The 57,304-nt window shown below is 35.0% G+C and overlaps 1 protein-coding gene, 1 non-coding gene and 2 pseudogenes across 3 annotated transcripts; all 4 read right to left on the minus strand.

The window, feature by feature from the left end:
* Positions 1–11,869: 11,869 nt before the first annotated feature.
* LOC148567126 (small nucleolar RNA R71) lies at positions 11,870–11,976 on the minus strand. The gene has a single exon (XR_015881468.1). It is a non-coding gene; the product is annotated as a small nucleolar RNA R71 (small nucleolar RNA).
* Positions 11,977–22,236: 10,260 nt separating this feature from the next.
* Positions 22,237–23,099, minus strand: LOC148567127 (uncharacterized; annotated as a pseudogene).
* An 11,291-nt stretch (positions 23,100–34,390) lies between these two features.
* On the minus strand, positions 34,391–38,224 carry LOC107639250 (uncharacterized). 2 transcript variants are annotated; one of them, XM_016342730.3, is made up of 4 exons: positions 37,744–38,224; positions 35,737–36,084; positions 35,450–35,638; positions 34,391–34,777 (listed from the first exon to the last, which is right to left on the minus strand). In XM_016342730.3, the coding sequence occupies exons 2-4, from the start codon at positions 35,962–35,964 to the stop codon at positions 34,694–34,696; spliced, it is 501 nt and encodes a 166-aa protein (XP_016198216.1). In that variant the 5' UTR covers positions 35,965–36,084; positions 37,744–38,224; the 3' UTR covers positions 34,391–34,693. The 2 variants fall into 2 exon arrangements, with proteins under 2 accessions (XP_016198216.1, XP_016198215.1); XM_016342729.3 differs by having other exon boundaries at positions 35,737–36,173; positions 37,744–38,223.
* Positions 38,225–45,975: 7,751 nt separating this feature from the next.
* LOC148567128 (uncharacterized) lies at positions 45,976–48,473 on the minus strand (annotated as a pseudogene).
* Positions 48,474–57,304: the final 8,831 nt, after the last annotated feature.

Here is a 57,304-nt window from a genome sequence, read left to right on the forward strand (position 1 = left end):
CCCCAAAACCATCACCATCCATTCCTTTATTCAAGTGGGTAAATCTTTCATCTCTAAGCTTAATTAGCTCACTTGAATATGCTTTGCTTGAGACAGATGGGCAGCTTAGAGCTCTTTGTGGCTTTAAGAGTAAGAAGGAGATGGTTAGTAATCAGAGTTGATATGCAAGATTCAATAAAGCTCCACGCTTCAATTTAAGGTGCAAGGATTGGTATCGAGTTCGATTGAATGGGTCTAGGAAAATGTTTGATCATCTTAGTGAGAGTTCAAATTCCGTACCGCCCAGCTAGAAAAATGTAGATCAAGACAAAGATGGGTACAAAAGCAAGGTTTGGGATCCTGGAATCTATTCTGACATTCAACACCACGGGAGCCTGAGAACCTATTTAAACTTACTCGAAGGCTTTACGTGCCTCGTTTGGGACCCCGGAGGCCATTGGAATTCTAAACATTGGTGGAGATTCCTGGATGAGTTCAAGCATAAGCCACCATGACAAGGAGCTCACCAAATGTCCAACTTAAGAACTTTAACTAAAAGTCCTAGGTGAGAGACAAGCCACCATGGTATATTCTTTCCTTTTTATTCCGAGTTTATTTTATTTTAATTTTATTAGTGTCGTTCATAATGTTTGCATTAGCATTTACATACTGCATTCTGCATTTTGCATAATCAAAAAAAAAAAACACGCACGCGACGTGTAAGCATCGCTGACGCGTCTGCGTCATAGGTGCGTTCTAAAGAAAAGAGAATTGAACAGAAAGTCACGCGAAAGCATGGCTGGAGGCGTGTCTTAGGCACAAATATGACTATGCGACCCCGTTGCTGACGCGTTCGCGTCGTTTGCGAAATAGCCTCCCCACGCGTCCGCGTCACCCACACGAATGCGTGGCCCTGTGAAATCGACGTAAATGGGTGTATGGCAGTAAGTTATGATGGACTGGCGCTGGAACCATGCTGGAAGCACCAGCCCCATCACGCGACTGCGTGCCCCACGCGGCCGCATCGTCCTCCAAATATAGCCATTCACGCGATCGCGTCACCCCAAAATTTGGCAAAATGAGTATAAAACAGAGAGTTGTGCATACGCGAGGCTGCACTCGCGCCAATCGCACAAATTAGGCCACGCGATTGCGTGACCCACGCGTCCGCATCACCTGAACTTATCGCACACCACGCGACCGCGTGACCCACGCGTCCGCGTCACATGCGGCGCACAGCTTATCCAGATCAGCCAAATATCTTATCTTTTCTTCCCCAATCCTAATTTTTCTTATCCTTTCTTACTTTCTTCTTCTTCATCTTTTTAACTTCTCATCCCTCTTCACTTCCATTCTATTTTATTTAATTTATTTGCATACTTTCATTCATTACATTTTAATTTTGTGCATATTTTTATTTTCTTTTCTAAATTTATTATTTTTCCATTGGTGATTAATTTTCTTTTTCAACTGTTATATCTTTTCTGGTATTATTTGGTGCTTAGTGACTTGTTTTATTCTGATTGGGTATTATTATTCATAAGTCAATGCTAATTTTTTTTCTTTTGCATTGATATGCACTTATACTATCTTGCATTACCCACACTCTCTCCCATGTTGTTGCAAATTTTGCACCACTGGTATGCCATGTGCTTCTATTATTTTCTCACTTGCATGTTGTAGCTACCATGTAATTGAGACCCCCATTATTTGGCATTAACCCACCCATACTTTATTTATTTTCTTATCTTTATTTCTAGGTTATTTTTTCTTCTTTTTCCTCTTCTTTCAGGCTGGCCACCGAGAAAGGAAAAAAGGAGAAGCTTCTATATGGGGGCAATAAACAAGTCCATCTGCACATTCTTTAGAGAAAGAGCAGCAGCTATAGCTCGCAACCCGTCCACTTGTACATCTCTGCATGCACCGAGGACGGTGCAATCTTTAAGTGTGGGGAGGTCGATACCGATCTCCATGGGTTAGTTATTTCCTTCTCAGCACCAATGTTTTATTTTTTTTGTTTGTTCATTGTTGTATTTGCATGTTTGATTGTATATTTGTTTGATTTTGTGCATATCTTACCACCTCTTGGTTAAAGTAATATTTTCTTTTTCAAGAAACTTTTTATAGCATTTCACTAATTTGAATTAAACTTTTTGATAAACTTGTCTGAAGAAATATTATACTGGAACATGGTTTTGAGCTCGAACATACAAAACCAGCGAGATTTTGAGCCTACTTGATTGGTTGCATCTTATCAACCAATATATTATTTTTGGTGTGTGTTTTTCTCTCTAAAATTGTGATCTTTGTCTTGCTTAATTCTATATTTCCATTGTTTGATGTATGCATGCACTTATATGATTGAGGCCTTTGTTTCACTGAGCTTACATACCCATATGGCCTTACATACCCAAAGTAGGTTTGGAAATATTTGGTTTAAGAATTGGGTGTTATATATCTTTATGAAAATGTGAAAGAAATGTTTAGGACATGTTCATGCATTCAATAATTTAATCATATGCTTTGAGAAAAACAAAAGAAAAAAAATTATTATAGGCATATATATATATATAAAAGAGAAAAAGAAAAGAAAAAGATCAAATAAATAAAAAGGAGACAAAATTCCCCAAAGTAAGTGGTGAAAGTAATGCATATGTACAGTACTCGAATTAGAATGCATGAATATGTGGTAAACATAGTTAATGGGCAGTTAGATTTTGCATTGTAATTACATGGATTGTCTTAATAAGTTAGGTGGGAAGTTTAGGTTAATTAAGGATTCAGATTTTAGTCCACTTGACTAAATAGAATCCTACCTTGACCCTAACCCCATTACAACCCTTAAAAGACCTCTTGATATGTGTATTTGTGCATCAAATTTGTGTTGATTGGTAGAAGAAGAGTAAGCCTTAGAAAGCAAGATTAGTAGAGAATTGAGAGATCGAACCTTAAACACCTGAGCGACTAGAGTGCATACACTTCCAGTGAGGGTTCGATGCTCGATTCTTTGTTCCCAGCTTTCATGAGCTATTTTCTTCTGCAAGTCCACTTGTACTTCATTTTTATGATTTGAATTAGTGAAATCCAGCTCATATTTGTTCTTGAAAGATTTATTTACTTTTCACCAAGTAGGTAGAAACATCTTAGCATATAGTTGCATTCATATAGATAGGTTGCATTTCATACATTCTACCATTCCTCTTCACTCCTTTATAGTTTCTCTTGAGCTTAGCATGAAGATATGATAATGTTTAAGTGTGGGGAGATTGATAAACCACTATTTTATGGTTTATCTTATGCTCAATTGAGTGGTTTATATCAATTCTTTACTCACTTATTCATACAAAATGCATGGTTTTACAATTTCCTTCCTGATTTTGTGCTATGATTGAATACATGTTTCTTTGATCTTATATTTGCTAATATTAATCCTCTCTTATTACCATTAGATGCCTTGATATATGTGTTAAGTGATTTCAGAGTTTATAGGGCAAGAATGGCTTGGAGAACGGAAAGGAAGCATGCAAAGTGGAAGGAATACAAGAAATTGAAGAAACTGCTAAGCTGCCCAGCATGACCTCTTTGCACTCAAACGGTCATAACTTGAGCTACAGAGGTCCAAATAATACAGTTCTAGTTGCGTTGGAAAGCTAACGTCTGGCGCTTCGAAATGATATATAATTTTCTATAGTAGACATAGAGCTAGATGACGTGAACGCGTGCTCCACGCGGACGTGTCTCAGTGACGAAAATCAGCGTGTTTGAATTCGCAACCAGTGAATTCTGGGCTGTTTTTGACCCAGTTTTCAGCCCAGAAAACACAGATTAGAGGATATAAAGTAGGGGAATCCATTCATTCATAATCATTAATTCATAATTCATAATTTTAAGTTTTAGATGTAGTTTTAGAGAGAGAGAGAGAGAGAGAGGCTCTCTCTTCTCTCTTAGGATTAGGATTAGGATTTAAGATTTCTATTATGTTTAGGCTACTTCTTTTCAATCACAGGTTCAATGTTCCTTTAATTTATTTTCTATTTTTATTTATTCTATTACTTTAATTGTTATTTATCTTTTCAATTTGGCTTATGAACTTCATGTTATATTTTAATTTCTATTTAATACAATTTGAGGAATTTCATATTTAAGATTTCTTTCTTTTATTTATGTTACTGCTGCTTACCATCTGAAGGCATTTTATTCAAGTAGATTTTCTCCCTTTTTGCTTTGGTTAAGTAATTGGAGACACTTGAGTTATCAAACTCCTTGTGATTGATGATTGTTATCTTTGCTAGTTGATTTTTATTCCAATAACTCTAGTCTTTCCATTGGAATTGACTAGGACCAGAGAAATTAAATTGATTCATCTACTTGACTTACCTTCATAGTTAGAGGTTAACAAGGTGGGAGCAAAATCAAATTCTCATCACAATTGATAAGGATAACTAGGATAGGACGTCCAATTCTTATACCTTGCAAGAGATTTTTATTATTATTAATTTATTTTCCTTGTCATTTAAATTACTTGCTCCTTATTTCAAAAACCCAAAAATTCTACCTTTTCTATAACCAATAATAAATCATACCTCCCTGTAATTCCTTGAGAGATGACCCGAGGTTTGAATACTTCGGTTATTTATTTTTATTGGGTTTGCTTAAGTGACAAACAAAACTTTTGTACGAAATGATTCTTGTTAGTTTAAAAACTATACTTACAATGTGATTATATTTGTGAATTTCTTTACCAGCAAGAATCCAATCGTCAAGTTGCTCCCGTGAAAAGTGGATAGTATGGCTGTGGTGAACTACCTCGGTAAGCTATCATAGATTATATATATTTCTATCAAATGATGTTTGTTTTGAAATGGTTTGTATGTGTTGTAGGTGGAAAATATCCTGGGATTTCGGCTGCGACTCTAAGAGCCCGCCTTAAAACAAAGAATCTCAAGAAGGAAGGTTCATTGTCGAACCCTGCCAAAGGGGATGGGGAAGGTGAGGTTGATCAACCAAAACCAGGGAGAAGGAAAATCATCTTTAAAAAGAGAAAGTCCGAGCTTGTTGATTTAGATGTGTCTGACGATTTGATGGAGAGGGAAATTCCTTTAGAGGAGCTTAGTATGTTTGTGAATAGCCAACAAAGGTCGCATGGTTTTTTTGAAAAAGGTGATGGTTTGTCATTGTGGGACAAAAAGTTTCCTTATATGGTTGTTGCTGATGAGATGTTGCTGTCATCAGCTGATGTGACTTTGGTTGAAGAAATTGGCAATGTTGCTGTAGATCAATTTTTGCAGGTTTGATTCTATAGTTTCATTTACTTAGAATATGCTCTGCAATATAACTGTGTTTTTTTTTTTTACAGGTTCTTGGACTCCGACTAGCTAGCATTGGTCAGAGTAGGAAAGTAAAACATAAGAAATTGTTAGGAAAAATAAAGGAGATGGTTAGTTTGAAAGAAGACCTGAATTTGAAGAAGGACTTATTAGCAGAGATGAAAAAGAACTTGGTAGAGAAGGAGGAGGAGCTCAACTCAGTCAAGAGTAGGTATGTGAAGGATTCAGAGATCACAAAGAAAAAAGAAAGTGAACTTTCTAACTTACAGAATTAGATTATTGAGGTGACGGTTAAATTGAAGAATTTCGAGAAAAATCGACAGACTGAGATTCTAGATGCATTTACTGAGGGTTTTGAGGAGCAGTGATGCAGGCCAAGTTTTTAGTTGCTAAATCGGATTTTTCCCAGATGGACCCAGGCAAAGTTGTTCATGAAGGGCTTTTAGTTGATGATGAAAAAGCTGCGGAGGAAGGAGATGAAAATGTGGTAGACTAACTTGTTATTGGAATTTTTTGTTTGTGTTTTTTGTTATCTTGTTTAAAGATAACTGTTTGATCTTTAGAACTTGCTAAAAATTGGTATTGTGCATTCCTATGGATTTTTTGCATTTTGATCAATTTTTTAATAAGAATCTAGTTTTATTTGATTTTGATAGATTGTATTTTGTTTAGATTGAATGTTTGATATATTGAGGTATATACCTGGGGTTTTTAGAGATTGGTGGTCAATGATTTGAAGGTGGTGACCAAAGAATTGATGTGTTTGATTGTTTGATTTGAGGTAGTTGGTATTATGCTATACCATGATTGATACCATATTGTTTGAATTTTGCGGTATTTCGGATAGAAAATTTATTGAGTTGGTAGAGGCACCTTATGCCAATTTGTGATTTGGTCACAATTGAATAAGTTTTGGGCTTTTGTTTGTTAGAGTTAGGAGCAATTTACATAAAACGTACTAGTCATTTAGGAAGTATGACTTGAATTGAGAAAGGCATGTAATCAGTAAATAAATAAAAAATTGGAACAAAATGTTTAGAGACCTTTATTACAAAGGTACAGGTAGGCATGCCTCATTAAAACCTCTCCAAGCAAAACCCTTTATGAAAAAATCTTGTGAGTAAGAAAAAGGGTACAAGCCTGTCCCTGTCTTTTAACTATAATAATGCTTTAAAGAAGAGATAGTCCAAGTATTACGTAAAGTTGTACCATCCAAATATTGTAGACGATATGCCTCATTTCCTAGAGCATCAAGAACTCAGAATGGGCCTTCTCAATTTGCGGTTAGTTTTCCATGTAATGAAGGTCGTCTAGCCTGTTCAGTTTTCTTCAGTACTAAGTCATTTGTTTGAAATGATCGGGGATTGACTTTTTTATTGTGTCACCGAGCTATGTTATGCTGCATTGTTTGGTGACGGAGTGTTGCGATGTCTTTGATTTCTTCAACTGTATCCAGATCTATGCGCCGAACTTCAGTTTGATCGTCAATTTGAGTCCTAAGGGAGGACTGAGAGATCTCTAAAGGGATCATGGCTTCAGATCCATACACCAGTATGAAAGGTGTTTCTCTTGTCGTTGAATGAATAGTAGTGTTGTATCCCCATATAATTTCTAGTATGAGTTCGCTCCAGAGTCCTTTGGCATCATTTAGTATTTTTGGTAAGGCATGTAAAATAACTTTATTGGCTGCTTCTGCTAAACCATTTGTTTATGGGTGCTCCACTAAATAGATGTGTTGTGTTATTTTCAAGTTCTACAAAAAAGAGGTGAATTTTTTATCGACAAACTGGTGACCATTGTCAGTGATGATATGCCAAGATATACCAAATCTACATATGATATACTTTCAAACAAAGAAAATCATTTGTTGAGACGTTATTTTGGCCAAAGGTTGAGCTTCATCCATTTTGAAAAATAATCAATAGCAACTATTAGAAATTTTACCTGGCCTGGTTCTAATGGAAAAGGACCGAGTATATCAAGCCCCATTGATAAAAAGGCCAACTTACTTCAAAATAATGTAATACCTCGGTTGGAATGTCTATAATCGCAGAGTGCTTTTGGCAATTACGTCAAGCTTTTACTTTGGCATTGCAATCTTGCTGTAATGTCAACCAAAAGAATCCAGTACGAAGTATCTTGGAGGATAGGCTCGAGCTCCAACGTGGGTTCCACAAATACCTTCATGAGCTTCTACTATAACTAGGTCAGCTTCTGACCTGGAGAGACATTTTAACAAAGGACGAGAAAAACCTCGTCTATATAGAGAATTGTTGAATATTGTAAAGAAAGATGCTTGTCATCGGAATTTTCGAACATTATTAAGATTTTGTGGGATATTCCCGGTTTTAAGATACTGGATATAGGACTATCGCCAATCTTCTTCCTGAGTGACACTTAAAACTTCGGTTAGAGTGATACTTGGTGTAAGTAAAGTAGATTGATAAAGAGAAGAAATGTGTGATTGTGTGCTTTCGAGTTTTGATAAGATATCAACTCGGTGATTTTGCTCCCTAGGTATGTGATGGATTTCAAATTTAGAAAAATTAGAAATCAATGATTTTACAAAGGCCAAGTATTTTGTTAATAAAGGGTCTTTGACCTGAAAAAGTTCGTTTACCTATTGTACGACTAGTAGAGAGTCACGATATACATTTAGTTCCAAGATTTCTAGATCAATTACTAACCTTAAGCCCGCAATTAGAGCCTTGTATTCTGTTTGGTTGTTGCTTGCTTTGAAAGAGAGGTGTAAAGAATGTTTAAGGACAAGTCCGTTATCGTTTTCAAGTAGGATTCCAGCACCACATCCTTGAGGGTTAGATGCTCCATCCACATAATGGGTCCATTGCATGTGATGCTCATCCAAATTTGGAGCAGTGAACTCGATGACGAAGTCTACTAAATACTGTGACTTGATCGGTCCTCTGCTTTGGTATCTGATGTCAAATTCAGAAAGCTCCACAGATCATTTGATAAGTCAGCCAGATAGTTCCGATTTATTGACGACTTGCCGTAGTGGTTGGTCGGTTCGAATGTTGATGACATGACTTTGAAAGTATCGTCGGAGGCGTCTAGCCGAGAATATCAATGCCAGGGCTAGCTTCTCTATCTTCGGGTAGAAAAGCTCGGCATGTTGCAATGACTTGCTCACAAAGTTAATAGGTCGTTGCATTTTGTCTCTTTTTGTATCAAGAACAGAGCTTATAGCTGATGCCAGGGCATTTTGGCCAGTTTCACTGACCTTTTCTTTACTGTTTTTAGGGTAGTTTCATGCATTTCCTTAGGAAATAAGATAGTTTTGGATAGATATTCACTTACATCTTGATTCGAGCATACATTGTGCACCTTACATGATTTCATGAGGATTTTTCATGAATTTAATGACAAATTGAATGTTGCATTTCCCATGACTTGGATTAGAACTTTGATTCACTTTATTGCTTGATTTCAGGACAAAGGAAGCAAAGAAGAACCACATTAGTGGCTACGTTAGTTATACTAACGTTAACACTAACGTGGAATGGGAGTAACTTGCAAAGTTAATGAGAAAAGTAATTGCCAATAACGCTCTCGAAGCCATCATTGCCCACGTTAAGAGTCACGTTAACTAAGTTAACGTGAACTCTAACGTGGAAGAAAGGAAATGGAACCAACGTTAGTGACACTTAACATTATCACTAACGTTGGACCAAGCTCATAAGTGGCCACGTTAGTTGCCACGTTAACTTAGTTAACGTGGCCTCTAACGTTAAGAAGTAAAGGGGAAGACAACGTTAGTGACATTCAACTTTATCACTAACGTTGTCCAAGTCACAATAAGCAACGTTAACTCCCACGTTAACCTAGTTAACGTGGAAGCTAACGTGAAGAAACAAGGTGGTCGACAACGTTAGTGACACCAAACATTGTCACTAACGTTGGAAGGAACCCACACAAGCCCCAATAAGCCACGTTAACTCCCACGTTAACTTAGTTAACGTGGAAGTTAACGTGAAGAAGGGAGGTGATAGCCAACGTTAGTGACACCCAACATTGTCACTAACGTTGGAATGAGCCCACACAAGCCACTATGAGCCACGTTAACTCCCACGTTAACTTAGTTAACGTGGAAGCTAATGTGGATAAGGGAATGATGAGCCAACGTTAGTGACACTCAACTTTGTCACTAACGTTGGAGATGGCTAGCATGGCCACGTTAGAAGCCACGTTAACCTAGTTAACGTGGACTCTAACGTGAGAAATAGGGGCACATTGGAACGTTAGTGACAATGGTAAGTGTCACTAACGTTCTTGAAGGTTGGCAAGCTTACATTAAAAGAGCCACGTTAACTAAGTTAACGTGGACTCTAACGTAGGGACGGGGGAGACTTCTCAACGTTATTGGGAAAGGCAAGTCCCAATAACGTGTGCGAAGGACAAAGAGGCAACGTTAGTGGCAACGTTTGTGCCACTAACATTGAAGATAACGTGGCTCTTACTTGGGTGAGGAACGTTAGTGAAAAAGGTGATTGTCACTAACGTTCTCGAACCCATATTTTCACTGAAGGTTAACACCACTAACATCCTGAGCTAAAGTCTCTGCCCACTTCACACTTTCTCTCTGCAAGTAAAGCCAATCCCAATGAAGAAGAGAACTACTTCAAACTCAAGATCCAAAGGCCCATACCCAAGACTTGAAGAGCCAACCAGAAGAACAGAAGAGTAGTATATATAGGAGTAGCTTTGAATTAAATAGAGAGTGGGAAATTATAGGGAGCCTCTTGGCATAGAACTACTCTCTGTATTTTACTTTCTCTACACTTCTAGTTTCATCATGTATTCTCCATCTTTGTTTTCATTTTCCAGAGCTATGAACAACTAAACCCCTTTTATTGGGTTAGGGAGCTCTGTTGTAATTTGATGGATCAATACTAGTTTTCATTATTCTTCTTCTATCTTTTCTCTTGATTTTACTTGAAAGCTTTCGATCTTCATCCAATTGGGTAGTTATCTTGGAAAAGAAGCTATTCATACTTGGATCTCTTCTGAACCTTGAAAGAGGAATGAAGAGATCATGCTAGAAATGCTTTCTCATGCTGGACCAAATTGGGTTTGGATGGATATGTGACTATGATCCTCTCAACACTTGATTTGGGAAATGCATGTGGTATAATCAGTGACCATACTTCATCTTTTCTCATGAGCAATTGACCAAGGAATTGGCTATTGATCAAGATTTGAGAGATTGAATTACAAGAAATTATAATTCGATCACTTAAGATTGCCAAGGAGATCAATGAGTGCATTGATTGAGGAAGAGATGAAAATGAAATTGATCCGGAGAATGCAACATCTCCTGAGCCCAATGAACTCCCCATTCCTGATCTTACCCATTCTCTTTAATTTCTGTCATTTACTTTTGTGAGCAATTTTCCCATTCCCATTTAAGATTCTACAATTTACTTTCTGTCATCTACATTCAGCTCTTTATTTCTAGCATTTACTTTTCTGTTATTTACTTTCTCGCCATTTAATTTTCTGTAATTCTCAACTCAAATTCTGATTCGCTCAACTAGAACATTCCTCTAATTAAAGTTGCTTAATCAATCAATCCCTGTGGGATTCTACCTCACTCTATTGTGATTTTTTACTTGACGACAAATTCGGTACACTTGCCGAAGGAAATTTGTTATGAGACAAGTTTTCCGTGCATCAAGTTTATGGCGCTGTTGCTGGGGATTGATTGTGCATCAACAATGATTAAATTGGAAGATAACTAGATTGAGCATTTTTGTTTTGTTTTATTTAATTTTCTGTTTGAGTAATTTACTTTCTGTTTTAGTTAATTTCTTCCCTTCCACCTACTTTTTCTTTGTTATTTACAATTCATTTCACTAACCCACTAACTGTTTGATATATTGCATCACTCACACTAACAGTAATTCTGACAGAAATACTTTCTGCATCTATTTTCCTTGCTTGTACTTGTTGGTTGTATGACAGGGAGAAGAAGCGGGGCTTCAACTTCCTTTGATTCTGAACCTGAGAGAACCTTCTTGAGATTAAGAAGGGAAGCAAGAGGAAAAAGAGTAGTTGGTGCTGAGGAAGAGGAGGAATACTTTGAACCAAACATGGAAGAAAACATGGAAAACCATCATGAAGAAGAGACTCACAACCATGGCGGAGGAGGTCGAGCAAATCATGCTGGGGAGGATAGAAGAGTTTTAGGCTCTTACATCAATCCGAACCCAGGAAATTGTGGAAGTAGCATTCAAAAGCCAACCATACATGCCAACAATTTTGAACTAAAACCACAGCTCATCACCCTTGTTCAGAACAACTGTTCGTTCGGAGGGAGTGTCCAAGAAGACCCCAATCAACATTTAACCATCTTCCTGAGAATATGTGACACAGTGAAGTCTAATGGTGTTCATCCTGACTCCTATAGACTGCTCTTATTTCCATTTTCACTCAAGGATAAGGCAGCCAAGTGGCTGGAGTCTTTCCCAAAGGAGAGCTTGACAACCTGGGAGGATGTGGTGAACAAATTTTTAGCAAGATTTTACCCTCCTCAACGAATCAATAGGCTTAGAGCTGAGGTCCAAACTTTCAGGCAACAAGATGGTGAGACTCTTTATGAAGCATGGGAGAGGTTTAAGGACCTAACAAGGAGGTGCCCACCAGATATGTTCAACGAATGGGTGCAGCTGTACATTTTCTATGAAGGCCTGTCATATGAATCAAAGAAGGCAGTAGACCATTCATCCGGAGGATCTTTGAACAAGAAGAAGACCATTGAGGAAGCCATAGATGTCATTGAAACTGTAGCAGAGAATGACTACTTCTATGCTTCCGAAAGAAGGAACACGAGAGGAGTGATGGAGCTAAACAATGTAGATGCTCTGCTGGCCCAAAACAAGCTCATTACCCAGCAGCTGGCTGACCTCACCAAGAAGATGGAGAGGAACCAAGTAGCAGCGATCTCCACTTCATCAACAACCCAAGAAAGAGTGAATGAAGAAGCAGAAGGTAGTCAGGAGCAGGCCAAATACATTGGGAATTCACCTAGGCAAAACTATGATCCATACTTCAAGACCTACAACCCTGGATGGAGGAATCACCCAAACTTTGGGTGGAAAAATCAACAAGACCAAAGCCTTGATCAAAGACACCCAAATCCCAACAATGCAAGCCACCAACATTTCACATCTAGACCATATCAACACCCCAATAACAACACCTCTCCACATCCATATCAAAACTAAAATAACTTACCTCATCCTTCCACCTCTAATCCCGATCTACAATCATTTGATGACAGACTCTCAAGGATTGAGAATCTACTGGAAGGCATAGGCAAGGAGATTCAAGACAACAAGGTGTTCAAGGAGGAAGTGCGAGCCAGATTCAAGAACCAGGGAGACACAATCAAGAGGTTGGAATCTAAAGTGGGGTATCTCTCTAAGCAAATTCCCAAACCCACAGATGGATTCCCAAGTGACACAGAGAAGAATCCGAGAGGTGAAACAAAGAAAGTAAGATGGGAAGATTGCAAGATGGTCACTATAAGTGATAAGGAGACTGAGGACAAGCCAAACAAGTCGGCAGAACAACCTGGAGACACCTCAGCAGAGAAGGAGGAAAAAGATTACCAAGAACCAGAAATCTCAAAACAGGAGCTGCTGAGACTCTATGCACCTTTTCCCCAACTGCTCAATGGTGCTGTGGAGAAGAGAATATACTCAAGGTTTCTAGATTTGTTTGCATCTCTGCATGTCAACATACCATTCATCAAGACTATTCAACAAATGCCTGAATACATCAAGTATATGAAGGAGCTGCTTCTCAGGAAAAGCTCACTCAAGGGAGGCTAAACTATAGTGATGAACAAGGAGTACAGTGCCCTCATTCAACCACAGTTGCCTACGAAAAGAAAAGATCCAGGGAGTTTTCATGTCCCCTGTGCCATAGGAGAAACAATGTTTGATAAAGCACTCTGCGATTTGGGAGCAAGCATCAACTTAATGCCCTTATCCCTGGTGAAGAGGCTGAAGATCAATGAGATAATGCCCACAGATGTAGTCATAAGGCTGGCAGACAAAACTCAAAAACAAGCAATAGGAGTGGTGGAAAATGTATTGGTAAAGGTTGGGAAGTACTTTCTTCCCACAGACTTTGTCATCTTGGACATGGAAGAGAGTCACACTCACCCAATCATATTGGGAAGACCATTCCTAGCTACAGCCAGAGCACTCATAGATGTGGAGCGAGGGGAGCTAATATTGAGGATCCATGATGAACGACTCAGCTTTAATGTCTTCAAACTCTCACAAGAAGCAGACCAAGAAAACAAAGAACCAAGCAAAGATCATAATGAGATGCTGACAGAGGAAGCAAGCACTGAAGCACAACCAGCCCATCTGGGAAAGCCCTTGGTTGATGAACAAGGAAATAAGCAGTTGTCACAACTCAAGGAAAAGCTGGAGGAACCTAAACCACCAGAGACATGTGAAGACAACAACAAAATTTCCTTAGAAGAAGAAGTCACCAAGAGCAAGGCAACATCAAAAGGGACAAAGAAGAAGGTACCAAGGGGGTGGAGGAACAAGAAGATCCCTACGGAAGACTTCTCTCCAGGGGATAAAGTGATCTCAGCTTACTTCTCAGATATCCCCCCTAATCTCCCCACTGTACCGTCTCAATTACCTAAGGTCTTCACTATCAACAGAGTTCTCTCCTTGGAACATGTAGAGATCATTGATACAACCAATGGATATAAGTCCAAGGCAAGAGGGGAGGACTTGAAGCATTATCAACCTCCCTGATGAAGGAAAAACGTCAAGCTAGTGACGCTAAAGAAGCGCTTCATGGGAGGCAACCCATGTTTTATGAGCTTTTACTAGTGAATAAGTCAATATTCATGAATTCCAACTCAAACTTGACAAACACTTGGTGAAATCCTTATATTGCAGTATATAGTGAAGAACAAGTTTGGTGTTCAAAGCATGCCAAGAAAGCATGAATGCAACTGAGAGTATGCTAGTCTTGGAGCTTTGAACAGAACTTTTCATCACAGTGCTCCAAACTAAGTTTGGTGTCACCCCATGGTGCCACCAATGTGCATATAAGGATACACAGTTAGTTAGTTAGTTGGAATTCATGAATAAACAAAATCTTTTCTTCTCTTTATTATTCTAGCCGTAAAGTTTAAATGGTTTTTTTTAATGATATTAATTCTTACTTTTCTTATTTTATTTTTATAGGGAAAAAGGAGATGAGCATTGAAGGAGATTGATTGGACAATTAAATGAGAAAGGTTCGGCCACTTCATGAAGAAAAACTACACACTTGTCTCAAGAAGGAATGCATTGGAAAATGTTGTCATGCAACATTGAAGAGAGGAGACTCTTGAAGACCGAACCAATAATCCTCATAAAGTGATGATCCTTGTCCTTTCTCCATGCACAACCCCAACCGTCCATCAAGCAACCATTCCATCAATCCACACCCTCCATTCACTCACAATCTCCATATATAAGTGAGTCCTAGTGCATACGTACCCCTCACACTCAAATTCCCACTCTCCACACCATTGCCAACTTCACACATTAACCCTCATCCATGGCATCTTCGAGCTCTAAAAGAAGGAAGGGAAAGGAACCTATGGAGCAACACTCGTATGATGAAAAGAGATTTAGAAGCTTGCACCATGCATTGCAATACGGGTGGATGGTGGATAAGGAGATCATTTATGAGCTGGGATTTCAAGTTAGGAAAACGGAGTGTCCCGAAATCACAAAGAAAGTAGAAAAGAGAAGATGGGAGCTCTTCACTGATCCGGTCATTAAGGTGAATGCAAATCTTATAAGAGAGTTTTATGCAAATGCGGTCCGATATGATAAGGCAGATGAGTCATATACAAGCTTTGTGAGAGGAAAGATTGTGGATTTTGGTCCCATGAGTGTCATGAGGGCATTAAAGTTGCGGTCCATACCATTTGAAGAAGAAAGTTATCATTCAAGAATGGACAACAACCCTAATCATGACCAGATTGTGCAAGACATTTGTGTACCAGGAGCTGACTGGGAAAGATATGCAGATAGGAGACCAAGGTTCATCAAGAGAGCAGATCTCACCCCGGAAGCAAAAGGGTGGTTCGAAATTGTAAGGAGGTCCATCCTCCCAGCAGCGAACAACGCGGAGGTGAATCTCAAGAGAGCCACACTGGTACACTGTATACTCAAAGGAAGAGAGATCAAGGTTCATGAACTCATAGCAGAAGGCATTAGAAAAATGGCAGAGAAAAGTGACTCAAGAGGAACGTTAGGTTACCCCAGCACTATTTACCGACTATGCAAGAAAGCTGGGGTGGTGTTTGAAGATGAGGACCCCGTGTGGATAAAAGAGGGCATTCCAATAACCGTTCGACGAATGCATGCTACCGCATCCCCCCTGCCTCAACGGAAGCAAAGGAAGAGGCCAGCCCCTCAAGTAGTGGAAGGACAAGTCTTAGAAGGGCAAGCACCAGCCACCTTGGATATGCACGAATTGCAGGAAGCCATTGATGGGCTATCTCGACAATATTTGGAAAGCCAAGGAGCACAGAGAGAGCTTCAACTACAGATGATGGGGCAGCAAAGAGTCACTCTCAAGATGGATGACTCAACAAGGGGAGTGGCAAAAGTAAATGATGGATCAGCAACTGAGTCAAGGACAACAATGGAGTAAAACATTCCACAGGATGGAACAAAGGCAAAATAAGCAACAAGAATCCATCCAGAGGCTAATCAACATCCAAGCACATCAAGGTGCACATATACATGAGATGCATCGAAGACAAATAAAACAGGCAGAACTATTGGATGAGCAAAGGGCATTCGCAGAAGGAGTTTACCTGAGCGAGACTGGGCATCATATAAATACTCAAGCCAGGCTCGGTTACTTGGTAGGACAGCTGCCTATATTGCATCCAGGAATCACAAGGTATGAAGAAATGAGGGATGAATTAGCACGAGAAGAAAGACAAAAGGTGGAAGAGAGTCATGAATCAGTGAGGAAGGCACTTGAGGATTGGAAGCAAGCAAGATTGGCAAGGATGCGAGGGAATGCAAGAGGACACAAAGAAGACAAACAAGGAGGAAAGCATGGGCATCCACAAGAGTAAAAGGTGGTGGAGTTTCTTCTTTGGTCCATCTTTTTCTATGCTTTGAATAAGGAAGATCTTGTATGAAATAGAACATGCTTCCATAATAGTTTGAACCTTTTTAAATTCTGTCTTTTAAGATTTTGTGTTGAAGAGGTCTATGTTTGCTAGTCTTTATGTCACTGCATCCTTACTTTGCTTACTTGTATGCTTGTCCCTTTGAATCAAATGAAAAGAGAATGAGTGTTTTTAAAGACCAGAGAGGAGTTCATACTATGGAGTAAGTTCATGAGTTTATGGTATAGTCATAAGTTAGCTAAGTTGGTTCAACCACAAGGTGGGAGGACAACTATCTGTCATGAATACTATGCTTGAGATACACCCCATGAGACTAGCTAAATAAGAATATCCTAATAAGAAAAAGGGAAAGAACAATAAAGGTTGAAAAATAAAAGAAAAAGAGTAAGCAATAAGGCTAGGCACCAATGGTTTTAATCTCGAGGCATGTGTTTGTGGTGCTCCTGTATGAGGGATCTACTTGGATGAATAAGCTCTTAGGGGTGCCTTATCACTTGGTAACTTGGGTTAACTAACTCGGGATTATCAGCTGAAAGTCCACTATCAAGAGTAACCTTCACTACAGAGCATTTAGTAACCCAAAGAGGTGCTGGACACCAAGGTCTCAAGAAAAGAAAATAAATAAACTATATGCCTGTGGTGTGTATGTATGGGGGAAAGAGACTTGAGGGAGTAAGTCCTTAGGGGTGTCTTAACACCTTAGCACCTTGAACCAACTGGTTCGGGAGTGTTGGCTGAAAGCTTATCTTAAAGAGTCGCCCCCTTACAAAGCACTTAGCCTAAGAACACAAATAATCCCTGAAATAACAATAAAAGGATCAATGATTAAAAGTCTCATGGGATGCAATCACAGTGAGTATCCTAGGACATGATAAAGGTCCGAAAGCCAGGAATGAACCTAAGTTGCTATGCATGAAACCACCATAAAACCAGGGACATGACTTCCACAAGAATGATTCATTTCTCTTGGCATTCCATTCATCATTTTCTTGTTCCAGTACTTGCTTAGGGACAAGCAAGCTTTAAGTTTGGTGTTGTGATGCCAGGGCATTTTGGCCAGTTTCACTGACCTTTTCTTTACTGTTTTTAGGTTAGTTTCATGCATTTCCTTAGTAAATAAGATAGTTTTGGGTAGATATTCACTTACATCTTGATTCGAGCATACATTGTGCACCTTACATGATTTCATGAGGATTTTTCATGAATTTAATGACAAATTGAATGTTGCATTTCCCATGACTTGGATTAGAACTTTGATGCACTTTATTGCTTGATTTCAGGACAAAGGAAGCAAAGAAGAACCACATTAGTGGCTACGTTAGTTATACTAACGTTAACACTAACGTGGAATGGGAGTAACTTGCAAAGTTAATGAGAAAAGTAATTGCCAATAACGCTCTCGAAGCCATCATTGCCCACGTTAAGAGTCACGTTAACTAAGTTAACGTGAACTCTAACGTAGAAGAAAGGAAATGGAACCAACGTTAGTGACACTTAACATTATCACTAACGTTGGACCAAGCTCATAAGTGGCCACGTTAGTTGCCACGTTAACTTAGTTAACGTGGCCTCTAACGTTAAGAAGTAAAGGGGAAGCCAACGTTAGTGACATTCAACTTTATCACTAACGTTGGCCAAGTCACAATAAGCAACGTTAACTCCCACGTTAACCTAGTTAACATGGAAGCTAACGTGAAGAAACAAGGTGGTCGACAATGTTAGTGACACCAAACATTGTCACTAACGTTGGAAGGAACCCACACAAGCCCCAATAAGCCACGTTAACTCCCACGTTAACTTAGTTAACGTGGAAGTTAACGTGAAGAAGGGAGGTGATAGCCAACGTTAGTGACACCCAACATTGTCACTAACGTTGGAATGAGCCCACACAAGCCACTATGAGCCACGTTAACTCCCACGTTAACTTAGTTAACGTGGAAGCTAATGTGGATAAGGGAATGATGAGCCAACGTTAGTGACACTCAACTTTGTCACTAACGTTGGAGATGGCTAGCATGGCCACGTTAGAAGCCACGTTAACCTAGTTAACGTGGACTCTAACGTGAGAAATAGGGGCACATTGGAACGTTAGTGACAATGGTAAGTGTCACTAACGTTCTCGAAGGTTGACAAGCCTACGTTAAAAGAGCCACGTTAACTAAGTTAACGTGGACTCTAACGTAGGGACGGGGGAGACTTCTCAACGTTATTGGGAAAGGCAAGTCCCAATAACGTGTGCGAAGGACAAAGAGGCAACGTTAGTGGCAACGTTTGTGCCACTAACATTGAAGATAACGTGGCTCTTACTTGGGTGAGGAACGTTAGTGAAAAAGGTGATTGTCACTAACGTTCTCGAACCCATATTTTCACTAAAGGTTAACACCACTAACGTCCTGAGCTAAAGTCTCTGCCCACTTCACACTTTCTCTCTGCAAGTAAAGCCAATCCCAATGAAGAAGAGAACTGCTTCAAACTCAAGATCCAAAGGCCCATACCCAAGACTTGAAGAGCCAACCAGAAGAACAGAAGAGTAGTATATATAGGAGTAGCTTTGAATTAAATAGAGAGTGGGAAATTATAGGGAGCCTCTTGGCATAGAACTACTCTCTGTATTTTACTTTCTCTGCACTTCTAGTTTCATCATGTATTCTCCATCTTTGTTTTCATTTTCCAGAGCTATGAACAACTAAACCCCTTTCATTGGGTTAGGGAGCTCTGTTGTAATTTGATGGATCAATACTAGTTTTCATTATTCTTCTTCTATCTTTTCTCTTGATTTTACTTGAAAGCTTTCGATCTTCATCCAATTGGGTAGTTATCTTGGAAAAGAAGCTATTCATACTTGGATCTCTTCTGAACCTTGAAAGAGGAATGAAGAGATCATGCTAGAAATGCTTTCTCATGCTGGACCAAATTGGGTTTGGATGGATATGTGACTATGATCCTCTCAACACTTGATCTGGGAAATGCATGTGGTATAATCAGTGACCATACTTCATCTCTTCTCATGAGCAATTGACCAAGGAATTGGCTATTGATCAAGATTTGAGAGATTGAATTACAAGAAATTGTAATTTGATCACTTAAGATTGCCAAGGAGATCAATGAGTGTATTGATTGAGGAAGAGATGAAAATGAAATTGATCCGGAGAATGCAACATCTCCTGAGCCCAATGAACTCCCCATTCCTGATCTTACCCATTCTCTTTAATTTCTGTCATTTACTTTTGTGAGCAATTTCCCCATTCCCATTTAAGATTCTGCAATTTACTTTCCGTCATCTACATTCAGCTCTTTATTTCTAGCATTTACTTTTCTGTTATTTACTTTCCCGCCATTTAATTTTCTGCAATTCTCAACTCAAATTCTGATTCGCTCAACTAGAACATTCCTCTAATTAAAGTTGCTTGATCAATCAATCCCTGTGGGATTCGACTCACTCTATTGTGAGTTTTTACTTGACGACAAATTCGGTACACTTGCCGAAGGAAATTTGTTATGAGACAAGTTTTCCGTGCATCAATAGCCCAGTCAGTAACTGATAGGTAAAGATAAAGCTCTTTCCCCTGAACAGGCTTTTGTAAAATTGGGGGTTTTGAAAGGGTAGCCTTTAGATCAGAAAAAGCATTTTCACATTCATCATTCCATTTGAACTTGTTTTTCTTTTTCAATGTTTGGAAAAAACAAAAAGACTTAGAAGTTAAACATGGCAAAAATCTAGATAGGGCCGCAAGTCTCCCTGTTAGACATTGTACTTCCTTGATTGTTTGTGGGCTTTTCATTTTTAATATTGCTTGGCATTTGTTAGAATTGGCTTCTATACCTCGGCTTGTAAGCACGAATCCTAAAAACTTGCCTCCTTGTACTGCAAAGGCACATTTCTCTGGATTTAGCTGCATGTTATAGCGTCTAATTTGATTAAAAATTTCAGTGAGGTTGTCAACATACTTGTTGCCGAGCTTTGTTTTTGCCACCATATCATCAACATAGACCTCCATGTTTTGTCCGATCTGGTTTGCAAATACCTTATCCATGAGGCGCTGGTAGGTTGCGCGCCTGCGTTCTTAAGTCCAAAAGGCATGACTTTATAGCAATAGTTACCATATTCAGTTATAAAGGCAGTTTTATTTTTATCAGAAGAGTGAATTAGAATTTGGTTATATCTAGAATATGCATCCATAAAGCTTAATGTTGCATAACCAGAAGCATTATCTACTAAAGAATCTATAGAGGGTAAAGGATAAGCATCTTTTGGACATGCTCTGTTGAGATTGGTGAAATTAACACACATGCGCCATTTACCATTGTGTTTTTTTTTTTTTTTACTATTACCATGTTAGCCAAACATGTTGTGAATCTGATCTCCTGTATGAAGCCGACATTGATGAGCTTTTTTGTTTCCTCAAAGGATGCTTGCTTTTATCTCAATGCCAAGGTTGCATTTTTTCTGGACTATAGGTCGAGCAGATGGATTAAGTGCCAACTTGTGAGAAATGATCGAGGGATCAATCCCAGGCATATCAACAAGGGTCCATGCGAATAGTTTAGCATGTTGTTGTAAGAATTGTTAAATTGTACTCTTTTCCTCCGGGCTTAGAGTTGTACCTACATAAGTAAATTTGTTAGGGTCGTTAGTAAAATATACTTTTTGTAATTCCTTCGTTGGTGTTGGTCTCTCAAGGAACTCGGCTCTTGGATCAAGGTCTTCTAGTGCTGGGAGCTCGTCAAAATTATGGACATTGTTCACTTGGGCTCCTATAGCTCGATTTGGTAATTTGAGACTGATGATGTAGCATTGATGGGCTTCATGATGGTCACTGTGAACAGTTGCAATGAGGTGGTCCTACACAGGAAACTTAACACAAAGATGAGTTATAGATACTATAGCGCCGAACTTATTTAGGAAAGGTCGGCCAAGTATTAAATTTTAAGGACTGAAATAATCAACAACCAAATATTGAATGTCAGAAGTTTTGGATAAAGGATACTCACCCAGTGTGGTTTGTAACCACAGAGATCTCAATGCCGGGACATGTTCACCTGAGAACCCTACCAGGTCTCCAGTAGAGGGTTGGAGTATGTTATTGCTCAGCTTCATTTTCTGGAATGCACTGCTTCCAGGATCGAGCAATACTTTTCGTACCAAAAAGTCTCCCAGCTGGATAGAAATAACAACCGGGTCATCCAAATTTGTGGTGTTTGCATTGAAATTGGAGGGATGGAATGTCATTTGTGAAAAATGAAAAGGTGGCTGGGTTTCATTTAAACTTCCTTCGACCGAGAACATAGCTCAGTATGTACATTTTTGGGCAGAGCTTGAGGCTCCCCCTCCTGCAAAACCTCCAGATATATAGTTAATGATTCTTCGTGGGTGGTCAAGATGAGTATGAGGCATTTTCTCCTTATCTCGAGAATATTGTCCTGCAAAGGTATGGTCGGCAGATGATGTGGCGCATTTTGAATGTGGCCACTGATGTATTTGTCTAAATGGCCTTGCCGAGCTAATCGCTCTAACAAATCCTTGGTGATCACACACTCGTCAGTAGTGTGTCCATGCTTTTGGTGGAAGGTGCAATACTTGGACTTATCCACATTCTTCGTTTCCTGATAATTATTGGCCTTCCGTGAAGGCTTGATGAGCTTTCCATTTAGGACCTCTCTGATTATGTCGTCTTTCTTTGTGTTGAACTACGTATATGAATAATAACGGGGAGTTAGCTTAAAGTTCTTCTAGTTATTCTGAGCTTTATCCTTGTCCTTGTTACTGTGGGTTTTTTCTGATTTCTGAGCTTGACGAAGCTCCTCAATATCCATTTGACCTTTGGCTTTCTCCTTGAACTCGGTGAGTGTTTTTGGTTTTGCTATTGTGATTGCTTCTTGGAATTTTCCTAGCCGAAGTCCGATTTTGATGGCATGTAGATGCACCTCAGGGTGAAGATCTGGTATGGTAATTGCTACCTTTGTAAAGCGAGTAATATAGTCTTTTAGGCTTTCATTTTGTCCTTACTTAATTGTATTCAGGTAATCAGAATCATGTAAGTAAATAGAAGACGCAACGAACTGATCTTCAAAAAGTTTTGCCAATTCCTGAAAATGAGAAATAGAATCTACAGGCAAAGAACAAAACCAATCAAGTGTAGGACCATCTAAAAAAGTAGAAAAACAACAACATAAAAGAGGGTCAGAAGCACCGTTTACTATCATTATAGATCGAAATTTCTTGATGTGCTTTCTTGGGTAGCCCAACCCATCATAAGGAGTTAAGATCGTTGGCAGAGTGAACCACTTGGGCATTTGAAAGTTCATAACATCAGTAGTGAATGGACCGACAGCATTGTCCATTCATTCTCATCATTGGCTCGCCGACCTTCTTTGTGCCGCTGGGTTTCAGAAATGTATGTTAGATCAGATTCGTGTTCCTCATCTTCTACTCGTTCATTATGATCGTCATTATTTTCAATTTGAGCATTGGTCAACTCGACTATTTGGTTTGCCATTCTTTGATTTTCTTATGCCATGCGCTGATTAGCCTACTGTAACTCGGTTACCATTCGAAGTAGCTCAGAGGGTGTTGGAGGAGATTGATCAACCATAGGTGGATAAGGAAATTTTGAGGCCTAGGAAAAAAAGGAAGAAATGGTTTTATTTCTTAGACCCACAGTGGGCGCCAATTGTTCTTACGTGGTCGAACTATAAATCAGCAAGGGTATATCTCGTCTTCCAATGGATGATTCTGAGCTTTCTCCTTCAGTAGAGTTATACCTCGGCTTGAGCAAAACAAAGGGGTATGAGTATTTGCAAAAGGCACTCCGACACTCAAGTTAGTGAATGGATTATCAAATTATACTCATATGTCTAAAAGTGTCTTATCTCCCCTTTTATAGAATGGAGTATCCGATAATTATATTTTGAATATTTTCTTTTAATAAAGAATAATGATGTATTGAAACGTTTTTATTTGGACAGCCGTTTACTGGTAACCGATACCGAGTTATAGCATATGGCCAAATTATTACAACCATATCATTAACAAATTATTTTTTAATGGTCAATTGTATAAACAAGTTTATATGTTTCAACCTCCTCACTTTGTCAACTCTAATAATAATGCAGTGGACAAATTACACAAAACACTTTACATACTGAAATAGGCGCAAAATCTGACACTTTCTATTTGTCCGATTTTCATTTTTCTTTTCAGGACCGACCGAGAAATTTGATAAAGAATGGGCCAAAAAATTAAAATTCTGTATAATTAAATATATATGTTAATTAATTTGTTTTTATATAAAAAAAATGTTAATAAATGTTTATCAAATAAAGAAGTAGTTATCTAAGTCCTTATAAAATAATTATTTGGTTTAAGATCTAATAAAATATAAAAATAATTTATTTTTTATTTTTTAATTAATTTATTTTATTAAATATTGATGTGATAATAAATTACATTTTTATATTTTATATAATAAAAAATATGACATAAAATAATATAAATCAATTATTTTAATAATTTTGTTACATATATTTAAAATATATTTATGAATAAAAAAATAAGTTACATATATAAATTATTTTGAGATTAAATTTATACAAATATAATTTTCTAAAATAAGTTATATTTGTCTTAAACTAATTCTACGTAAATCGCTACACCCTACCACGATTTAGAATTTACATGTAATTCGTCACAGGAATCGATCGTGGATTACTTTCAAAAACACAATTATAATCTGCTACATTTTATCACGGATTATGAATAAATAGTCATGCATAAACCGCTAGACGCTTAACAAATAATAAAGTATAATCCGCTAGAGGCCGTTGTATGGAAGGACTGCCGCTGGAATTAAGTCATACATATTTCATTTTAACAAAGTTATTGGTGACTTATATTCACTTAATTCTTTACTGATTTTCTTGAGAAACAGTCTTTTTATACGATGCAGCACGTAATCTGCCATAGCTTCTAACGAATTATCCTTTATTGTTTTTTCATAAATTACAACAGTTTCTAGCAATTTATGCTTTGTCATTTATTCATAATCTGCGATAGGGTGTAGCGGATTATAATTATGTGTATTTAAATATAATTTATAATAATTACATGTAAATCCTAACCGTAAAAGAATATAGCGATTTATATAAAATTGGTTTAGGACACGAATGTAATCTATTTTAGAAAATTCTATTTGCATAAATTTAATCTTTCAATGATTTATTTACGTAAATTAAAAATATATTATTTTAATGAATTTACTAATATGTTATAATTTTAATATCATGCTTCCTCTTATATAAATACTTATAGGTCAATTATACGGTACAGAGCTAAATTTGATACAGATTTACAGATATTCCACTTTAGACAATAAAAACTAGACACGTATCCAATAGTTGGTTGAGCCGAAGCAATGATGTAGAGGGGTTGCAGGGCTTGTCGGGTCTGTCTGTGACGTTGAGCCTTGTTGGTAAGTATCGTTACGGAGTGAATAAAATAAAGGTGTGGGAGTTACTACACGCATTTTGGATTGGTCCTGTAGGGCATGGGCTTTATGTTGGGTTAGTTGTAGGCCTTTTACAATTTTTTGTTAGTAAAAAAAAAATTAGTATTTCAGATTTTCAGTGCAATATTAGAATACAAAAAAATGAGTAAACTTTATTTATTTATATATTTTATCCAGAATGAAACATGAATTTTTTTTTCCATGTAAAGTAATTTATTATTGGCCAATAAATTATAACTCAAAACATAATTTTTTTATATTCATCTAAGAGACCGTGAATTCGAATCTCCTTATATTTAGTTAAAAAAAAAGTAATTTGTTATTGCCTATTGGGTAATGAATTAAAAGCATTTTTATTAAGACGAGTGAATTAAAAATGAGATAGACCTTTATTTACTTATTTATTTATTTATTTATTTATTATTATTATTATTATTATTATTATTATTATTATTATTATTATTATTATTATTATTATTATTATTATTATTATTATTTGTAGTGAGATTTATGTTGTAAAATTGATTGATATTAAACAATTAATCCAATATGAATAAATGCATGGTGATAAGATGAAAATTTATTATTTTTTTTAAATTAACTTTGAGGTAATGGGATGTCATTGCCTTTAAATATTTTTTAAATACCGGTTGCTCTTTTTATTAATGTATACTAATTTGTTAAATTAGTATCCTTTGTGGCTGTAAATATTTTATAAAGTCATGCCTCTTGAGTTTAGAAATTATTTTTCTTATGAAAAGTTTGGCAGTGTTTTGGTGGAATATTGGGAAGTGGAGTGTTTTGTCAATCGGTGGAGAGGGGAAAGGGGGATTGCAGGAAACAAAGAAAAAGAAGGATGGAAAAAAATAGGAGAAAAAAAATATTACTTTGTATTTATTTTAAAAAATGATTCATAATTATATTATTCTGGAGGAACATATTATAAATTATTTGGATCATTCAATTTATGTAAGTTGATAAATTATATTTTTATTGTGTATTTAAATTTTTGTTATTTTTTGTTATTTAACATGGTAGAATATAATTTTTTGTTATTTTTAGATTAATTTTATGTTATAAAAATATTATAATAAAATATATATTCTATAATTTTTGTTATGAATATACTAATGAATGAATAAATATTCGGAATTTTTGCAAATAAATATACATATTATATTCAAAATTTTAATATATAGATATTAAAATAATAAATATATAAATATTAAAAAAATATGTTGTTATTATTAATTATTAAAAAATATATATTTTGACGTTCGGGAAAAAAAATCGGCTCGGTCATTTATATTTATTTCAAAATAAGTGTATATAAAATTTGAAGAAAAAATTATTAATATATAATTTTTTTATTATTTTTCTTAGAAAAATATTTTTCAGTGAGTTTAATGAATAAATAATTTGTATATTAATAAATAAATAGATATATTTTTTAAATAATAAATATGCTAATATACGTTAATTATTTTAACAAATAAAATATTAAAATAAATATATGAATATTAATAAATAAATACATACATTTTATAAATAAATGAATATTTATTGTTTATCTAATCTAACAAATATATTTTTGTTGATGCAGTCTAACAGGAATTTGTTGGTGTGTAAACTGGATTTGCCACAGACGTGGAACCCGATGGTCGACAACTACTTACGCGCCACGGAATTCTACCACGTATCTAGGATTGGGGTGATAAGAGGATTTCACCCCTTATTAGCTGCTCTGGTTGAAAGGTGGAGGTCGGAGACTCACACTTTTGTACTGCCGGTGGGTGAGGTTACAGTGACCGTGGAAGATGTCGCTCATACATTTGGCCTACCCATTGATGGAGAGCCTGTGAATGGATGGACTGATAGTAGTAGCGACTTCCTTCAGAGCCAGATCATCGCAATATTTGGTCGTGAACCAGTAGTCAGTCAATCTTCGAAATCATATATAAAGCTAGGTTGGCTTCGACGTATCAGAGACGCGGAGCCATTGGACACTGAAGAGTCCATAAGAAGATACGTCAGATGTCAGATTTTCTTTATGTTAGGGTCGACCCTATTCGCGGATAAGTCGACCGCATACACCCACGCGAAGTATCTACCGTTGCTTCGCGATTTCGAGCGGATCCATACTTATAGTTGGGGGTCAGCATGTCTCGCACATCTTTACAGAGCAATATGTCGTAGATCACGATATGATACAAAGGAGATGGATGGCCCTCCTAATGCATGGATTGAAACTCCAAAATACGCGATGAAGTATTTTTACCCCGTGCGCCTCCTCATTCCCATTGTACAGTGAGCGTGTTTCTATTTGAACAACTGACCCACACATCTTCTGAACCATAACCGAGAGCCACCATGGCAAGGCTTAGTAAGAATCCTCCCAACCACCGAAAACTTTCGCTATGGACTTTTGCTTTGCTAACCAAGCCTTTCGGTAACTGATGGTATAGTTGAACCTTGACTGGACTTCCGCTATTATAGATTTCACCTTGATGGATGGGTCAGTCTCGACCAACGGCGTTATAGCCTCAGCAACGGTATCCGAGTCCAACTTGGAATGATCCTATGAAATCGTTCCGATTGAGCACGTATGCCTACCATTGTATCTGCGTATCTCCCAACAACTTTTTTTCTGTATCAAGCTGGCTTGGATAAGCCAGTCGCACCCACGCCCATACATCTTGCATTTTGCATAGAACGTCTATGACTCAGACTCATACACATTATAGTCAACTCCTCTAGCGATAGTGTAACTTCTAATTGCTGTTACGACCGACTTTTTAGAACTGTATTCCACTCCAATCCGAAACTCTCCGTCCTCAGGATCAGCAACGCCTACAGAAAGCAGAAATCATCGTTCATTAATCAATCAAAAGTATAAATTAACAAAAATGTATTATTCAGTCATCATGTACCTATGTTTGCATATTCCAGAAATTTTGGTACATGCATGGCTTCGAGATCCAACTCACGCATAAAAGGTGGCACGCTCATCGGTTGACTGATCGAAGGATGAACCACTATATTCTCCGCTGCTGTCTCAACTCCCACATCACCATCCTCGTCTTCGTCGCCGGATTCATAAGTGGCTTCGAAGTCCTCTTCGCTATCACTATTCATTCCCTCGTACACTCAGCTTTATCATCCTCTATATCTAAATCAGTTTGAATTCCTTCTGCCTCTACGGTTTTAAACTCAACATACTGCTCAATCTGTGGCTGTCGCATCTGAGTATGCTGTTGAATTTGAAACATATTCCGCATACTCCCTTCGTCAGTGATTGGCATGGTATCAAACTGTATTAGATCACCAAAAACTATAACCGGATTCTGGTACAGAATTCTGCTCACTCTCATCAACGTACTGTTCTCCATACTTTGACAGAGACCGTTCTAAAACTCCATTAACGTCATGGTGCATGGAACCACAAATGAAAACGAATTCTGGCACACAAACCTCACTCTCTCATGAGTATTACGTATTATCTCACCATTGTGATACACCACCAAGTTTGCGGTACCTTCCATTATACTACCAACACACTCAAAGAACACTTACACACTCTTACTCAGAATGAAAATGGTACCGATCTCTACCTTATATAGAAGGGAGCATTCACCACACCCCCCACGTGCTTACTACCTCAACCAATCACGCTTAGCCACGTGTCAGCACACCCCCACATGTAGCAAGTAACACGTTCCCTGCGTGTTGATCATGCACTTGACACGTCCACCCAGAAATAATACACAATGTTCCCCCATTTTCAGCCAAAACACCACCATCTATTCCATATTCAAATTCTTAAGCCTCTTGAGTTCAACTACTATTATAGTCACGTTGTCTTTTTTTGTTGCAGTACTTTTGTGAATCATCCTTCATTGTATTTATTTATAAAAGGAGCATAAATTCTATTAAATTTTATAACTAATATTTAAATTACACCTCTAATAAAATATAATTTTATCATTTATAATTAATGATAAAAATATTTTAGTAAACATAATGATATATTTTGTTTTTTTAAAAAATATTAAGGTATTTATTTTTTTGTATACCATAATACTTAGCTTAATTACGACTATACTAAGTTTTTTGTTTTTTGTGAAATATACAATGTATAATTGCTGCACCACTACAAACGTTCTAAGTTTGAACTATAACCACAAATAGATTTTTTTTATAATATATATTAGTTCCTAATCCTTTTTTGTTTTCTGTAAGTTCTTGACATTGTATAATATTATAATAATCATTCTAAAATAATGATTAGATTTTGACCTTTCATCTCTCATAAAATAAAAGTAAATTAATTTTTAATTATTTTTAAATAAGTGAAAATTTTTTTCTAAAAAATAGTCTTATTAAAAATTCAGCATCATAATTGTTTTTGTTAACACTAATTTATTCAAAAAAAATTATTCGATTTTGATTTCGTAGAATCGACTTGCGCATAGGATGTCCCCCACTCTCGTCCCAGAGCGCTAAGGGGCTAGAATTTTTGAAACAAGAGTCTGTAGGAATGGCACACTAACTTCATCTTGCAATACTAACCAAATTTTACGATTAGAAGTATAGACGCAACTAATTCGCAACGCGTATCCTCTGAGAATCGGGGAGTATATCCTCTTTTCTTAGAGACGAGAAGATCGCATGTGAGGCAATGAGCTCTATCAAGATCATCAATCCAATTCGCAACACATTGCATATAGGAAATGACAGAGGTGGTGGCGTGAATGAGGGTGTGTTGAAAAAGGAGCCTAGCAAAAATGATCTCTACGGAGTCTTTTCCCCATTTTGTTTTTTGTAGGCACATGATATTAATCTTCCTCCTTATCATGATATCCATTACCTCCATAGATTTTCCTGTTAGAGTGCCTATATTTCATGTCCAAAATTTTAACTTTCAGTCGTTTCGACCTTTACCTTTACCTGTTTCTTTGTGAAATAACTTATTTACCCTCATCCATTCACGAAAACGCAGTAACCCTTACTCATTTAACATTACACTCGAGCACCGATGCAGCGGCTCTTTCTCATTTGACACTGTACTTGAGCCATACAGTGCATTGCTTCCGGACAATGACTTAGCTTTAGCGCAATAACGTCTTTGATCCATGTCATGAAAATTCGACTAAGTTTTTATGTTGATTGTCGAAAGCCTAACACAACCCTCATCCGATCCTTTATCCAGGCTTAGAATTAGCTATGTACTACAGGTATAACATTGGCAGAGTTAAATTTATAATTTTAAAAATAAAAATATTAATTTTTTTTAAATAATAAAAAATGACCAAACAGACATGATAGAGTCAGTTTAGCCGCTAATTTTAACGTGAAAAAACTTGCTCAAATTTAAAATATCAATATTAAATTATTAAGTGAAGATTTGTAAGCAATATTTTTTTTATGTTAAATAACATTTAGGAACAGCCATTTTGGCACATAACAATTATATAGTGTTGAATTAATTGTTTCTAATGAAATAACGGTGATTGTTATATTTGTAATATGACAAAATTATTGATAAATGAAATATATCTATTAGATAATTTATTTATTTTCTTTTCCAAAAACACAGAAATATAGACAAAGGTCATACTATATAATATAATGAAATGATGGAAATAAATGTTTGCTAAATAAGTCTTTACTGTTTAACGAAAAAATAATTAGCAACTAATAACTATAAAAACAAAATCAAATTCTCACAAGTCACAAAAGGTTATTTTTCAAACAAAATATTAAACATTAACTATAAAAAATAACTATGTCCTCACAAAAATATTATTTTCCAATTTAATGCCAATGTCCAATCTCTGTGCTCAGTGTAATCTAAAACAATGGCCCAACAGCCCATCATCAAGAACGGAACTTGGTTAACTCCGTTCGAAATGTTGGCTCAGCTTCAAAACACCCAAGCCACATTTGGGAGAAGCCTTTCTGCAAAACCTGCTGCTTTCTAACCACGTGTAGCAACGGCATTTACATAGGAGAATATCTGTATATTAAATCTTTACCGTAGAACGACCCATACTTATATACGTAGATGATGTTATGATTGCAGAAATGATAAGACTGAAATTTCTAAATTAATTGGTTCTTTAATAAAATCTATTTTTTCTTTAAAAGACTTTGGTCTTTTAGAGTTTTGAGGTTACATCTGTTATCTATTATATATTACTAATTTTATAATTAAAATGTGCTATATATTACTCTTTTATTATAATTGAAATTAAATTTTTTTCTAAAATTAAAGAGATCTCCTCTCCTTCTTATCTCTTTTTCTATCTCTTTTATTCCTTCATCATTTTATCTTTCTTATATATCATTATTAATGACTAATTACAAATTTAACAATCAAATGTATAATATGACATTCTCTAATTGCATTTAAATTAAATTAAAATTAAAATTGAAATTGAAATATAACTATATTATATATTATATATTATATATTACTAACTAATTTAATAACCAAAATGTGTCACATGACACTCTTTTATTAAAATTGAGAGAAAATATTTTCCTTCCAAAATTAATAAACTCCCTTACTATATTATCTTATCTACTTTTCTCTTTTTTCTATTTCTCTCCATCCTTTCCACTTTATATATAATTTATAATTTATTTTAGTAATTTGACAAATCAAAATGTGTCACTAGATATTTTTTTCATTACAATTAAAATAAATTTTTCTTTCAAAATTAATAAACTCCATCTCTCATTCTTCGTTATCTTTCTTTCTCTTTTTTTTCATTCTCTGTTTTTCTCTACCTGTCTGTTCTACAAAAATTAAAATTAACATAACATAATTCAAATAAAATATATTATTATTATTATTATTATTATTATTATTATTATTATTATTATTATTATTATTATTATATGCATATTTTTTAGGATTAAGTACGATTTTGATCCCTAACGTAGATGCTGAAAATTTTTTTCGTCCCCCGACCTTTTTTTGCCTAAAAATGGTCCCAAAGATTTAACTTAGTTTTAAAATCGTTCTTTTTACCAAAATTTTAATTTTTATTATCAAATTATTCCTAATTAAAAAATATAAAATAAAAGAAAAATAAAAGAAAAACGGGTTAAAGGGCTGGGAATAGGGGAAGGGAATCACGCGCGCACGGGGGGTGTTCAGGGAAGAAGTGGAAGAAGGGAAGGTGGGGAAGGAACGGGGAAGGGAATCCGCTGCTGCTCGTCGTCGTTCGGTCGCTGGATCTCGCCGCTGCTCCTTTGGGCTCAGCGGAGATGCTCGATGGCGGTGGGTTCTGGTTCGAGGTAAGAGCAAGGGAAAACTTCGGGGGTTTTATGATGGTGGGTGGAGGAGAGGTCGACGGTGATGGTGGAGCTCAAAGAAGATGGCGCGAACTGGAGGTGAGTCGAGGGAGGAGAAGAGGGATTCGCGCTGTAACGGTGGCGCTAGGGTAGCGCGAAGAGAGAAGAAGAAAAGGGTGGCGGCGCTGTGATGGCGGATCGGTCAAGGGACCGTGAACAGAGGAGAAGAGAAAAGAGGAGAGAAAGAAGAAAAGAGAAAGGAGGGTAGTTCGGGTAGCTCGCCGGCTTCTGCTTCCATTCTTCTTCTTGTGATTATTGTTGGTTCTGGTTCTGCTTCTGATTCTGGTTCTACTTGATTTTGGGGAAGAAGGGGAAGAGCTATTTTGGTCCAAATGACGATTTTAAACTAAGTTAAACCTTCGAGACCATTTTGTAGGCAAAAAAAGGCCGGGGACAAAAAAAATTTTCGGCCTCTACGTTAGGGACCAAAATCGTACTTAACCCTATTTTTTATTTAGTTTTAAAATTTTACTGCTTATCTTTCTAATCTATATTTTCAATTCTTTTTTTCTTCAAATATTTATTACATATAATTTAGAGAGAATACTAATGTTGTGATTAAAAGTTAGAATCAAGATTTAATTATTTTTTTAAAAAAATAATTTTGAGTTAATTTTATAACTATAAGTATAAATTTTTTTTATGCTAATATCTAATTTTATTTTTATATATATAGAGAAAAAAATATTATTTTTAAATAGTAGACATAAAAATTAATTATTTCTCTTTGTGTAACAGACTTAACACCTAATCAAATGTAAAAGTATACACGCTAAATTCTTTTGAATTTTGGATAACGAATGTTAAAATTAATTATTAGTAAAAAATTAAACTCTTTCACATGAAAATAATAGCTAATAATCTTATTATTTGATTTTTTTTTTTATCTATGGAGACCTTGGTCTTCTTAGCTGACGGGACTTTTGTCTCCTACGATCTTTTTGTAAAAATAGTTTAATTTTATAAATCTTTTGTAGTATAATCTATAATGTCAAAATAAAATTGACGTAATTTTTAAAAAAATTATATTCCTGTAAATAAAAATACTAGTATTTACTAAACCTGGGACTTCATATTTCTCAAACTAAGAACATGATTGATTTACTCTTGAAACTGGAATGGATAAATCTTAGAGTGTAACTACACCAATGTTCTCTTCTTAGAAAATTATTGCACAAAGGTTTAACTTTTTGGATAAACTTACCTTACCTATATCTATTGCTGGTGGCTTGCAATATGCTAACCTTACACATCATGAAATTGCTTATTCAATGAATCGTGTATGTCAATTCATGCAATAGCCGCTACAGCAACATTGGACAACTATGAAGAGCAACTTGTGCTATTTATGTGGGCTGTTCATTTGTCTGATGGTTTACTTTTATCTTCTGTTATTGACTTTAGAATTCTTGCCTTTTCTGACATTGACTATGCTAATTATTTGGATAATGGAAAATCTACTAGTGGCTTTTGTGTTTTTGTTGGCTCAAATTTGATTTCATGGTCCAACAAGAAGCAGCATAAAGTAAGCAAATCCTCCATAGAAGCGAAATATGACTGCTTAGCAGATACCAATTCAGAAATCATGTGGATCCAGAAGTTGTTTTGTGAATTGCACTTCACACCTTTGGTTGTCCCTATCAATTTTGTGATAATCCGAGTGTTGTCCTGCTGTCTAAAAATCTAGCACTGTATTGCATAGTAGATCCAAACACTTCGAAATTGACTTGACATCTTCTCAAATTGCATATGTGCTTACAAATCTTATTACACAAATAACTTTTGAACGTTTTCAAGAAAGGATTCAGTTAATGCAGTTATGTTAGTTATATGAGTTACTTGAGTAGGAAAGTCTCCTCTCTATGAGCCCATATATATAAGCATGGTCTCTCTGTAAACAATACCATAATAATAAACTTTCCCTATTAATCATCAATTGGAAAACTCTCTTTCTCAGTTATGTTTACAGTTATAGCAACTTCAGGTCAATTTCATATTCCATAGTATGAGAACATATGTAGAAGTAGAATAATTCATATGCGACAATTTTATGCAATTTTCCCCTCAATAATTCATATTTACCAAACAATTCTATGCAATTTTCCTGGGTAAAAAGGAAGATAGCTAAAGTAGTTATTATGAATTGCGACAATTTTATGCCATCACAACAGAGCATAAACCACTCTTTATATCAAATATGTGTTTGGCATAGGGGGCTGAAATACAGTATAAAATTTAAAGGATCAACTCGGTGTCAGGCTAATGGAGATTGAACAAAAGAAAGGGCGATTACAGAAGACAAGCTTAAAACCCAGGAGAAGTTATAAAGAACCGTGTTTCCCACACTCTTCAGCTCTAGTAACACCATCCATGAGAACATCAATTGTCCAATCCTTCAAGTCCTCCTGCACACACCATGTGAGAAAAAATCAGCCATAAACACCTGAACACAGAAATAAACAATCCAATGCAGAGTCATAACATTGAGTTAAAATTCAAAACAGTGACTAAATGCTCCCATGTAAACAGGCAAAATTCCTTTTAACACATTATCTAAACCTAAGCTAGGGCAGTAAGTGTTAAATCCCAAATGGGCAGCCTTGCTTTATCATAGGAACTATATATGACTAGCAATCTCTCATTGCACATACTTGTTCTTATAATAGGTTCCCTTGTATCATTTGCAAGCATATACTTTACAGGTCAAATATATAGGATATAATGGATCTTGGCACACCAGTAAACATGCATATAACATGTTTGGAGATCCATTGGGAGGCTTAGAACTGATTTTGTGAATTTTGCAAGTCTCAATCAATTCTTGCATGCACTGCCTCTAGAATTAATTTGGGGAGAAGTGAGTTTTTTTTTTAACCTCAATCATTTTACATCGAAATCAATTCTAACTAAATCAATTCTACAAAAGCATACACTAGTTTCTCACAGCCACTACTTCAAAGAATATGATTGGCATACTTAGCAAAATGCATTATCCTTCCATCAAATTAAACTCATATGTACTTGTAAGATAGCAGAATCAGAAGTAAAAAGTTTATATAAAAATGTAAGTTGCATACAAGACGCAAGGGTTCTCCAGTTCTGATTCTCGCATTAGGGCGGGCAAGCTTGGACTCAAACGGGGTCCTAGGTCGGAGTTCTCGAACCTTGTCCCACTCCTCGAGGCTCAGCATTCTCACACTTCCCTGACCAGCTGGAGCATGCTTGATCTTCCGCTCCAGCAACTCCTGGGCCCTTGATTCATCATACTACCAAGCCATAATTCACTCAGTAATTTTATCAAACAGGTAATGTGCAAAACCATCTTCAGGCATGATTAGTGCAACGGGGTCATATATATGGTTACCATCATGAGGAGCTTGGCAAAGACTACGATGCCAACGGCGGCGACAACCATGGGCATGGTGGCGGTGTCGAGGTACGACAAGTTTTCAGGGACTTGGACGATGAACTGTTCCTTGCTCTTGGGCTTCCTTGTCTTCCTCTTCTTCTCCAATTCCAATGCCTTCTTCAGTGTTTCTGTTGGGCCATCGCGCCGAAGCGTGTGCATCAATCTCTGCCTAATTACGTTCATTCTTCATCTACTCAATCACAACCACGTACAGCCAATTTTGTGTTTTTGGATGACCAACGACAAAGTCTGACCGAAAGGCAGAGGCTGCAGTGATGATGTGACTGTGTTGTGATCAAGGTTCTGAAAACCGGACCAGTCATCAAACCATTTTAGTCACTGTTTCATTGGTTTATTGGTCCAACCGGTCTAACCGTAATTCAACCGGAAAACTGTTCCATAATAAAATAATAAATAAATTATAAATAAACATCCTAAATATGTTTCAAATGTAAAACCCTACGTAAAATATCACCAATTAAATGTAATTAATCATCAAAATGCAATAACTTGCTGCAAATTTGTTGACAATTAACATAATTATACTTCCATTAAAAATAGCTGGATTGAATTACAATGCACAAGTTAAAGATAGAGAATATTGTCTTAATGTAGCTAAGTCAAAAAGTAAAACAAAAAATGATAGTGTTGCACAATAAACACACAACAGAGCCCGAAACAAACACACAACACAACAGAGGCTGAAACAAAAACACAACAGAGCCTGAAACAAAAAGAATCCAACACGGAGGAGGGGTAGCAAGTCGGCGGAGATCAAGAACAGGGACAGTGCAACCAAACAATGAAAACAGAATTTTGTTTATATAACAAAACAATCAAAACATGAATCATACAATCACTAATTGCAAATTTTTTCTTCATAAGAACAGAACAATGAAAACATGAAGCATATAATAAATCAAAAGATCACCAATTGCAAATCTTTTAATAAGAACAGAAGTTAGAACAGTGAAAAATGAAGAAAGATTAGTAGTTTTCAACCCAATTTTAACAAAGCTCATCACAATGATTAACAAAAAAAAAAAAGCAATGAAGGAACAGTGAATCAATAACATAGGCAGTGCAAATTCAAGAAACTTTAATAAAATTTAACTACAAAAACAGACAGTAAAGCAGTAATAGAGTTATCAATTTAAAATTTATCATCAAATACATTCAGTGAGCAAAACCAATCAACCAAGTACTGACTGGACATTCGAAAAAAAAAAAATCAAAAGAACATTTAAATCACAGCAAAAACACAACAACAATAGGAACATTTAAAACAAAGCAACCCAAAAAAAATCTAAAAATCACCATTGCTGAAAACAATGATTTGATCCGTGTATGCTCAAAGAATTAAAAGCTAAGCTTACAGGAAAGTGAAGAATACCAAAACCAAAGAACCTTCAATTACAGCTTAAATCAAGAACAGAAAATCACAACAAAAACAAAAAAATTAAAAGTAACAGAAGAACAACAGAACAACAACACAAGAACAATTAGCAAATTAACAAATTCACAATAACGGTTAAAATTTACCAGAAGAACACTAATGCAAATGGAATCATCATGCTAATATGTTTTCTGCAAAGATGCTATTTGTGCAGCTAAAATTTCCTAATTACTAAGATCCAATTATTCTAATTTCACATGCAATCAACTTAATAAGTTTCTAAAAGCTAGAAATTATAAAACCAACCAGAAATATGGTTAAAGCATTTCATCAAACATGTTGAGTGCGGTGAAATTAAAACAAAATAAGAGAATTCAAAGCTTAATATCAATGTGATAGAGAAGAGAACATAACTATTGTAACTTTAATTCAGTCTATGAAATAATCCAAACCACTACCAAATCAAATAGTTAATTATTGCAATAGAAATCAGAAGTTGCAGAGTTTGAAGAAGAGTATTGGTGTTGTGTGAGTGTATTGTCTGGTGGCGGGTTTAGGGAACTCACGGCGGCGACAAAAGAGAGCAGTTCGACGGCTAGGTGGAGCCCGCGGGTTGGTCGTAGTGTTTGAAGCAGAGCAACGTGGCTTTCAGACGAACACGAATGCGAACTCGAACGGTGAACAGCGAGTGAACGCGAACAGTGAACGCCGAGCGAACGTGAACGGCGAAGAACGCGAACGAAGACGACAGCTGAACGAAGACGCGAACGAGAACGGCAAACAAACGGCGACGGAAGCGCGGCTGAGCAGACAAAGACGACGGACGCCGAGCTCGAGGAAGCAGCCGAGCTCGAGGAAGCAGCCGCGATCGGTGACAGCGAACAGGGGTTGAAGACTTGGATCACGAGCGAAGCTAGATAGACGGACGGATGGCGAACTTTGAGTCCGACGGACGCGGCAGTATGCCACTCCTTGCGGCGGTGGTGTAGGCTTACAGTGCTAGGGTTTTTTGGCTGAGGTTGTGTGATTTGATTTCTTTCTGAATGAAAGAAAGAAGGGGGAAAGGGAGAAAGAAACGAAGGAGCTTCCGTTTGTGTGTAAACCGGGCGGATTTCGATTCGGTCCAACCGGTGTCCGGTTCAACGGTTTTCACAAGTTTTCTAAACAACAGTTTTACGCACCTGATCCAACTGTTAATGTTATCGATTCGCGGTTGAATCGGTCCGACTAGCTGGTCCAGTCCCATTTTTTAGAACATTGGTCGTGATTAGCAGAACTTATGTTAATGATGATGATTTCTCTAGCTTTTTTAATTTGAGAAAATTTCACTTATCTCTTCTAAAAGATGTTAAAATGACAATTTTCTTTTTTCTTTGTAAAATGTACCTTTCTATTACTTATGATTTTAAAAAAAAATTTAATCTATTTTAAATTTTTTTGTATTAACTAACACTAATTTTATTCATTTTTTTTAAAAAAAATAAATTACTTTTTACAAAAATTTCTTTTAACAAAAATTTTATTTACGAAAATATTCTTTAATAAATTATTTGTTACCGATTAAGTTGTATTTTTACTAAAATATTCTTTTAAAAACTATTTTAATGATTAAATTATTTCTTTTCTACGATATTATTCAATATTTTTTTAATTATTAAATTATAATTTTAACAAAATTTTCGTTAACAATTATTTTTGTACTTTACTATTAATTTTTTATTTCAATGTATATTATTTAATGTTAAATAAAAAAATCTTAACACTGTTAATATATATAACAACTAATATTAATAAATAATTTATTTTCATAGAACTATTAAAAATTATTAACAACTTTATCAAAACTTAAAAATAAGTCAAGATAGATAAATCCAAAATTTAAAAAAAATTAACATCTCATTCTTTCACATCTTTACAAAGCAAGTTATTTAATACTTAAGAAAATTACTGAAAGGTATCTTAGAAAAAACAATTTAATTATTAAAAAAAAATTTTAAAAATATTTTGAAAAAAATATAATTTAATCAATAGAAAGATAATTTGTTAAAGCATATTTTGGTAAACAAAATTTTATTACAAAAAAGATAAATTTTTGTTAAAAGATATTTTTGTAAAAATAATTCGATTTTTCTTAAAAAATGGGTAAAGTTAATGGTAGTTAACATAAAAAAATTTTAATGGATTAAAGAGGGAGTTTTTAAAAGTTATAAGGGAGGGGAGTGTTACATTTTACAAATAGAGATAAGGGGAATATCATTTTAGCATCTCGATAGTAAAATTTTCTCTTTTAATTTTGATATTGTGATAGGAGTTATGTATAGCGTGTTTATTGGAGTGCAGGGTGAATGACCAGGATGTGATGGCTGCGTGGAACAAATTGGATAGTCCGATTATATAAATAGGAGGTACACAAATTGGACCATCCGATTTGTATATTGCAAGCCACCCATCATCCATGCAGCACTCCCCAGCCGCTGCTTGTATCTCCGCAAACAACCTCAATCATCCTTTTCACTCTTACTCTCACTCTCACTCATGCCTCACTCAACATCCCCCCCCCCCCTCTCCCCAACTCCACCTTCTTTTCTCTTCTCCCATTGTTGCTGTAGAAATCCAGCATAGGAGAAAAAAATTGCCACCATCAAAAATCGTCCTTCAACAATGTCAAGGAGATAGAAAATAAAAGACGTTAATCGTCTAGAGTTTTATATTGCTAATTATCTTGATCATCTTAATTATGTAAGTTTTTATTATCAAATATTTTGATTTGATAAAAATAATAATGATAATGTTGGAGATTAGTATAAATATTGTAGTAATAATTATTAAGATTATAAGTATGATAAAATAATTATTATTAATAAAAGTACTTATAATAAAAAAAATTAAATTTTATATAATTATTTTATTTTTATAAAAATAATTATCATTTTTAAATTTTAATATTTTATTAATTAGTTTATATTTATTGTATTATTATATTATTATAGGTGAAAACTCACATACAGTTGTTTTCATGTGAAGTTGATATTTAAGAACCGTTAGATGATTTGACAAGTTTGACTAAATATCATCTAAAATTTTTCAACTATTAACTTCATATGAAGATAACTGCATGTATTTTTCAATTATTATATACTACAAGTATTTATTAAAAAAATAATATTAATAGATATTATATAATCATAAAAAAAATAAATTGTGATTAATAAATTTGTTTGTTTATCTTTTTAATTCATATATATTTAATAAACTTTATAGTTAAATAAAATATAATTAATTTTAAAATGAGTGACTTTAAAATTAAAATAAATTGAATATAAGTAAAATAAAACATTGCTATATATATATATTATAATTTGTATATTTAATAATAAGAAGTATTCTAGCCTAGTGGTATGATCATATTTCTTGTATTTTTGGGGTCAAGGGTTTGAACCCCCTTTGAAGCATTTTGGAAAATTTTCGCATAGAGCATATGGAGCACGGTAGACTTGCAGAGAGCTGGAGCATTGTAGATTCACCTCAACTCTTGGCCATTCTTAGCCACCACTTTCCATGCCACCATAGAACTTCCCTATATATATATATATATAACAAAACATAATAGCCTACATAAGATATAAGGTCCCGGGAAAGGTTCTTAAAACTTAACCAAATTCTAACTAAAACTCTCAATATTCCCCTTCCTCCACAATCCTCCAAAATACCATAGTTAGACATGAAGTATCTGTCTATTGAAGATTCACATATTTTTCAGTGCCTGCTGTATTTTTATCTGCTTTAGTAGTACAATATAATATATATCTGCCTTATTGCTAGAGACGATTTTATAAAGTTTGATGTGATTTTGGGAAGCAAGAAAATCAAGACAATTGCATTTTAAACTTAAATGTTAGCTTCATTATGCAAACATTGTTCAAGGCATTAACAATTTAACATATTGTTGTATGTTGTTAATTTTGATCTTTTTGTTCCATGCAACAGGCTCCGCCATATTTTTCCAGGAGATTGGCCATTCATTAAACCCTTCTAATAGTCTAGTATTTTCTTTTCTTTTTCCCTTATAATCTTGTAGTGTGATTGTTATCATTAGTTTTGAACTAGGTATAATATGAAGTTAGTTCCTTTATGAAAAATGTGTTTAGTTCTTTTTGTCTCTTTTTAAATATATCTTTAATTTCAGGTGTTCAAAGTTCTCTCGAGATCTCCTTTAGCTTATTCTGCCAACTCAAATTCAAAGTTAGCTACTCCTCCATCATTTATTAGAATTTCAATGTCATTAGTTTTAATTGTTCAGTATCCTAACACTTCTTCCTCATTTTCCCGCATGTTGTTGCAATGTTGCATATATGCATGTGTTTTATATTGTTTAGTATCCTCATTTTGTATTATTTAAAAATATTTTTTTGTGGCTAATATTATTTTTTTGGTGGCTAATATATATATACCCTTACTATTTTTTGGTTTTTTTTGGCATTTCTTCCTATTGTTTTTTGCTTCTTGATTTGTTCTGTTCTTGCATTTCTGTGTTCTTGCTATGGTTTATTCTTCACTGCGTATTTATTTTTTATTCGTGGCTTTTTGCTATTATTTGTTGTTCTTGATTTTCTGTTCTTAATTTTTTATTCTTCACACTGTTGCTAATTTTTTGTTGTTGATTTTTAATTTGTTGTTCTTCACTGTTGATACTATTATTATTTTTATTTTAAATTTGTTAATTGTTATTGATTTTAATTTATTGGTTCTATTATTTTTGTTCTTGATTTTAATTTTTTATTTTTACTGCTGTTCTGATGGCTGTTATTTTTTGCGTTTAATTTGTTGTTGATTAAGTAATATATTGATGTTCTGTTTTTTGGTTTTTGATCACAGTATAAGTGACAACATTAGTGAAACTGGTGGACAAGTTCTTTGTGCAATTGATATGCTAAGTCTTACGTGTTGTGTTGTAACTGGGTCTTTTTTTTGTTAGTTTACTAATTTAGTCATATTTTTTAGAGCTATTGAATAGATAAAATAACATTTGATCAAACTCAAAGGCTTAGTTATTATTAGGTTAAGCTTCAATACCTAATGTCTTTAAATATGGTTTGAACTTTTTAAACGTATAATTTTGATAAAATAATTTTATTTGTATGCATTATAATCTTTTAGTTCAATTACTAAAATAAAAAAATAATATACTGTTTATTTTAGTATAGCGACATACTCATTGTTGATGATGGTGACAAATTAAAGATTCTATTGCGACTGAAACATTTATGAGATACCTATTAATTTGTTACTAGTTTAAAAGGAATTTGCGATGATATTTACAATAGTATTGTAACTAATTGACTACATATTATTTTTTAGCAAATTAGTGATTACTTCATAACTCTACTTCTCATTTAGAATAGCTTTGGTTTAGCGACAAAATTTCTACAAATTTGATTAAGGATTTTCAAAGATTAGCTATACACTACAAGAAACGTCGTTAAAATCGACGGCTAAATCGACGGTTAAGCCGTCGATAATATTGAAATTCAAGGGCAAAATAGATGGCGGAGTTGGTCGCTATAAAGCTTGTCGATTTTTCAAAATGCTAATAAAATCGACGGCTTGCCTGGCCGTCGATAATAATTTAAAAAAATCGATATTATGAGTTTGATATTATGAGTTTGATAATTTTATATTCTTACTAAAATCGACAACAAGGGCGTCGATATTATTATATAAAATCGACGCCTCTACTGTCGATATTTGATACAAATAAAATCGACGGTACCTTTGTCCATAATATGTTTACTAAAATCGATAACTTTGCTGTCGATATTGGATCCAATAAAATCGACGCAGTTGCCGTCGATTTTATTATTCATATACCGACAAATTCTATATCTGTATTTGGGTTTGCTTGTCTATTTTAAAATTAAAAAGCGACAACTATTCTGTCGATTTTAATAGATATGTTTTAATTATTTTTTTATTTGAAAAATAATAAATAATTAATGCAAATAAATATAAAAATAAAAATTATACAGAATATAGATAACAAGACAAATAAACTTTTAAATATAAAAATAAAATTTATACTAAATAATAGATAATAAGTTTACAAACTTATCAAAATAATAAATAATCCTCTAACATAAAGACTCAAGACAAGATAAATAACTAAACTTAGACTTATATTCGTTTAAATTGCAATCTACTAATAATACAAAATATTCCATGTAAAGTAATTAAATAACCTATTCATACTCGTCTAAATAATCATCCGAGTCATCAAAATCGTCAGAATCATCCTCCCTTTGAGAACTATGTGGTTGTCCTGGTCGCTGTAGAATAGGTGGGAGTTTTCTACCTGAGGCTGGGGTTGGGACTGGGGCTGGAGCTGTGCTTTTCTGAGAGCTTGAAAAAGTAAAAGGAGGAGGTGGGGGAACATGTGATCCAGAACTACTAGGACCCATGGCCCTCACATACTCAATCAAGCTGCTCAATTGATGACTAAACTGATCCATCTGTGAGTTACTGGTGTTGAGATCCTCACGCAAGGATTTAACTGTCTGTTGCCACTTGCCACTCTCTTTTCTCCCTTTGGTAGCGGTCTTCAAGCTCTCTATATTTAGTGGCATGTTGTTCAACTTCCCTATTGAGTATTATGATTCATTCTCTAAGATCCAAAACATCAGCGCTGGTGGTCATGGTTGGCCCATCAACTCGAGGCCGTACCATGGAAGAGTCCCTTACCTCACCCATACCATATACCCTACCTCTTCGTTTTTCACCCACTGTCTCAATCCATATGCTTTCCTCAGAGACAGGCGGTGGATCAGTTATACCAGCCTCTATAGCAGCTTGCCGCTCTTGCTCAGCCTGAAACATACTACAATGAGGAGAAATTATTGATAAACTACTATAAGTATTAATAAGGCATAACAATTAGATAACAAAATAGTTACAATTAATAAAGGTAAGTTACCTTTGTCTTTCGGGAGTGTTCATCAACCCATTGAGTCCTATCCTCTTTGCGAGTATGAGTGTGCTCAAAAAACCCATCCATACGTGATGGTCTTCCAAGCGAATGATTCTACATAATGAGAGAAACAATATGACACACTGTCACTGATTGAGGAAAAAAATTGCATATAGTACTGTTGAGATATGATTAGTTCTGTTGTGTCTATATTTTAGTAATAAGATTTTAGTAATTAAAAAAATCATTAAAAATAATTAAAAAGCAGAATAAAAGAAAAATCAGAATAGAACAAGCTCATTTTATTTAGAACCTCAATGGGAGACGTGACAATAAGTCAAAACTCACAATCAGTGGACTTCAAGGTCACAATCAGTGGTCAAAACTCACATTTAGTTGTAACTTAATAATCCATCAGGCTCATTTTGTTTCAATAAATCATAACACAAGCACAAATAACAGCATGCAGGGTATGGACAGGGGATTATAATTGATGAACCATGACCTTCAAAACTTAGATATTCCAATAAGAAAAATTATAAATGAAATAAATAAGGTAAACAAACATATTAGAATTGCTGTGAGTTTTTTCTTACTTGTTTGGCCTTAAGAAATTTTCAGAACAGCAAATATCATAGTAAAGATTATCTTTAAGTAAAACAGAGGGTTCTATAAGCAACTTACCAAGCGTAATCTCGCTTCTGGAAAGGTGGTGCCTCCTGCAGTGTGAAGGGAAGTACCTCGAGTCGATTTCTTGGCAGCTGTATTTCTCGCCTGTAATTGTCTATAGGCATCAGTGTCCCAACGTCTCATCAATTCACCAAGAACTTCTGGTGGGATCCAATATGGACGGGCACCTTTTTTGCGAATGGCATGGAGCATACCTCGCAAGCGCTTGGCAGCCCTAAACCTCCAAGCTTGATAGATATCATCCTCCTCCATATCAATGTCATCGTCCTCCTCATTATTTATATTAGGAACCTGGAGGTCAGCTATTTGAAGTTGTATCATATCAACATCTCCTGACGTAGATGCTAATGATGGTGGAAACTCGGTTTCTGAAATGATCCTAGCATGTGGAGGCTCATCATTCTGATACACCTCGGTTTCAGATTCATTTTGTGCCTCCTCCATTATTTTTTGTGATTTACATGTAATCACAACTTTCCAATTAGACTTACAGCCTTGTGGATATGGCATGTAATACACTTGTCTAGCTTTTTGCGCAAGGATGAATGGATCGTAACTCTCATATCTCCTAGTGGATAATACTTCAATTATTTTGTAGTCTTTGTGTCTACGTGTTTTCCGAGGCCTGGTAGGGTCATACCACTCACAGTAAAACAAGATGACTCTTAAACTAACAAGACTTGGATATTCAACAATCAAAATCTCTTTAAGAGTGCCGTACCAATCAGATGCATCATTCCCTCCATCACCTTTAACATATATGCCTGTATTATATGTCTTCTTTCCAGATGCATGCTCAGGAGTATGAAATCTATACCCATTAACCTTGAACATACCAACACTCGTGGCCCTAGTTTTTGGCCCGAATGCTAAACTCAATAAATAAGGACAAGTTATGCCATTACTGGGATTTTTTACCTGATTTTGTCAAACAAAATATAGTATTTAAAAAAATAAGATTTACTTTGACATATTTTAATACAGTCAACAAAATGTAAAAACTTACATGCTCATGGAACCATGATAGAAAGTTGGATAAAGAATTATTGCTCCCATGGATCTGCTCGTATTGACTTCTAAATGTATCGACTTCAGGACAATTCAACAAGATATGTAAGTGAGCGGCTTTCATTTCCATACTAGTTAATCATCTGTCTTTGTTGGCTCCCCCAGCAATACCCGGTTGATCAAAAATAGAAAGGGTAGGCTCAGATGAACTTACACCACCATCATCATTCTGATTCAGCCTCGTTCTCTTAGACATGATATGTGACTCAAAGTAATAAGAACAATAACTTGATGTCTCTCTAGCTAGGTATGCTTGACAAATTGAACCCTCTACTCTAGCCCGATTCTTCACTGATCTCTTATACGTGCCTATTTCATGCTCAAATGGATACATCCACCTATACTGAGCTGGTCCACAAATACGTGCCTCATATGCCAAGTGAACTGGTAGATGCTCCATTACATCGAAAAAGGCAGGTGGAAAAATTCTTTCTAACTTGCACAAAATAACAGGAATATTAGTTTCCATTTGTACAAGATCGCTAACCCGAAGAGTAGATGAACAAAGGTCCCTAAAATATTGACTTATTTCGGTCAACGGTTTCCACACGTGGTCTGGCAACTCTTTGAAGGCTAACGGAAGCAAACACTCCATAAATGCATGACAATCATGAGTTTTCATCCCAAACAATTTTCCTCCCTTGATATCGACACACCTTTGTAAATTTGAAACATATCCATCTGGCATTTTCAACTCTTGTACCCATTTACAAATACTTTTTTGTTGTTGGAGTGTCAAGACATAGTTGCCCTTAGGCTTTGTCCAATGACCTTTGCGTACCTGCACCAAATTCAAATCTGGTCGCTTACAAAGCACAGCCATGTCTAACCTTGCCTTTTCATTGTCTTTTGTTCTTTCAGTATCCATAATGGTATTCATTATGTTATCAAAAACATTCTTCTCAATCTACATTAGATCCAAACAATGACGAACCAAATGATCTTTCTAATATGGGAGATCCCAAAATATACTCCTTTTGGTCCAATTGTGCTCCACCCCATATCTGCTCAATCTCACTTGTCCTCCTGTGTTTAGGATAGTGTCTAACTCTTTCCCATACCTGTTCACCACTAAGCCTAATAGGAGGTTCTTCATCCTCCTCAACATTCTTCTTAAAACCAACTTTATTACGCCTATAAGGATGACCTTCAGGTAAATATCTCCTGTGACAGTCAAACCATGAATTCTTTCCGCCATAATTTAACCAAAAGGCCTTGGTATCCTCCATGCATACTGGACACGCTAATCTTCCCCCTGTACTCCAACCAGACAACATTCCATAAGCAGGAAAATCGTTAATTGTCCACATTAATGCAGCCTTTAACTGAAAATTCCTCTTACTATGAATGTCGTATGTTAGGACGCCTTCATCCCATAACTCTTTAAGTTCATCTATCAATGGTTGAAGATAAACATCAATTTTTGCTTTGAGACTTTCTTTTCCGGGTATGATGCACGTTAGGAACAAAAAAGGGTCTTTCATACACATATGAGCTGGAAGGTTATAAGGGGTAACTATAACAGGCCAACAAGAGTACGGTGTGCTAAAATGAACATTAGGAGAAAATCCATCAAAACAAATTCCAAGTCTAACATTACGCGATTCGCTTGAAAAATGAGGATGCTTGGTATCAAAATGTTTCCATGCTTCACCATGGGAAGGATGTGTCATCACGTCGTCATTTCTGCGATTTTGGTGATGCCACAACATATAAGGGGCAGTACTCATTGATGCATACAACCTTTGTAGCCTTGGAATCAATGGCAAATAATGCATTCTTTTATATGGCACCTCTTTTTTCCCTTTCTAGGCTTAAATCTCTGCTCCCACAAAATTTACATTGTCTAAGATCTTTGTCCTCTTTGTAATATATCATACAACCATTGACACAACAATCTATTTTAACCTCCTTAAATCCAAGTTGGAAAAAAATTTTCTTAGCTTCATAGTAATTAGTAGGAATTTTATTTGGAGTTGTTTGCATTTCTCTAAACAAAGTTGCCCACTGGTCAAAAGATCCCTGGGATTGGTTTCCCTCTGATTTTATACTCAGCATCCTACTAGCAAGTGACAATCGTGAATGGATACAATTTTCCCACAAGAGTTTACTAACTGAATCTAAGAGGTTATAAAATCTCTTAGCATCTCGATTTGGTTCCTCCACTGTTGGTTGCATGTACATGTGAAACTCAGGTTGCAAAGCATCAACAACCATCTCATGATAACGATCAAAATTTTTTTCCCATGTAACACCACTTAATTCAGAGCTACTTTTAATATCTTCTTCTATTCTAATCTGATTCTCTGTGGGTATCTCTTCTCCATAATCTGTCCTAACCCAATAATTAGGTCTAAACCCATGAGTATATAGATCAATCTTAATGTCAATCAACTGTTTAAACGTCCCACATTGACATCTGGCACATGAACACCTAACTAAATCTCCTATGAGAAATTCATGAGTTCTAGTACATACATCCACAAATTCATTTACCCCTTTAATAAAACTGGGTTTAAGACCCCGCCTCTCATCATACGTTCTATCATACATCCAACTTTGGTTCTGGTTTTCCATTATTAATGAATTTAATTTTCTACGTATCAAAGGGATAATATTCACTTTTTAATTTTTTTATTCAATGAAAAACCACAACAAATAAAAATCTTATCATCAATATAATTTATACTTTCACCATGAATGGTTTACACAAACAAGCATATATAAGTAAGTATAGATAAGCATGCATAATAATTTAACAGAGATAATAAAGATAAAGATAAAATAAAACTCAATAGTTTAACAGAGATAATAAATAAACAAAAAAAGTAGAAGGTTAAACATTGAATAGCTTTTCTGGGAGTCTTAAACTCTACCAATACTTGTGATAGTGTAAATGGATGCCACTTGAACTTTGATAATACTTGTGACTATGTCAACCCTGCCAAAAAAATATATATAGGCACATCAACACTAAAAACAATACATAATAGTCTTCTAAAAACTTAGTCAGCCGAACACTTGTATTTCCATTGGAATAAACTGGCCAAAGATTAATTTGGACGAACAATGAAACTTAGTCAGCCGAACAAAACTCTCAAATCCAAAAATATAAAAATTATATATCATATAATTATAGCTACCTCATTATTATCTGATTTTTCTGAAATAGTTATCCATATTAATACTTTCTAATGTCATGTTTGAAAAGAAATGAAAGTCACGTTAAAATAAATTTTATAATTATAAAGCATTCATTTAAAAGAAAATAACAATAATTTATGAGAAAATTAAAAGTTGTTTTGATAACCATAAACAGTGTTGGGGAAGTTAATCCAAACAAATAAAGGAAGAGTCAACAACAAAATAAAAGATGGCATGAACTTGAAGATGCAAAATGATTCATCATCACAATTCTAACCACAATGTTATGATCATAATGATAACAATAATAGTTTTCATTCATGGCCGGCACCGGTCAAAATGGTGGCCAGAGACAGAGCTGCTAGTGCTTCCAAGAGCCACAGCCAGGCCGAGAAGCGGTGCAGTAACCGGATCAATGCACAGCTTACAAGTCTAGAAAAACTAATTCCAAAATCTGATAAGGTACAATAGCTCATTTTAATTTTAATGTGTCTTAAATACTATATAAACTATAAGGTATTGCCATTTGAAACATGGCATAGTTAGTTTCAATAATACCATAAAACATATATAAGGTATTGCTATTTTAATGTCTCTTAAAGTATGTTATTTTGATTCAAATAAAATTAAATCTAGAGATGGATATAAAGAGGTGGATAGGGTGAATCTAATGTGGGAAGAGGTAATATAAGTGAAATTGTGTCAAGGTCCCCTGTCAAATAATCTCTCTTACCTTGTGAATGCATGGTGTTGGCCTATATGGCACACAATAGAAAGCATGTCAGAAATAAAATAAAGGGGAAGCAATTGGAAAAGAAAGGAAGGGTAAAGCAAATGAAGTGCAAAGAATAGAAGCAAAACCAAAAAGAAAGGCCTGAGACTAAGACAAGTACTACTTTTTTTTTAAATATGGCAATGGCAATAGCAATGGTCCTGCACTGAAATATTTGTTTTTATTATTATAACAATATGAATACTATTTTTGTTTAGAAAAAAAGAAAAGAGAGAATCAGAAATCACATAAGTATATTGCTAGCTATCTTATTAGTAGTGAATATAAATAGTGAAACCTCTTTTTGTCTTTACTTCATTATTGCTAGCTATCCTATTAGCTACCACACTCACTACTACTTAACAAATAAATAGTAATGCTGTGACGTTGAGTAATGCTGATCCAGTCACGAGGAAGTTGTGAAGTTAGCATTAGTAGTATCACTTTTTGTTTTTACAAAGCAGCAGTAGCACTGTTTGTCGGTTCCCATTCCCTTTAAGTCATTAAAATATTGCAAACATGCATATCAAAGAAACTTTAGCAAATTAAACTTTAATTCTTACAACTCAAGCAAGACACCATCAGCTAATTAAACTTGAAGACTTAAAGGGAGAGAAATCAACCTGAAAGTAGTAGCTAGCAAGAGGCTTTTATATTATGTACTTTTCTATTCTGCCGAAAGTAGTAGTTGTAGTGTAGTGTGTTGTGTAGCAAAATAAGCTTTCGTAAGAGATTGTGTAGCATATTAGTTAATGTCAAAATAATAATTATCTTGACACTTTAATTAAGTTAAGTGTTCCATAATGTAAAGCCTATGCTGGTCAGACATAGAAATTAAATCAAAAATTCCATTCAGGCATTTCTCCGAACATGTGGTGTGCAGAGTTCAAAACAGTAAATTTTAGGTCAATCTAAGCAGCATTCAATCCAGTAATTTCAGAAAGATACAGCCAACAATAATTTTAGTCCAGAAACACAAGCTTTAACAAACCTAAGGCTAACAAAAATTTCTAAAAATAGAATTAAAAAGCAGTGAAAATAAAGAAAAGAAAGACAGGGAACAGGAAAAGGGAACCTGCATTGATGAAAGGAGGAAGAAGAACGGAGAGGTGGTGGGGTGGTGGTGATGTCGCGGTGGCACAGAAGGTCGCCGCCGCTGGTGGTTGCTTGTCGGTGCTTGAAGACGCAGACAGAGGGTGACTCCACGAATAGGGGTGTCGCACGCAGGAACGAAGAAATGGAGAAATGGGGAAGAAAGAGAAGAAGGAAGAGAGAGAGGGTAGGCGATGGTGGTCGCCGGTGGTGGTGTCGGACGGAGGCGGTGGTGAAGAGAAAGCGAAGTCAACCAAAGGATACCTAGCTTGAAGAATACCTAGCTTGAATTTGGGAAAGTTTGCATTTCTGAATTTGGAAGAGGGAGTTGACACGAGAACATGTGTTTTTAGTGATAAAAATTGACGGCATATTTGTCGATTTTAATTAAAAAAAACAACACATATAGCGTCTATTTTATAGATTAAATTTACATCGTTCATTCCGTTTTAGAAAGCAATCAAGATCGTTCAAATTTATCGACGGCAAAAGTGTCGATATTTTAAATAATAAAATAGACGCCATATTCATCGATTTTAATATAAAAAAACAACACATATAGCGTCTATTATATAGATTAAATTTAGACCGTTCATTCCATTTTAGAAAGTAATCTAGACCGTTCAAATTTATTGATGGCAAAATTGTCGATATTTAAAATAATAAAATAGACGCCATATTCATCGATTTTATTTTCGACTTCTGGTTTGCCTATAATATGACGAAAATAGGAAAATAAATTAATACATTATAAAAATATCGACGACTAGGCTGTCGATTTTAATATTTTTATTTTTAATTATTTTTTTAGTAATATCGACGGCAGGTCGTTGAAAATTATCGACGGCAGAAATAGCCGTCGATTTTTGGCGTCGAAAAACACGCTTTTTCTTTTAGTGATAGATTTGCTACAAAATGTGATAGATTTGCGATCATATTAGCGGACAACTTGCGACAAATTAGATTCGAAAATTTTTTTTGCTAATTAGCGTCAACTAAGCATTCCATTTTGTCTATGAAGTTAGCTTGGATTTAGCGATGATTCTGCTGCAGTAGAGTTTATCGCTAATTAGTGACTACCTTTTACTCTATTTCTTCTATGGAATTAGCTTTTAATGTAGTGATTGCTTTGTGACTATTTATTCTGTAGCTAAAAGATTTTTCGATGAATTAGCGACTATTGCGTTTGCCTCACTGATCTGTGACTTGTAATTAGCAAGGAAAGAATTAGTTGCTAGGCGGTAGCTAATCCGTTGCAAATTATATTTTGCGTCAGATTAGCGATGATTTTACGACTATTTTTGTGGTAGCTAATCGGCCATATTCTTGTAGTGATATAGGTTGGATTTATTGTGTTTTAGAATTTTAAAGGTATTCTTTGATTGTATTCTTATACTTGCCCTTAAAATATTAAATTCTTTAGAACATCAGTTGATTTATTCAAACAAATTGTAGAGAATGGATTTATTCTTCATGTATTTTGTTTTAGTTCAAGATTGAATTTCTAATCTAAATATATAGAGCATCATATCACATTTTTTGTGATAGTGTGATGTTATTGGTATTTTAATTTTCTTTGTCCTATATTAACAAAATCAAAATTTATCTTCTAAGATATCGTTATGGAGGTAATACATTCACATTTCATATTTATTTTATGTTTGCTTGATTATTCCATTTCAATTTATGCCAAACTAATGATTATAAAGCTGTAAAATCAGTTGTTGATCACGACTATATTTTTCAATTTTGATGTTTGTTTAAGATTTTGTAGGTTTTTAAATTGAAGTAATTAATTTTTAAAACACATGATTAGGTATATATATGAAATATTAGGTTGGCATAATTATACAAATAGAAAAGGATAACTCAAATTTTAAATTGGTATGGCTATAAAGAGAAATAATCTTAATAGTTAATTAGTAAAAAAATTTCAATAGTTAATTTTATTTTTATATTACAATAAATTTATCTATTTTTTTAATTAAAATTTGACCTAAAAGTTGTCCATTGAAAAAGATAGTAAAAAGAAATAAATTAATGTTAATTAAAATATTATAGTTTTATTACTTAAAGATATGGGCATTTTTTTCGATTACAATCTTACAGGAGAACATATGACATATGAAAATAATCTAAATGCGTAATTAATATTTTAGTTTCTTTCTACAACAAAAGTCTGCTTCAAGCTAACCGTACCGTCGACTTCAAGCCATGCTTCTTTTTAGGAAAATTATTTAAACTATGATATTTTGTAAGTGTCGAATTTTACCGTGTTTTTAGTTGAAAATGATATAATTAAGGTATTATTTTTTTAGTCAATATGTATTACACGTATTTTTTAATAAAATAATAATAGAATTTTTTATGAGCTGAATCAAATAGAGGAATATAACAAACAGAAATCTTCTACTCGTTTATGGTACGGATCTTCTACTAGTACATTCTAAAGGAGATTGTATCAAAATTTCAATATCTGATGATTTTAACTCTATAATGCTTTATTGAATAAATTTAAAGGTACTAAAATCTTAAAATATGTTGTTGTATATTGATTTTTATGTAATATACTTATTAACTTATATATATAAATTTTTTTGTTAAATTTTATTATATTACTTATTTGTCTCTAATTTAATCCCATTTTATAAAATTTTTGGTTTTGTCATTGATCCAATTTCTGCAATCTACACAACAAAGGCGACTCCAATGCAAGATAATATATAAATAATTAATAAATAAATTAGTTTTTATTTTAACAAATTAGAAAATAAAATTTTATAGTTTAATGTGAAAGAGCTAATCAAAACAAGAATTTTGACACTAATTTTAAATAAATTGGTCCAAAATTGGGCTGAATGGACCAAACCGGACGAACTAGACCCGTATTGGACCCAAGGCCCAAGTATAAAAGTAATAAAACTCAACCATTCCCATTAAAAACACAAAACACACACTGGTAGGGAAGGGGAGCTCATCAAACCCTTTTCCCAATTTGATAAAAGTTTCATTTGATCATAACTTCAAATTCTGAGCTCCAATTGCCGCACCGTTTGCGGCGACACAACCGCAGCGTCGAACTCTATAAAGTCCAGTACTTAATTAGGTAAGAAAGTCACTTTTCAGTTTCGATTTCCTTCTTTCCCAATTTCAAAAATCCTATGATTTGGAGTGTTGAGATTTTGTTGATTTTGATATATAGGATCAAGTTAACTTAGTGGATGTACTGTATTTTGGCTCAATTCTTCCGTTGGCAAGGTGAGGAATGTTTAATTCTTGTCAAGTTATCTAATTAGTGAACCTTATGGTGATTTTAGTGTTATTTTGTGAAATTAGTTTGGATTGTGTATTTTGGAAACAAATTGGCGGTGTTGAAGACTTGGTATTGGACTCTGGGGAGCCAGAGATCTGTTTGGTGAGACTTTGAAAACTTAGGTATCATGAAACGGTGACAAATTATGATATTTCGGGTTTTACGAAAAATCGGTCAAGGTATGATTTTGGTTTCTCGTATATAATATGTAATGTCTTGTGAAAACTTAGGCTAGACGACCTAGGATAAGTTGGATTGAGAATGTTGATTTTGATTGGTAGTTTAGTTGACAATGTATGTTTGATTTGTTGAGGCATGATAAATTCATTGGTTTTGTGACATGAACATAGTTGATGTGGTAAGGAGGTTGTTGAATGATGACTTTGATGGTGGTAAGTGTAAATGTTAATTATGTATTCTTGGGGTTGAAATTCATGAATTGTGTATTGACAGATCATGGAGTAAATGAGAATTGGTTAGGTATGAGCATGAATTGGTTGGATGAGTATGAGTTGGTATATGTAGAAATATTTTTGTATAATTATTGATGAGTATTGACTTGAAGTATATTAAATTGAGAATCTTAAATGAGTTGAGGAATTGAGAATTGAATAGTTTAAATGGTTGAATGATTGATTAAAGGTTGATAAGCATTTGGAATTGATTATGAGTGTTTTGTAAGTATTTTGGTTGATAGTGGTTTGGTTTGAAAATGAAAATTTGGTAAAAATAGAGGTTGATGTTTTTGAGGAAAAATTTAGTTTTTAGCCGAACTTCAGCGGGCCATAACTTGGCTTCCGGACTCCCAAATTGTTTTAAACTTATTTTATATCAAAAATTGAGTCCGTGAAGTTTACGCCGTTCGAACAACGGATGAAAAATGTTTTAAAACGAGAAAGTTATGCGCATCAAAAATTCGGTATGTAAGGCTGAAATTCTGCAGACTTAGTCATTTTTTACTATTCTGCACTGTATGCATACGCGAACCTCTCCATACGCGAAGGGTCGCCTCTGTCTGGCATGTATGTGTATGCGGGCATGTGTATGCGTACGAATGATAGGCCAAACGCACTCCCACGCGTACGCGTGGCCCACACGTATGTGTGGCCCCTATTTCAACAAACATGAATTTTGTTATTTAAAGCTTAATTTCGAACTTCTAAACCTCTATTTTTACTCCCTAGTATCCTAAACTTAAATTTAATTATAGAAAGGGAGTTGAACATTGAGAGGATAATAACTTGTAAGTGAAGAAAGACTGTAAAGGGGTGATGTAAGTTGAAAAGTTTAACGGAGATGTTATTCTGTAAATAAATGTGGTTCTGGCCCCGGATAGTAGGCAGTGACAATGTCCACTTACTCCGGATATGAGATAGGGAAGAAGAGTATGAAGAAATGAATTTAATTATGGAGTAATAAATGAATGTATGTTTATGATACGTGGATAATAACAAGGATGGTGGTTCGTCCCGCTTGCTCCATGTTAAAGTTTGAGATTTGATAACGATGATGCTTGATTTTAAATTGAATGAATGTATGTTTGATACCCTGGGCAATAGCAAGGATGGTGGTTCTTCCCGCTTGCTCCAGGTCAGTGATTGTGATGCCTGGGTAGTAACAACAGTAGTGGTTATTTCACTTGCTCTAGGTTGAGCTTTTAAACACCCGCCTGGGTAGTAACCGCAGTAGTGGTTATTCCACTGGCTCTGGGTTAAGCGGGTAGTAGTAAGGGGGTTGTAGCTCAAACTCACTTGCTCTGCAATGGGTGTTTTGGTCCATGGTTAGCTACTAGGACGTGTCGAGTTGGCTATATAATCGACAGATGATATCATCAGCCGTAGGACAAGCATGCATCATGTGCACATATTTGATTTGCTTGTTTGTACATTAATTGGGAGTGCCTATGTAAATTAGTATGCCTACTTGTGATAGTTGCTACTTGCATTACCTGTACTCTAATTGTGTGTTGCCTTTGCTTATATTGTTTGTCTGTGCACTGGTGAATTTGGATGGTTGGAGGAGGTAGAAGGTGAATTGTAGAGTTAGAGTTTTATGAGACAGCAAGTAGATTGTAAATTGAGGGATTAAGTTAGGATTGAGTTAGAATCTTAAGAACCTTAGATATCTACCCCCTGCTTATGGTTTCTGTTTTAGTTCCTTAAGTTTTATAATCTAAGTGTCAGTGTTCTAGAATTGCCTCTGACTTTTTCGGGACCTTATTTATTATATATGTGGGCACCTTAACCATACTGAGAACCTCCGATTCTCATCCTATACAATATTGTTGTTTTTCAAATGCAGGTCGAGATGCACCTCGATAAGCGTCTGGAGTTCCCTCTGCAAGTGAAGTCGACTATCCTGGGATTACTGTATTTAGTTTTATGCTTTGTGTGTATATATATATATCCTTGTATTTTGTATTTTGTCCCTCCTAGAGGTTGACTTGGAGAAACATGTGTTTTGTCGTATATTTGAGGTTACTCTTTTGGGTTATATATATGTATATGTATATATTTGCTTTGGTCGGTTCTAACTTTGTGATTCGAGTCAGAAGCCTTGCTATATGTATCTTTAGAATTCTTTTCTCATAGTTATCACTTACGCGAGTGATGCAATTTTCTGTTTAACGCTTTGCTTAACTCTTCTTCACAGGCTTCTAATTAAAATTCCTTTCAACTATATATATATATATATATATACTTTTAGATGTCGTAATATCTTGCCACCTAAATTTTATGACTTTAGTTAAGACTTTGTGGTAGGATGTTACACAATATATGACTATAGTAATTATATGTCGTAATATCTTGCCACCTAAATTTTATGACTTTAGTTAAGACTTTGTGGTAGGATGTTACACAATATATGACTATAGTAATTATATAAGTGTTGTTAAAATTAAAGTCATATTTTTTTATATTTTAATATATTTTTTTAAATTAAAAAAAGTGTTAAATAATAAAAAAATATTATTCTAATTTTAATAATACTTTTTAATACATGATAACCATCATAACATAGGCTTCTTAGCTTATATTACAATTTCAACCATATTAGCTATACACTCAAATTAATTATTAAAATTAG

Source organism: Arachis ipaensis, chromosome B4 (genome assembly GCF_059453495.1).
Source record: "Arachis ipaensis isolate K30076 ecotype BB chromosome B4, ASM5945349v1, whole genome shotgun sequence".
NCBI classification, from domain to species: Eukaryota; Viridiplantae; Streptophyta; class Magnoliopsida; order Fabales; family Fabaceae; genus Arachis; species Arachis ipaensis.

Coding starts and splice junctions, on each gene's coding strand:
- LOC107639250 (XM_016342730.3), bottom strand. CDS start 35,964: ATGAACGTAATTAGGCAGAGATTGATGCACACGCTTCGGCGCGATGGC. Junction 35,639..35,736: donor TTGCCAAGCTCCTCATGATG/GTAACCATATAT, acceptor ATGGCTTGGTAG/TATGATGAATCAAGGGCCCA. Junction 34,778..35,449: donor CTGGAGAACCCTTGCGTCTT/GTATGCAACTTA, acceptor TGGTGTGTGCAG/GAGGACTTGAAGGATTGGAC.